This window comes from Lactuca saligna, chromosome 5, assembly GCF_052625555.1.
Source record: "Lactuca saligna cultivar CGN05327 chromosome 5, ASM5262555v1, whole genome shotgun sequence".
Classification (NCBI taxonomy): Eukaryota; Viridiplantae; Streptophyta; class Magnoliopsida; order Asterales; family Asteraceae; genus Lactuca; species Lactuca saligna.
In genome coordinates, this window is record NC_136421.1 from 296,105,795 (window position 1) to 296,177,883 (window position 72,089).

The window sequence follows — 72,089 nt, forward strand, 5'->3', positions numbered from 1 at the left end:
ACATACTTGACCTTCTTTTCCTTTTCCTCCATAAAAGAATACTGGAAATCCCAAGCAGCTTCTAGAAACTCAACAAATGCATTCCAAGTATCTGCTTCTACTCTATACAAAATAATTGCTTTTGAGAGTTCATCCTCCTATGCCATGAATAATGATCATGAAATTTAGATTAGGGTTTATAACATGGAATTGTAAAATGTCATGAAATTATCCTAAGTTTTTTAAACCTTAAATTGTATTGGGACCATGTATTGAAATTTGTTTACTATAGTTCCTATTAAATGGAAGTATGTAGGTATTTATTGAATCAACAGTAAGTATAAGACTAGAATAACTTACATCAAACAAAGGGAAGCCCCTGTATTTGTCAAGAAAGGCCTGTCACTTTCTTAGAGAGAATACTGACTCAAACATTTAGAAAACAGATGATGAATTCCAATGTAACTTGCTAGCATCAACCCACTCACCTAAAATAAATAAATAAAATTCTTATATCCATAAACCCATCATTTTACTTTTCATAAATAAATAAATCCCACATTAATTTATACGAATCTTACCCTGTGGGCAGTTTGAACATATTGAGACTTTCTTGAAAGATCAACATGTCCCATAAGGCAAAAAAAATCGATATTAGAATTTAAAAAGAATATTTGGTTGTAAATTGTAATACCTTAGCAGGAAACATCACATACCTGAATGCTAGCAGGAGCCCATTCAATGAAATTAACAAGCTTTCTTTCACGTATTCGCTGCAAACTATCATGAACCTAATAATAAAAGCATCTTACAATATCATCCATGGAAGTTTTCAGATTGCAAAATGTATGTTGACTTGACTGACCTGAGTTGGGTCAACTTCTCCCTGAATGATGTTCAGTATCAAGATATATTTTGCCTGACTGGCTTCTTTTGTCCCAGCATGTGATGAAACCATGATATTCTTTGTCTGCAAAACATAAATTTTTTTGCACCCATGAGTATGAAAATCAAAGCTTCACTAAACATCTTCTAACATTTTCTTGCCTGAAGAAGTCTTCTCATCACATCCAATATGGTGGTTTTTCGAATCATATTAACCTACCAATAACAAGAATTTAAAGTTCACATGGATAATAACAATAATAATAGTTATAACAAATATTTGAAAATCTTATTCTTAAAGTTCCAATTGCAAGGATGATTCCAAATTATGAAAATATTGACTTTGAATCATGATTGTACAAATTTTCCATGAACATACATCATAATTGTAAGTTGTAAACGTGGAGATTAACCTTGATCAACAAGGTTTAGGCTCTGTGACAAAAACAAAAGAACTAGGCAGTAAACAGAAGAGAGTAAAAAAGTTAGGAATGAATTTAATTTGCATAGATATTACCATTTAAAAGTACTTGATTAACAATCTGATAAGGCAATGAGAAAAATTCTGAAAAGCTGAATCATGAATGAATTAAAATGTAAAAAACAACTAAGGTCAATTAAGATGGTATGCATTACCTTCATCAACCACAGGTTTCGTATTTATTTTTATGAGAGAGAATGAGCAATCAAGTAATGTTGAGTGTTCATAAATTCACAAGATCCATCCAAAAAACCGATAGAACAAGTTAATGCAGACATAAATGTATCGATAACTCTGTCACGTGCTATAGTCAGGGGCGGTTGCACGTGGGGGTAACTAGAGCAACCGTCTCTAGAATTAGGGGTATTTTAGTAATTTTTCCCTTAAAAAATTTTTGAAAATAAAATTTTGAGGCACAATGGTTCAGCAAGATCAAAATCTGAGAAAGTATTGGTGAAAATTCAAAAAGGATTTATGAAGTTAACTGATAGGCAACAATTTGTTATACTTAAATTATGTGTTGAACTTTGCCTGGAGGAAAACACCATAAAACCATTGTCTAATGGAAAAAAAACAGACATATCTTTAAGCATACATATGGTATATAGTATATAATGCATTAATGCTTCCAATTCAAGTTAATCTCGATTAGTAGACACACAAATAAATACATACAAACATACAACAAATGTTTTATATCATAAAATTTAACTTGAAGGTTTCTGCCTACTGTTCATCTAGTGAACCAGCCTTCAATTTATACATGATTATCTGTAAATTTAAGGGAAATGGGTAATTTGCGAATATTTACCATCTTGTATGAGAAAGAAAGCGACAATCAACGATTAAGTAGGCGCTGCATACCAACTGATTCAATTGAAAGCCCCTGAAATAATAAAATGCAAGTCAAAGAAGACACAATTACAAAAATACCCCAAACAAAGAAACTAAAATCGTCTCAATCATTAAAAAGAGGGAGAATGGGATGAAATAGAAAAAACGAAGGAAAGCAAAAACCCTAATATCAGGGTGATAAAATATGAAGTATTTAGACACATCCAAATATATGTTGTTATATCAAAGGTTGAAAAAAGATAAAATCATACCATCTGCATTCAGTGGATTCAATAGAATCCACAAGTATAGCTGATATACGTCTCCATTTATGACAAGCATCACAACACACCCACGCACTCAACTTCAGTTTCTTTTCTTTCTGAACGGTGCCCTTTTGTGGTAATCCTATCAATGAACTCAACTTCAGCACAAAGTTCCATCACCAAATGATCTACAACAAAATCTTCATAACCTCCTTGAATTGAAACCACCAGTATGAGCGTTATATTGATTGGAAGAATATTCATAATCCTACTACACATATATAAATACTCAATAATATGAGCTACTAGATGTCTGTGTTATCCACTTCCTTTTTCACTAAAGTGGTGTGTAGGCATTTAAACAAACAGTTGGTATGCAACTGCAAATCTACCAAATTAGAGAAAAAACTTACACTAATCAAACCATACGATGTTGATAGAAAAGTTAAAGCAAGATACAAATTAGGGCTCACGTTATCAATAATAAAAAAGAAGTCACCTTTAAAGGAACGTTGGTGGCATACAATGTTGACAGAAAAGATGAATGAAGGGGTATATTTGGGAAGAACTATAAGATCTCTTATGGTAGGGAGGCGATGAACAGAGGAAACGAGCCCTAAAAAATCTAGAGCACCATGTGGTAATAATGGAGCACAGTAGCCGACAACACTTATATGTTTCTCTGTGTGTCAAATCAATGTAGGGTTTGGGGTTTGAGAGTGAAAAACCAGTCAATCGCTTGAAGATTGAAGAGTGAAGTCGAATTGAGGAGAAGTTGTACCAGGTTTTAGGGGAATATTCGAACCAATTGGTCTTCTTCACAACCATTACAGGTTGCATTTTTCCGATGAAGTTGTTTTTGAAGATGAACGTGAGATGATGGAGCGTTAATAGAGAGAAATGTTAGGGTTTCGGGAGAAAACAAACTCATCTATAGAGGAGAGAGATGAGAGAAAACTTGGTAGAGGGAGCGAGATGAGAAGGTGGATGCATCAACTAGGGAGAAAACAAACTCAGAGAGTGAAGAGTAAACTTGGATTTAGGAGAAGCATCATTTTTAGGGAGAAATCGAACGAGTTGGTCTTCATTGTTGATCTTCTTTGCAGCCATTAATGGCTCCTGAATATAGAGAAAGGGTAGGGCTTAAGGTGATTTGAAGAGTTGTAGTCGCATGTGTGTAGAGGTGAGCCTCAGCTCGCTGACGAGGTGAGGTGAGACCGAGTTGCCGATGAGGCTAATCAGGTCGTTGACTGGAAAGCACCGTGAGGAATGGAAAATCGTTTTGAATTTTAGGGTTTGTAAATGTGGGGAGTCGTTGTAGATGGAGTAGGGTAGAGGTGAAGAGGAGTGAGCGGGGTACTTCAAAATTTTGGGGGATTTTCCCCCTTTAGCTATTAATGAAGGATCAGACTCTCGTTCTTACAACACAGAACGAAGCCAACATAAAACCATGTTTCTGGTGGTGACGGCTGCTAGGTTTTACAGAGAGAAGGAGGGGAGAAAATGAAGGTCATCGGTAAGTGGAGAGGAATGAATGAGCGGGTCCTCCAAAATTTTGGGGATTTTTGTCGATCGATCATTTCCCGCCTAAAAGGCGTGTTTCATTAAAAATTTATAAAGAGACATACTTACATGACGAACATTTTATAAAAGGCGCCCTCCGCATTTCCTTTTTTTCTTTTCTAACACTAATTTTAGGGCACGCACAAATGCGTGTCTTCTATCCTTCAAATTTTGAAAAACTAACACTATTTTTTAGGGCACCCACAAATGCGCGCCCTCTATCGGCGGGTGTCATTGTTTGCGCGTCATTAAAGGCCAGTTTTCTAATAGTGCGAGGACAACCCAAACCTCCAACACCACTGAGAAACCTTCATCATCACCTGCCATCTTCCTTGCCCCATTCTCTATGAGTTCACGCCGATAAAACACAATGGAGAGGCAGCGGAGCTGCCATAAAACGCCACCCATCACCGCCACTCGCTGCTCCGCCATCCGTTGACATCATATTTGTTGCAGGTGTGAGTTTTCCGACCACCACCTTATACCCCTTCCTCTCGTTTCTTCTTACAACCTCGTGTCTATTTTCCTATCCAGGTTTCGTACATTTTTTAGGTTTGAAAAGGATTGTTCATAATAGGGGCAAATCAAAGATGGGGATGGGGATTACCGAAGTAGAGAGGGGAGTAAGGGTGGAGAGGGCTATTTACCTTGTCTTGGACCTGCAAGACGAGAAAGATACGAGAGGAACACAGAGAAAATGGATTCAATCGACCCAGCACACGCTTTTGAAGCCACGACATCTGCATTTTATGTATTTGGTTTGGCCGGTAACGTCAGAATGGAATTGGCAAAAGGTTCGACATCACTGAGAGTGCATCTCCATAGCCTCGATCAAGACACTGTTCTTGAATAATTGTGATGTGTGGGTTTTTTTATACAGCAGAGAGCAAGGGTAGGACCCTTTTAAATTTCATTTTTTTTTCTTTTTTTCAAAAAAAAAAATAGAAAACCTCATAAATGGTCTCTGGGTATTGAAATGATGAAAATGTCTCTCACTTAACGGTAGAAAACTGACGGTGTTAAACCAATGACTAAACATTAAAAGTTTTGAAACCACAGGGACCATCTGTGAGGTTTTTTGAACATAGGAACTAAACTTGATATTTTCGAAAACCACATGGACCATTTTTGAAGTTTTGTCTAAAAAAATTAGTTTATATAATTTAATTTTTTAAAATGTTACACGTTAAAGCCTAAAGGCATTTTTTCTCCATTTGGTCGTGGCATTTGATTCCTCAAAACATAAATCCATTACGCTACTGCATTCCTAGATCTTTTGACTCAAAAGGGACCTAAAATCATTAACGTTTGGTTGAGGGACACCTAGACACCTAATCGTTAACTCCTCATACTTATAGGCTTAAGGGCTAAGGCCCTTTGGTATAACAACTTTTAATGGTGTAGAATGAATGTTGTATGCATTAGTCGGTTTAAAGTATTAAGTACCATTGTAAAAAAATAAAAAATAAAAACAATGTAAGAGAAAACCTATCAGACTCCCAATTCTCAAATAACACACTTTACCCCTCAAGAGTCTAGATTAACAAGTTTCAAACTGATCAAACAGGAACATTGACACGTCAAACTTATCAAATAACATCAACCTTGACAAACAGTACTATATATAACAAGGTCGAATAACCAGAATCTGAACAGTAAAACTCAACCCGAACAACCTAAACCGGGAAACGCGAATGATTGTTGGAGTAACCCGATTAATGAACAACTATATATTTATTGCATACCCTAGTTGGAATTCCTACCTAATTAATCCATGTCTTTTTTGCACTTAACGAAGAAGGAAGAACCATTGCAATGGTTGCCATGATCACTAGAACTAGCTAGGCATGGTAATGACTTCCTTCAAGCGGTTGACATAGATCAGACACCAATTGGGGTTTCAAGTATATCATCTTCGGGGAAGTTGTTCAAGTACATAATCGAGTTCTCGTCATGAAGAGTTGAAGAAGACGAACAAAACCCACTTCTCATATTGCCAGCAAACCCTAAACGATCATTTGTAGTCACAGATTTAGACTCATTAGATGTGTTGGTGGTGGTGGTATGGAAGAAGGTTTGCATAAAACTCAACTCATCATCGTACGAGTTAGTGATCTCTAGAGATGGATCAGAGTCGTTGCAGTTTGGATGTGTTAACTCAGGGAGGATAATGATGGAACTTTCAGGGGTTGCACCGGAGGTTGTGGCGGTGGTAGTGGTAGAAGAAGAGGAGGAGGAAGAGGCAAGATTGGGATTAGTAGTTTTGCTTCTAATGTATTCTTGTAAAAGAGAAGATTGCGACTTTCTGTTTTTAGCATCATTTTTCTTGCTTTTTCTGCTAGAATTCTGCCTTCTTTTTGTTGCATTCCATTGATTCTTTATAGCATTTTCTGTTCTTCCGGGGATCATTTTAGCAATTTCCGCCCATCTATTACCGACCTTCTGATGAGCATCGATCAACATTCTTTCTTCTTCTTCATTCCACGTGTCTTTCTGAAAGCAAGTGACATATGATTAAAAGTTCTTGAATGGTGACAATTATATCATTTGGTACAAGAATTCAAAGAAATTCCAATATAAACATCTTCAAAATCTATGTTTGCATTTAAAAATTTGTTTATCATCATCCTTTATTTTGATTCCATGTGTCTTTCGATGATAAAGGAGCTAAAATTCACAGAAGGAATATGGAAACATGAAAATTTTGCAAGATAATTAAGATCGAACTCTTGAGTTAATTTATAAAATGAATGATTCAAGCCTATGGAATTGTTTAAGTTAGCAAAAAAAATTGACTGAAGATTTAACCAAGAAAGCAAATCCGGGATGAGAAACGATTTAGTCTAAATAAAATAAACAAAAATAATTGACAAAATCGACTTAAAATCTAAGTTACTACTTACTAGATCTCATGTTTATCTGAAAGTAGGAAATAGGGGATTTTTATATCTTTAATTAGGAAAAATGTAGATTTTTTGTAGTTAGAATTCACGAAATCATAGCAGATTATATAGATGAAATGAAGAACTGAATTAAAAAGATCAACAAGACCTTGATATCGGGTCTCAAATGGTTGCGCCAGCGCTCACGACACTGTTTCCCCGCTCTTCCAGTCATCTTCTCCGCAATCACAGCCCATTTCGTTATTCCATATTGGTTCACCAGCCTGATTAGCTTGCTTAATTTATTCATAAAAAATGGAGAAAATTCATCGTTAGTAATGTGTCTATGCATGGATTAAGTCGAAGAACAACTTGAAATGGAGAACACAAAAGATCAAAAGCGTTGAAATTTAACCTGTCTTCTTCATCTGTCCATTGTCCCTTGATCAAAACTTTGGATGTGTTGCCACCTTTTGATTGCTTTGTAGAATCTCTCGAGATCTTTACAGGTTTGACTACTTCGACTTGGTTAACTCCATGCTTTGTATCATAATTGGGGTAGTTTTTCAGTTCTTCCCAAGTTAGACACTCCCCGATGTCGTTAGTAAACACATCGTTTGTCACCATGGGTAAACATGGTGCGAAACATATTCCACTTTGAGCGTTGACGCCACCACTCAAACAAGATAAGCCAGAAACATTTTCTGCGGTGATCATTGCTTCGCTGATCTGAAGGCTTTTAGTTTGATCGATTTGAGTTGGAGTTTGACCCCATAGGAATCTATCTATGGCTGTCAATGGCGGAGGCGCAGGCTTATACCAAGAAATATTGTTTTGATAATTTGCATAATTAGCAAAGCCACCGCCATAACCACCGTCACCACCACCTTCCATGGCTGAAGAAAGCTTGAATAGATCAATGGGGGTAGTCGTCTGGTGTTTTTATGCCTTCGACATATAGCTACATGTACTTAGCAATGGGTTCGTATCTACATGTCAGGACAGCCGTAAGATTGAAAGGTTGATCCAATGGTTGAAAGTCACCCGTGACTATGACCTTTCGGCTTCCTTTCTTACAGAAAAGTCTAGGTGGCGATATATGATTGGCTCCGTTACATTTAAATATATTTTTATGGTGAGTAAATTGTATTTATTAAGGGGAGAGTATTTGGGACAATGGAGGTCATCAAGCCATGATTTTTATCTCTAAAATCGGAAAAAAGAATAAATTTTTAATTCTAGTTTATTTACACCAGGTAAAGAGTGGTTAATTAGAACTTTGTGTAGGGTATGTTAGCTCTAAAAGGCATATATTTAACAGATTTACATGTATAATTGTATATTAATCGAGTTTTAAAAAATTAGAATGGTTTCATCATGGCTCATTATAGTTCCAAAACTTGTACCTGACATCAGGAATCGCGTAATGAACCACAATAAAAGTTAGTAAATTGAGATCAATGATATGTCATTTCATTAAAAATTTTGAAGGATTTAATTTTTGAAGGATTTAATGTATTATAAAGATTATAATATAAAGTTGTATAGTAAATAAAATAATAATGTGATAATGAATATAATATACCACTGTAAAAATTGTTCAGCTTTAATAAGCTTAGTTGTAGAACTAATAATCATTAAACTTTATAAAACTTTTTCATCTCACAATCCATTGAAATCTTGGAAGATTAATGGATAATCAAATCAACGTACTATTTTTAAAAATTAAATTAGAAATAAGGGTCAACTTTTTCATATAACCATCCAAGCATATATTGATTCTACATTCATTTTATTCATTTCTCTAACTTTTATTTAACAGAAAAACTAGTATAAACAATATTATCCAATAGTTTATCATTTCAAAATTTATTTTTAAGTAAATAATTTAGCTTTATCTATCTCAAATATTATAAGAAGGCTTCTCATATAATGTTTCATCTTTTTTTAAATATAATATTTTTCGAAAATTATATTTAAGGAAATAAATAAAAACATAAAATATTATAAAAATATAATAGTTTTTTTTTTAATCTTTGATTTTTGTGTCATTTTGAAGGTATTAAAAATAATCTTTTTATTTAAAAAATTTCTATAGAACAAATTTATTTTTATTTTTTATATATTAAATATATCAACGAATCACAAAATAATAATATCTTAACCAATGTGTAACTTGACTTGTTATTAAATATAAGAATCAATGGAGACGGTTTGCTGATTTTAATGGCTTTGTGCGAAAATTAAAATGAGTCTCTAAATACAAATTATATATATATATATATATATATATATATATATATATATATATATATATATATATATATATATATATATATATATATAAAAGCAAAGTAAGTTTAATGAATGAATTGCTAGAAAACTAAAAAGTAAACTAAATTCATAAAAGAAGAACAAATGTAAATTTATAAAACTTGAGGGGTTAAAAACATACATGGTAAAACTTAAAAGTGAATTAAATTTTATAGAAAAACAATAAATCCATGTTTATAAATTTTTGAGAGGATAAATATAAAACTTGTGAATACTAATTTGGTTAAAATTTATGGGTAGACTATAAAAAATAAAGCAAACAATCAGGGGTCAAATATATGTAACTTAAAAAATGAAGCAAACAACAACAGGGTCAAATATACATAAAACCATGTGAAATGACACTTTAACATAACAAAGTTTTGGCTTTTTCCCGAATTGGTCATTGAAGTTAATCTTTTGCGTTATTAGTCCTTAATTTACAAATTACTTATCAATCATACCATTTTGATCAATTTGAAATGATTACCTGACACTATGACTATAGTTTGTAGTGTGACGTGAAAGATAAGCTTAAATGACATTCTAGAGATGTAGCTACATCACAACCCGGTGTGATGTGTAAGATAAGCTTAATTGACACTATAGTGATGTAGCCACGTCACAACTCGATGTCCTTTTACCTAATAAATGATACCTTCATAAGGGAAAGTTTGATTACATTGTTACCTACATCCAACCTTTTGAACTAAGCTTATTCAGTTACGATATCTCTTTAAATGATGGCATCCACCTACTCCTCTAGTCGACAAGTGACGATACAAGTTGTGACAGTTAGTGACGACGACAAATTATCCCATTGTGGCTTTGAGAAACCCTTAGTGCAAAATCACTTCGTGGCGCATTGGAAACCCAGTAAAAAGGTTCTTAACTGTCAAAATAACATGGTGAGCTTTCGATCTAGCTATATTTACTTTTATGTTAATAATCTGTAAGTTTTATTTAATAAATTAGGGTTTTAAAATCCCAAACATCTTATAAGAAACGTAGAGGTTCTTGAGAATCTTGGCATTGTTAGCCCTCATTATGTAACAGGACAAATTTTCAAACAAATTTTTTTTTGATGTTTCACAAAAATTTTGTCAAATATCCTAGAATCCACATAAACTCAAATCATCAAGTTGGTGTGTACAATCATATTTTTATGATTGGCTCCGTTACATTTAAATATATTTTTATGGTGAGTAAATTGTATTTATTAAGGGGAGAGTATTTGGGACAATGGAGGTCATCAAGCCATGATTTTTATCTCTAAAATCGGAAAAAGAATAAATATTTAATTCTAGTTATTTACACCAGGTAAAGAGTGGTTAATTAGAACTTTGTGTAGGGTAAATTAGCTCTAAAAGGCATATATTTAACAAATTTTACATGTATAATTGTATATTAATCAAGTTTTAAAAAATTAGAATGGTTTCATCATGACTCATTATAGTTCTAAAACTTGTACTTGACATCACGGAATCACCTAATGAACCACAATGAAAGTTAGTAAATTGAGGTTCAATGATATGTCATTTCATTAAAATTTTTGAAAGGTTTAACATATTATAATGATTAAAATATAAAGTTGTATAATATGATTCAGTGTTAATAAGCTTAGTTATTAGTCTTTATAAAACTTTTTGTTCTCACAATCCATTGAAATCTTGGAAGATGAATGGATAATCAAATCAACGTACTATTTTTAAAAATTAAATTAGAAATAAGGGTCAACTTTTTCGTATAACCATCCAAGCATATATTGATTCTTCATTCATTTTATTCATTTCTCTAACTTTTATTTAACAGAAAAAACTAGTATAAATAATATTATCCAATAGTTTATCATTTCAAAATTTATTTTTAAGTAAATAATTTAGCTTTATCTATCTCAAATATTATAAGAAGGCTTCTAATATAATGTTTCATCTCTGTTTTAAATATAATATTTTTCGAAAATTATATTTAAATAAATAAATAAAAACGTAAAATATTCTAAAAATATAATATTTTTTTTTAATTTTTGATTTTTGTATCATTTTGAAGGTATTAAAAATAATATTTTTAATTACAAAATTTCTATAGAACAAATTTATTTTTAATTTTTATATATTAGATATATTAACTAATCACAAAATAATAATATCTTAATCAATGTGTAACTTGACTTGTTATTGAATATAAGAATCAACGGAGATGGTTCGCTAATTTTAATGGCTTTTGTGCGAAAATTAAAATTAGTCTCTAAATACAAATTATATATATATATATATATATATATATATATATATATATATATATATATATATATATATATATATATATATATAAAAGAAAAGTAAGTTTAATGAATGAATGGTCACGAGGAAAACTAAAAAGTAAAGTAAATTCATAAAAGAAGAACAAATGTAAATTTATAAAACTTGAGGGTTAAAAACATATATGGTAAAACTTAAAGGTGAATTAAATTTTATAGAAAAACAACAAATCCATGTTTATAAATTTTTGAGGGGATAAATATAAAACTTGTGAATACTAATTTTTAAATTTTATGGGTAGATTATAAAAAATGAAGCAAACAACAGGGGTCAAATATGTAACTTAAAAAAAGAATAGAGTAAATTACATGAATGGTCCCTATGGTTTGGGGTAATTTACGCGTTTGGTTCCTAACTAATTTTTTTAACTCGGAAAGTCACTACTGTTTGTTTTTGTTACGCGTTTGGTCCTTACTATTTGTTTTTGTTACTCGCTTGGTCCCTATCTTACCTAAAAAGACTATTATTTAAATAGGGAAAAATAATGAAGTAGGTAAGGTAAAGTGAGAGGAATGGAGTTGGGGGTGTGTTTATTTAAATAAATTAAAAAATCAATGGCAAAATAGTCTTTTTAAGTAAGATAGGGACCAAACGTGTAATAAAAACAAACTGTAGGGACCTTCCGAGTTAAAAAAAATAAGTTAGGGACCAAATGTGCAAATTACCCTAAACCATAGGGACCATTCGTGTAATTTACTCAAAAGAATATGCATAAAAACATGGGAAATGACACTTTAACATAACAAAGTTTTGGTTTTTTCCCGAGTTGGTCACTGAAGTTAATCTTTTGCGTTATTAGTCCTTAATTTACAAATTACCTATCAATCATACCATTTTAATCAATTTGAAATGATTACCTGACACTATAACTATAGTTTGTAGTGTGACGTGAAAGATAAGCTTAAATGACATTCTAGTGATGCAGCTACATCACAACCTGGAGTTCGTATGAACGAGGTACGTGTGGATATAAAAAACGTCAAAAACGGAGCTCATGTGAACGAGTTATAATTTTTAATAGCACATTTACGTATTAAAATAAAGTGTAAATCATATATACGTATACATATATATATACATATGTATATATCATTAGAAATGTATCGACGATGCGGTCGTTGTAAGTACTTTCAACATTAGTTTAGTCCAAATATCATTAAATCTATTTAAAATAGTATTATAAATTGGTGTTTAGTCATTTAAGTAAATATAGAGGGTGGCTTTTGAAAATTCAATTACTATAAATAAGAGCCTCTAGACTCTCATATTTCTTGCATCATTCTCTTGATTCAAGAGTCTTTATCTTTTTATCCCCCGAGCATTTCGGTCCCTCGTGATTCGATTTCTCTTCTTGTAGTTTTTAGTATATAGTAAGGTGAGTACTGAAGCGCTGTAAGAATCTTTCTTAGAAAGATTCAGCGACGAAGTTCTGCCCCTGCACAGTCCGACTCCAAGCTAAGTAAGTTATGTTACCTTACTTTAAATATAGCTTATAATACCGTTATTATGAACCTATACATAAATTTTATCAATGATTCAAAGTCGTTATACTGATTGATCTACTTACGGGGATGATGTCTAGGTTGTGATTTAGTGAGGTGCTTAAAGTGAGACTTTTAAACAGTATACTTCGTATACCAAACGGACCCTACCTCCAACATGATCCTACCTGGTTGTTCCTTACTTGATAGATCATGAAGTTGACTTTGAGTTAATGATGAATCTAGACTAATATTTAGTCGCAATAAAGATTAGAGTAAAACTTAGTGATAATAATATTAGGTTTCGTTGAAGGAAAATAGAAGCGATGCCCGAGTTTGGAATCACCACTTTAACAAGTGAGTGCATAGTTACTTTCATCTTACACATACATATGAAATATTTAATATAAATTACGTGTTATGAGTGCATAGTTACTTTCATCTTACACATAGATATGAATTATTTTATATAAATTACATGTTGTGTGTACATATTATTTGTTTACTTGATATCTCTGCTAGATGTACGATCTTATACTTGTTTTAAATGCTTTAAATAGTATATGTATTTTATATCTACAAAATATGTTGGGTAAAACATTGGTAGATGAATGATAAGGGATGAAAGTTGATATAGAGGAACATTGGCAGTTATGGACATAGTGTCCTATAGTAAACATTGGAAGCAATGGACTTAGTACCCTATAGATGAGCATTGACAGTTGTGCCACAACCTGTAGATGTTTTGATCTACGATGTACTCTAAACACCCTGGCAGCTGCTCCCAAAGAGCAATATCGGTAGTTGCGCCTAATAGAGAACATCACGACTGTAACGCCCGTAGATCCGGGATAGTCAAGTTAGAGACGATAAACGTCGAAAATGACTTTTTGATATAAGATTATTTAGAATGAATAATCTTAACCAAGTTGGTGGTTGTTGAGGCCAACACAAATAATAACCCTAAATATTACACACTAAAATAGTGTATAGTGTTAAAGGGATCGAATCCACGGAGATTGGTTCAATTTGATAACTCTATGAAAAATCTCTTTGTAAAAATACTTGGAATATGACAATAAATTAAAAATGGGGGTTTTGATGTTTTGAAATACTTGAAACAAACTAGAATTAACTATGATTTAAATAGACAATTGCAACAAAAATAAGAATTTGATGTAAAATCAATAAGGGAGAGATGGTTGACTTAAAGTTTCCTCACTTTGACTTTTGATGAACATATCAATAGAATCTAATAGTGCAATACATTGATTTAAATCCTTAATTTGGTTATAGTAATCCAATCGCCTCCCAAGAGTGCCGCCCCGCTAGTTTCCAAGAAAATCTGCAATAATGCTCAAGAAACTAGAAAGTACCCCGAAATGGTCATAAAAATAACAAAAGGGAAAATATGTATGGAAGTTAACTAAAATGCGAATGAAATGTACTAAAATAAACTATAAAAAAGAAGTAAATAAAATGAAGCTATCACAAGTTGTAGTGTTCGTGACAAGGATTCCAGATATATAAAAAACGCCGAAATCCGAGTTATAACGAAGAAGTTATGACATGTCGTAGTTTTGCTACAGAACCGATACGATGAGGTGTAATGCAAATAGTGAATTTACGATAGAACAATTTTTAATCTTAGTAATCTAAACGAGAATCATTGTATTTGTTAAACCGAGAACGTGCATAAAAAGAACGCCCAAAGTTGACTTCATATGAGGAAGTTATGATTTTTCTAAGTTTCAGCTTAGTTGTATGCAGCCCGAAACTTGAATTTTAGATCAACTGATTATTAGCCGAAACAACCTAAACGAGAATCGAAGATCTTGTTGATAGTGGTTTAACGGTAAAAAGACAGACGAAAATGGATGTCGGATGAAGAAGTTATGAATTTTTAACGAACTTTTTATGTCCTGACCTGTTAAAAATATAACATTAGAAATAAAGTCAAAATTAACCAACGGAGTCTAAACAAAAGTTATAGAGCATAGTCTCACCTACGTGTGGCTATAAAAAACGTTAAAAACAGAGCTCTTATGCGAAATTTACAAATTTTTGTAGTTTGAAAATTTGGAGTACGCCCAGCGTACTCGTGTTCACGGCCCGAGATTGGCCACGTAGCCTTACTATTTCGCATGATGGACACGTGTCGTAGCTTTGACGCATCCGGAGTTATCCCTTAGTACACCTAGCCTACTCGATGTACGCCTAGCGTACTGATTGAAGAGGGAGTACACCCAACGTACTCTAAAGTTACGCCCAGCATAACTCGAGTTTTCAGCATCTATAAATAGTAATCGATGCCATCCAATTTTAGGTTGCAATTTTCATTCTCTCTCCCCAATACTTTATTCAATATTCCAAAAATTACCCCTAACCCTATTATATCATCCTAGCATCATAAGTAAAACCCGGAGAGCCCGAAGATCCCGAGAAAAATAGTTTTCGAGCCAAAACTCTGCCCACGTGAATCCCGATTTTTGAGAAAACATCCCGGTTTCATCGAAGAATATTGTTTTAAGAGACGAAGTGATGTCCAATCGTCGTCTTATCAAGTGAGTGTATAGTCACTTTCATCTTAGACATAGATATAAAATATTTTATATAAAATACGTGCTATGTGAATATATATTGTTAGTTTATTTGAGATGGATGTTGAATGAAGGATTTATATAGGTTTTAAATGAATTAAAGTGTATATGTAATTTATATCTACCTATAATTATGATGGGTAAAGACGACTAGATTAAAGATGAGATAAATGATGAGCGATGAAAGATGAGCGATGATATATTAGTTGTAAAATATGGTGAGAAGCGATGTACCAAGCGATGAGCCAAGAGATGTACCAAGCGATGGCTCCATCATTCAGTAGAGTATGGAAGACAACCATGGACTATTCTAGACGGTCTGTGGAACACTAGCATGCTCACAACCTGTAGGTGTTGTGAACTATATGTTCATCAGATGTACTCTAAAAACCCATTGACATGTATTGCAGGTGGACTCCTGCAAATAATTTTGTCGATAAATGGCAGCTATGGACTTAGTGTCCGTTGTATAAACCATGGCGACGATGTGACTTCGTGCTTATTCCTTAGGAGGAATCCTTAGGAATAAGTGAAAGATGATTCTTAATAAATGAGAGTTATGGACTTAGCACATGTTCTATGAACCCTGATAGCTATGGACTTAGTGCATGTTGTAAAAACCCTGGCGACGATGTGACTTCGTGCCTATTCCTTAGGAGGAATCCTAAGGAATAAGTAATAGATGATTCTTAGGGTAAATAATTAAGAAATAAAGAATATAATGTATGAGTAATTGGGTTAACTATTTGATGATACAACATAATAATTTTATTATTGTGGGTTGAAAACCCTATATGCTCACCAGGATCCCAAGTCTGACCCACTCAAGTTATTTTTATCACAGGTGCCGATACAAAGCTACGTTACACTGGGAGATTAAAGGAGATGTAAAATCACTAGTGTAAATGAATATGAGTTCTGTTTATGCTTATGTTTTGTATTGATGATGACATCCCAAAGTTTTAAAATAAATAAATACATTTGCTCGGAAATGATTTGATAATATATTTATCATGTTTTTGGGAACAAATTCCGCTACATCTTTTGGAAGATTACTCTTATTTTTTTAAAGCATAAACTAAATCGGTCTTTTTAGGCCGAGAAATTTGAGGGATGTCACAACAACCCTGGCAGCTACGCTTAAGGGATAATATGGGCAGATGTGCCTCATAGAGAATGTCACAAATCTGGCAGTTGTGCCTAAATGGTAATATTGGCAGTTGTGCTTAATAGATAACATTGATAGCTGTGTCATTGGTAACGATGGACTCCGTGCCTATTCCTTAGGACAATCCTTAGGAATGAATGAATGAATGAAGAATAGTTGATTCTTAGGGTAGATCCTTAAGAGTAAAGAAGATAATGGGGATGGGTAATTGGTTTAACTGTTTGATGTTTAAACATAATAACTACATTATTGTGGGTTGAAAACCCTATGTACTCACCATGTTTCCCAACCTAATCCACTCAGTTTATTTGTATCACATGTGTCGATACGAAGCTAAATTACACCGAGAGACTAAGGAGATGTAGATCACCAGTATAAATGAATGTATGGTCTATTTATGCTTATGTTTCTGTATTGAAAATGACATCCCAATGTTTTAAAAAAGGAATAAAATACATTTCTTTGGAAATTCTTTGATAATATATTTATTATGTTTTTCTGGGAACAAATTCCGCAACATAATTCTTTAAAAGATACTCTCCTTTTCAAAATAAAGCATAAACAAATTGGTCTTTTCTGGCCGTGAAAATAGAGATGTCACAGTCTAGACTCTGCCTAATATATGACACATATATTTCTAATAAATATAACATTAACAACCCCCCCCCTCCCAAAAAAAAGTTAAACCAAGTATCCTTAGTAAATCTCAAGAGGGTAAAAATATCATTATGCCCCTCCATGGTCAAAAGTCCTTAACTTGACCAAAACCCTAAAATTCAAAGAAAGTCAACACCCAGGGCGTACATTGGGCGTACATATAAACATGCATGCATCAGGGACTCAAGGCGCTACGTTGCACGTAGCTAGGAGTACGCACGGCATACTCCCCATACTTCCTCTTTTTGATCCATTTGATCTTAACTCGTTAAGAGAATTATTACAATTCCATATCCGGGCTAACTAGAGCCTAATAGTTCACAAAGTTGATAACTTTAAGACTTAGCATGGCTGGACAAGTCTCAAGCTCACAAACTCTAACCTTATAAACATAAAGGTCCACATATCTCAAGCATGGAGAGGTTTTGACAACCAATATCTAATTTTTATGAATCTAAACATCCAAATACACATAAAACGATAGGATATATGCTCTGGAGTTCATCAAACTCACAAAGCTTCAAACGTGGGACATAAAACCCTAGAAATGGACCCAAAACATGAACTAATCAAAACAATGAACAAGATTCGAGCTTGATACCTCTAGATGATGCACTAACAATAGAAAAACTTAGATCCAAGAGGTTGAACCCCATATATCCTTCCTTCAAGGCTCCTTCTTAACAAAAGAACTCCATAAGAACACTCAATAAGCCATAAGCACTCACACAAGCTATGAAAACGAGATTTAGGGTTTGAAGAGAGTTGGAGGCTGAAAATGGTGGTTGGAAGTGAGGCCATCATGTTACTAATAGGGGCACACAAGGCAGTAGGGTTTTCACTCTGATCCTAGTATGCCCAGTGTACCCTCTGGTACGCCCATCGTAATAGGTGGCCTCCACAACAATGCAAACACATGAGTACGTTGAGAATACACATGCGTACACCCCGCATACTCGACTGCCACCATTTCTCATATAAGGACTAGTCTTGACAAATGAAATAAAATTTAGGGTCATCGATGCATACCTTATTTAGGGATGTTACAATTCTCCCCTACTAGGATCAGACTTTACCTTGGAAGTCATCCTCTAGGAACAGCTCTGGGTACTGCTCGCGCATCTCGGACTCCGACTCCCAAGTCCACTCCGAACCTCTACGATGCTTCCACTGAACTTTAACTAAGTGCACCTATTTGTTCCTCAAGATCATTACTTTCGTATCCAATATCGCTACCGACATCTTAATATAGTTCAGGTGATCATCAACCTGAATGTCCTCTAAAGGAACCAATTTTGTCTCGTCGTCTATACACTTCCTCAACTGGATACATTGAAGGTATCATGAATCTGGCTCAACTCCTCAGGCAACTCTAACCGATAAGCTACATTGCCCACTAGAGCAATCACTATGAAAGGACCAATGAATCTAGGGCCTAGCTTGCCCCGCTTCCAGAATCATATCACCCCTTTCCATGGGGATACCTTCAGGAGAACAAAGTCACTGACCTGGAACTCTAACTCGGAACGCCTACGATATGTGTAACTCTTCTGGTGACTTTGGGTTGTCATCAACCTCTATCTGACCAGTTGGATATACTCTGTCGTCTTGAGCACTATCTCGGTGCTCCCCATAACTCTCTGTCCGGCCTCCTTAACAGATGGGAGTCCGACATCTCCTCCCATATAGAAACTCAAAGGGAGGCATCTCAATGCTGGAATGATGGTTATTGTTGTATGAAAACTCATCCAGTGGAAGATAGGAATCCTAACTCCCACCAAAGTCCATGACACAAGCGCGTAACATATCCTCGAGCGCCTTAATCATCCGATCACTCTGCCTGTCTGTCTGCGGATGGTATGCGGTGCTAAAATGCAACTGGGTACTCAACTCTTCATGAATTTTCTTCCAGAATCTGGAAGTAAAACACACATCACAGTCAGACATTATCGATGTCGGTACTCTGTGCCGAGCCACCACCTCTCGAACATAGACCTCACCAATTTCTCTGTAGAAGTGTTCTTACTTATAGCCAAGAAGTGAGCATTCTTTGTCAACTGGTCCACTATCACCCAGATCATGTCCACACCCCTCACAGTCCTCGGTAATTTGGTAATAAAATCCATAAAAAATTGTTCCCACTTCCAAAGAGGAAGATCCATAGGCTGCAACTTGCCATGAGGGCACTGGTGCTCTGCCTTGACCTTGCAACAGGTCAAACATCTCTCAACAATCCATGTCACGTCCCTCTTTATACAGGGCCACCAATAATTGCGTTTCAAATCCAGATATATCTTTGTGGCCCCATGATAGATGGAAGACCTCGACTTATGGGCCTCCAAGATCAAAATCTGTCGGGCCCCACCCGCATATGACTCCCAAATCCACCCATGGAAGGTTATACGTGTGACATTCTCATTTTTACAGCCAGAAAAGACCGATTTGTTTATGCTTTATTTTTAAAATCAAAGTACTTCTTTTAATAAAAAAAGTTGTGGAATTTGTTCCAAGTAAAGCATGATAAATACGTTATCAAAGCATTTCCAAAGAAATGTATTTTTATTCATTTTAAAACATTTGGGATGTCATTTTCAATACAAAAACATAAGCATAAACATAACTTACATTCATTATCACTAGTGATTTACATCTCATCAATCTCTTGCTGTAATGTAACTTCATATCGACACCTGTGATACAAATAAGTTGGAGTGGGTCAAGTTGGGAAACCTGGTGAGTACATAGGGTTTTCAACCCACAATAATATAATTATTATGTTTAAACATCAAACAATCAACCCAATTACCCATCCCCATTATTTTCTTTACTCTTAAGGATCTACCCTAAGAATTAGCTATTCCTCGTTCATTTATTCCTAAGGATCATCCTAAGGAATCGGCACAAAATCCATCATTGCCATGGTTTACTCAACAGGCACTAAGTTGTATAGTCGCCAGGGTTTAGGCACTAAGTCTCATAGTCGCCAGGGTTTGTACAACAGGCACTAAGTCGCATAGTCACTAGATTTTATCTCGTTTATTAACAATATCGTTTTCAAGAGTCCACTCGTAATTAATATGTGTCAATGGGTTTTTAGAGTACACCAGGTGAACATCTCGTTCAAAACACCTACAGGTTGCGATCCTATTAGCATTTCCACTTGACTGTTAAGAATAGTCTATGGTTTTCATCCATACTCTGCTAGATGACGGGGCCATCACTTGGTTCATTGCTTGGCTCATCGCTTCTCACCATATTTTACCACTCATATATCATCGCTCATCATTCATCTCATTTTTCATCACTTATCATTAATCTCATCACAAATCTACCCATGTTTTACCCAACACGTTTTGTAGATATAAAATACATATGCAGTTTAAATCATTTAAAACATGTATAAAAATCGTTCATCCAATATAGATAGCAACTATACAGATAATATGCACACATAGCATGTACTTTACATAAAATACTTCATATTTATGTGTAAGGTGAAAGTAACCATGCACTCACTTGATAAGGTGGCGATAACGAACTCAGACAGCGCTTTGCTTCTATTAATTTCTTTTCTTTCGACAAAACCTAGTATCATTACCACTAGATTTTAGTCTAATATTCATTGCGACTAATTATTAGTCTAGATTCATCATTAACTCAAAGTCTACTTCATGATCTATCAAGTAAGCAACAACCAGGTAGGGTCATATCGGAGGTAAGGTCCGTTTGGTATACGATGTATACTGTTTGGAAATCCCACTTTAAACACCTCACTAAATCACAACCCAGACATCATTTTATAAGTAGATCAATCAATATAACGACTTTGAATCACTGATAAATCTCATTTATAACGATATCATATTTATATATAAGCTATATTTAAAGTATGGTAGGCGTATCTCACTTACAGCGGGTTTTTATTAAAAATCGGGCTTTGCTAAAGCAGTTTTTACGAACTGAAAAGCTCTTTTCTCAGAGCCTTCGGGAGCCTTAGGGTTTCCTTCGTGTGCTAGGGGAGTTTACTTAGGCTTTAGGGGGGGGGGGGGTTAGAGGCTAGATAGAGGTTCTAGAGAGAGGGAGAGAAGTGATGGGAGGTGTGAGGAACTTGGTAGCCTTCTTTCATTTATTTATAGGCTAAATTAGGGTCACTCACGTCATGAGTCCTTAGTGCTCACATCGTGAGCCAGCTGGAGACACCAAGGTTGAGCCTGGTGCTGACACATGGCATCGCATACAGGGTGTAAATTAGCCGATTATCAAAAATTCATAACTTTCGCATACAAGTTCCATTTTCAAAGTTATTTATCTCCACACGTAGGTAAAAATAAAATCCACAACTTTCATTTTGACTCCGTTGGCTAATTCTCGACCAATATTAAATTTAACAATAGGAGGAGATTATATTGTTAAATGACAGCGTAAAATTCGTAATTTCTTCATACGAACTCTGTTTTCTTCTGTATTTTTGTCGTTGAGATCCTAGTAATGAGATCTTCAACTCTCATTTAGGTCGCATTGGCCAAAAACCACTCGATCTAAAATTCGAGTTTCGGGTTGTGCACTGCTAAGCCAAATCTTAGAAAAATCATAACTTCCTCATATGAGATTTGGGCGTTCTTTTTATGCACGCTCTCGATTTAACATATACTACAAATTTTGTTTAAATTTCTAAGGCTAAAAAGTCCTCTATCGTAAATTCACTATTTAAGTTTCCCGTTATCGTGTCGGTTTTGCTGGTTTTTATGCACGCTCACTTTACCTGATGCCTGAAGCCTTATGATAGTTGATCTTCGGGTCATTGCCTTGAATTATGAAGCGATTTGAAACATCATGTTACAACTCTCCCCCACTTAAGTTAGATTTCGTCCTCAAAATCACTCCTTACCATCTTCCTGGCAACTAGACGATTTGACTATTTCCTCTTTGACCCCGGTTTGACGAAAATATTTATGCGTGCATGTGATGAACTTCCAATGCTACCATAGAGACCCAGTCATATCAGGACCCATACAACCTGATAGGGATCGAATTATCGATCTGCAAACATTTATAATATGGAAAACCAGCACTTCACTGCTTTAAGCCTGAAACCCCAAAACTTTACCTGACCCCACACCTGTAGGACAACTCCGAACTCAACCAGTAGGATCCCTCACTATAATATGCACTGAAAGACATCATTTCGATCCTGAATTATCAAACTGATACCCTAAGCGGGCAACATCCTTGACCATACCTTGCCGATGAAAAGACCTTTCATATAAACAAAGACGGCTCCCAACGCAAGTCTCATCCATCTGCCAACCCGGAACATAACTCACATCCCGAAATCTAGAGATTTACACTTGCATTTTATTCGAAGTCTTCTGATTCCACGAAGACCTTCCACTAAACTAAGATATAAAATCCCCAATCCACCGCGGAGACTGACAACCTCACACCTGGTCCCACTACCAGGCTCCTACTAAGAGTCTAACTGGTAAGGGCTACCCTAGCCTTACCAATCACTGACCACAGAGTCATCCCAGTCTAAACATGATTCGATACCTAGCTTTAAAAAATTTCCACCGGGTCTCATCCACTCTTATCATAACCATACGGGCCTCGCCCACGGATCTCACATAGTCTACACAATCAAACGAGCCTCACCCATGGGTCTCACCCGATCGAGTGCCTTGAATCCAATGATCCTCATCCCAAACAAAGAGTAATACTCCGACAATATTGTCCGCCTCGACTCAGGCATGTACTGATCCTCTTTCAGCCTAATAATCGATCCTATAATGTCCTACCTCATTATGGTGAATGTTACGACTACATCGCATACTTACAGCACTTTTTGACAGTCTATCCTCCTTGTGAATGCTACGGCTACCCCGTAGTCTTACAACACTCCCATAATACCATGGACCCACCCCATGGTCTTATTGCCTAACTATCATGCCAACCATAATCATCATGAATCAAACCACATTGAATGCATCCCAATCAGGTGTTCAGGTCATGCTTCGAACCCCAAAGTGTTCATCAAATAAGAACATGAAGAGAGGCTCTAATGCAACCCTCAACCTGGACCCAACCACATATATATTGTGCATCACTATGAATACGCCACCGTATCATTGAAATTTTCTGAACCCCCAACCTTGTGCAACCTCTATCCAAATTTCCACTTAAACTGGCTTCATTCTCGACTATGATATGGAACTCCTCCTAGTTTCGCACCTTATTCTATCCCCGGAACCCAAACTGTTCTCCCCACTTGGATTTAACTACACTTTGGCATCCTAACTAAAGGCAATGAATAATGAACCCATTTACCGAAACTGACGGATCATCAACCCAACAAACGCCAAAATCGAAAACTTTTAACTTCACAATAATAATAATAATAATAATAATAATAATAATAATAATAATAATAATAACGTGTACCTGATCTGAATGTTACAGTCGCGCCCGACTAGGACTAAACAGATGTTTTCAATTAGAAGTTCTATGTCATTACAAATCAGAAATCAGGAAACAAAGTATTTGACATTGAGATTAATTCTATTCCATGTCTCATATCCAAATGATATCTTGAAAAATAGAGGATTATATGATCACTTATCTTAGGACACATAACTGACTAGGTCAGAGTTCGACAACGGCTTTTGGAAGCTACAATATTCTAATCGATTCGAAAGTTATACTGGAAATTATAGTTATAGATTTATCCATGTGGGAGACTATTGGATTAGATGTTTAAGCCCATAACTATAGATGGTATAAACTTGAATTGATGGTATCACAATCCTTTTAGGTTTCCCTCAAACCTAGCAATTGGACATAATGATTTTTGGAGAGAGATGTTGATTTATTATTCGATTAATAAATTGAAATAAACAATTTATTAATATATTATGATAATAATATATTAATTATAAATAGTAATATTTATTTAATAATTAATCATAAATTAATTGGAATTAATTTTGGGATGAAAGGAATTAACTTAAAGTGCATGGTCTAAAGTGTAATTGTTCAATAGTTGAACAAAAGGCTCTGGAACCTTCCACACATGAGGTGGACGGTTTTAGAAAGGGGGGGGGGGTATTCTAGGGTTTCTAGAATATCCCATGTGCACAAATATGGAGTTGGATAATTATTAATTTGAAATATTATTATTATATTCAGATTATGGTTATCCAAGGCTTCATTGTACCACAATATAAAGGACCCTATCCCTTCATATTTTGGCGACTCATACTCTTAGAGAGATAGCATAAATTTTTGTCCTCTCCTCTCTTCTCTCCATAATCTTCTTCTTGCTAGCTTGGGTGTGATTCCACTAGAGGCATGACATTTGTGGTGCTTGCTTCCAAAGGTTCTACAAGTTAAGGATAATTGTTATTTACTACATTAACAATAAGGTATGTAATCCTAAACCCTTTTTGTGTTTTTCAAAAATTACCTAGGGTTTCTAGGGTTCTTATTTTGATGTTCTTAGTTATAGATTCAATATATAAAACATAGATCTTGTTTTATCTTGCATGCACACTTAAGAGTTTTAAGTTTGTTTTATTATGCCTAAAACTCATCAGAGGGATGTCGCACCTAAGCACTAAAATAAGAAGAAAATCGATAAGGGAGAAGGAACGCAGTGTGCCTAAGATGCTTAGAGAGTAGAAATGGGGTTCGAGGAAGGAGAGGAAATCACAATTGAAACATGTATGGTTTTTTCGGTTAGGGTTTTACAAAGGAGAAGAGGAGAAGATTCAAAATCGAAATAAGAGGTGTGAATAGAGGAGAAATAAGAACTTGGATCTTGTCTTTAACATTATCGATGGTGTCGTTGCTCTTCACCTAGAGAGGGGAGGTTTTTTCGATTAGGGTTTTATCACAGGATGTGAAGCATAAGCACCTGTGTGACGTGACTGATTAGAGCTCGATCGACATTTTGTAGTGAAATCGAAGATTGGAGAGCCGAAGAAGAGAGAATAACAGAAGCATGAAGCCTGGATTGAGATGTTAGGGTTCAATGGTGGTGGCGATGGCTTAGAGTTTGCAGAGAGAAGAGAGGAACGAAATGCGGGTCGTGGGTGGGTGGAGATCTAGAGGAGAAAATGCAATGGTAGAGGAAGGCAGGGTACTTCAAATTTTGAGGGATTTGGTTTTCCCCCTTAGCTATATCAAAGAGGGGGATGCGCATATTAAAATTTTATTAAACGATATCTCTACACGACACCCGTTTAATTTAGGTAACCTCCGTGTTTGTATTTTTTTGTTGGACACTTAATTTTAGGGCACGCACAAATACGGGTCCTCTATCCTTCAAATTTTGGAAAGTTGACATTATTTTTATGACACACAAAAAATGCGTATTGTTATTCAGTGTGTGACCTTGTTCGCATGTCATTAAAGGCATGTTTTCTAGTAGTGAAATGAAGAATATGATGATTATGTGGTATAATCTAGTTAAGATAAGTGTGTATGAGCTTGAATAGCATGGTCTGACAAACATTTGAGCAAAGAATGGTCAAGTTAGGGTTTTGTCCAAAATATAAGTTTTTAACAAAATAAAAACCACAAGTGATGTCTTAATGGATTAAGACATGTGTGAAAGGCATAACATTACCATGCATGACTCGTTGGATGACAAAACTAATTCTTTTAAAAACAACATCCATAGATCTTAGGGTCGTAACACAACTATGCATGACTCGTTGGACTCTATTGGGGAGCTCCAGAGCATCTGGCGTAAGGAAACCAAAAATATCAAATGAAAAAGGTGTAAACGTGTTGAATTTTCATGCATATTTTCTCATGTTTTGCCACTTTACATGAGATAGATTTTCAAACAGTTTGTCCCACAGTAAAACGTCACTCTCCAAACTCACAAGAAGAGAAACCCCTAAAATATTTACATGTTTATTGAATATATATATATATATATATATATATATATATATATATATATATATATATATATTAGTTGGATTGCGTTACACCATCTTCATATTTGAATAGATTGAACATTTTTTTTTTCAGGGTTAATATCATAAAAGCCCTAAATTTTTAACGCGTAATTGGAAAAAGCCCTGATATTTTTTTTATTATTGATGTGGCCACAATTTTCTCGCAGAATTATCACTCTAGACTACTTAACGAGTTTCATGGTTAAGTTGGTTAACTTTTTTGCAAAATTAGTCCTAAAAATTTCAAATTTAGTCCCTGAGGTTTGAAAAAAATTACACCACATGGTTTTTTAACTTTATTTTTTATTTTTTTGTATACTTTATTTATTTTCGGTTTTTTATAAATATATGTACATTTTTTATTTTCTTTTTATATATATATATATTTTACTTATTTTCATTTTTTAACTTTATTTTTCAACAATTTTTCTAAACCTTTTTACCTTTTGTTTTCTATTTTTTAGTGTATATATAGAGTATATTAGAGTTTTTTTTTAGGTTTTTTCATATTTCTTTTCATATTATATTTTATTTTTTTCATCTATTTATTTTTTTATTTTTTTCTTATTTGTTTTCCAAATATTTGTTTTTTTTTTGTTTTGTATTTTTATCTTTTTTTTTTTTTACATTTTTCAAAAAATATAAAATGTATTAATATATTAGAGTATATTACAATTTTGATAATTTATAGTTTTTGTAATTGTTTTTTTATTTTTATTCAAGTAAATAAAGTAGTTATCTTTATATTTGTAATTTCAGTCCAACTTGTTTTTTTTTTTTCTTCAGTACTATTATATTGATGTTACGAAAAAATGAAAATTAAAAAAATATATATTTTGTTTACTAAGAATTAGTGTTTCAATGTGTTATATAACTTGCAAATTAAATCATATATTCTATATGTGATATCAATAGATTAAATTCAAGATAATATTTTTCAATTTGATAATAGACTAAAAAAACAAAAATAAAATAAAATAATAGTCGATCTTTATAAAAAAATTGTTATAGTAATTTATATTGAATTCAAGTTCGTTTACTTGAATCAAAGTAAATAAAAACATTGGAAAAACCATAAATAACTAAAATAGGAAAAAAAACAAAAAACAAAAAACAAAAAACAAAAAAAACAAAAAAAACAAAAAAAACAAAATTTGTAATATGAAAAAACCTTAGAAAAAATATTAGAAAAACCATAAATAACAAAAAAATAGAAAAAAAAATAAAAAGGTGAAAAAAATTAAATATAATACGAAAAGAAATATGAAAAAACCTAAAAAAAACTCTAATATACTCTATATATACACTAAAAAATAGAAAACAAAAGGTAAAAAGTTTTTTTAAAAATTGTTGAAAAATAAAATTAAAAAATGAAAATAAATAAAGTATATATATAAAAAGAAAATAAAAAATGTACATATATTTATAAAAAAAAAAAACGAAAATAAATAAAGTATATAAAAAACGAAAAATAAAATTAAAAAACCATGTAGTGTAATTTTTTTCAAACCTCAGAGACTAAATTTGAACTTTTTAGAATTAATTTTGCAAAAAAGTTATCCAACTTAACCATGAAACTTGTTAAGTGGGCTAGAGTGATAATTTTGCGAGAAAGTTGTGGTCACGTCAATAATAAAAAATTTGTTCGTTTAAAGAGACATGAATGATCCGCTCATATCACTCACGTTGTAATATTTTGTTGTTTCATCATTTCAGGCTTTCAGCTACCAAAAGCCAAAAACCACTTGAAATTGACTTCGTTTAAATATCAACAAATTACTCGTTGATTACCATTATCATGATAATATTGACGTTTTTCTTGCTAGGTTTGGTAATCTTCACATTGTGGATGATGCGAGAAATTAGTCATGGAGGTAGTCATGTCATGTGGCTTTGTGAATTTCGCTATCCCAAAACAAGTCATGTTATTAGATAACCATAATAGAGAACTTGTCAATAAAACTGTAGAATTTGAAATAGATGTAACTGTGACCTTTGGAAGACATATATAATAGAGGACAATCAATGCTACTACAAAATCAAAATAGACACATTTGTAATGTAAGCAATGTCAACTTTAGGTTCGATGATGTAGACGTTACATGTGAAAAAAGTTTTCATTAAAATTTAAATAGAGAAGGTGTTATTTGTTATGTACAAGTAGAGTACATATCAATGATATGATGCAATATCAACAACATTTACACTATAACTATTTGAGATTAACCGTAATTAATATGATGTACAAAGTTATAAATACGTTATTATTTTTAATATAATTTGTGTTTGTATGCATCGATGAAGTCTTCCACTCTTGTAAGAGTAACTAGCTCAGTTTCGGAACCAGACCATAATAAAAAAAACAGAAAATTGAATTTATAAATATAGAGGAACCGAGGTTCCTTATCGGATTAGAAATCAGTAAATCACTAAATCCTGCGTAAAAAGATACAACTCCCACTATAAAGTATACAAGTTATCACAAAACTCTGAAAGAAAATCTGAAAATCAAGAAGGAAACTTATTTTCTTTTCTTTTCTTTTCATGTGTATATCAATTTTAGGACCGACGGTGGTTAAAACTCATCGGAGCTGACATTATCCGGCGAGTCAAGAGGGAAGCAAGTGTCATCTGCGCCGTTGGTCCATAAAAAATGTGCATAAGTAGCAGTATACACAGAGTTATCAGGATCTACAGAAATGGATTCCAAAAAGGTCTCTTCAGCAGCCCATAAGTCCTTTTTTACATGCCATAAAAAGCTTGCGTATTTACGGAGTGATTCAGCGTCTTTTGGCTCAATCTCTGAAGCCCTTTTGAAATAACCTTCTGCTCTGTTTTTTCCCAAAAAAAAAATATCAAATTTATGTTTTAAATTGATGTGATGTTACGATTTTTACCTTTTGTGATCATGAGTGAAGAGGTAGAGGAATTGAGCGTAATTTGTCAGAAGAAGAGGGTTATCGGGATCTTTCGATAAACCGATTTGGTAAAAAAGCTCTGTTTTCAAGTAATCTTCTGTATCTACTTCTCCCTCGATTTTCACAGTCACCGGCGACACGAATCTTTGCATGGTTTGATGGTCAAGACCTCCATCTCCGATCATTTCCTGCATCTTATCAGCTTCAGCCACCATCGACTTCCATATCTGCCATTCCTCCATCTCCATCTTCTGACCGGAAACCGACTCCTCGCCGGTCCTGGTTGGGTTTACAGTTGATGATGAAGCTCCGTTTGTAATGATGGGTTGATGTTCAATAGACTCATTGAACTTCCCGTCGCCATCTGTGCCGCTAGTGACTGGCCGGGATTTACCGCCGCCTCCGTTGATTCCGCCGATTGAGGTGGTTTTCCCACCTTGATTAACGGAAAATGTGTTGACGGTTGGAGAATCGAAGTTTGTATCGGTCCGATCTTCTATTGTGGAAACAGATTCTATGGTGGCTGGAGACGGCGGCGATGCTATGGCGACGTTATTTGACATGGAATAAACACTGTAGTTTGCCAAGAGGATCATCACGTACACCATTAGAGTGGGTGTTTGTGAGAAAACTTGTTGGAACAACCAAACGAAAGATGCATTCATTTCTTTCTGAACTCTGACCAAAATGCCCTGTAAATCTTCGAAGAACAAAAACTCTCTCATTTGCAGAGTGTAGCTTTGAAGCTCTCGAATTATGAACACCATTGAAGAGAAAGCTTTCTTCATAGAACAATACGCAGATTCTCCTGTTTCCTTAAAACCTTCTTCCCATTGCTTCTTCTTCTGTATAATTCGCAACGAAAAAGGCAACTCCACGCTGTTCGCCTTTCGTTCTATACTCGCCGGAAGCATATCACCCAGCCAAGCCACCGGCAAACTAGCAAAGTGGTTTTGATTATGCGGTTCTGATTCCGATACAGAACTATTTTCCGACGAATCAGTCTCGTCGTCATCAGATAACTGGAATCTAAGAGCTAATTCTTGAATCTCCCTCGAGAATTCTTCGTCGGAAAACTCTGAATCTAAGTTCGCACTTACGATTCGTCTGATAGGCTGTTGTCGTGTGGATAATTTTAGGATTTCACACGATTGGGATCTGTTGAGCTTCTTCCCAAACACCGACGACCGGCAAACCAATGTGGAGTCTGTTAAACTACGTCGCTTTGATGAAGGTGAAGAAATTGCGGAGGCTAGGGTTTGTGGTGAAGAAGAGGAAGACGACGAAGAGTGTGAAATTGAAGGCTGTGACCAATTAAAACAACCAGTCGCCACTTTTACTCCCATTTTCTAGAGAGAGAAACAACACTATATTCAAATTATGAAGGCTTCCCGACACAAACCTGCAAAAGCAATCGAAGCAAAATCCCATCAAAAAGAGTAAAATACTTGTTCATAAATGTAAATAGTCTACAATCATAATGCAAATCAACATGAAGAAATGATTACCCACAAAGAAACGCACAATTTTAGCCATTAAAACCGGATCACAAAACAAAAACCAAGGAAAATGGAATTGATTAATGGAAAGACAATAAGAAAACAACGGGTCATGAAGTTTACTAACCTCCACTAACTGTTTTGTGTAGTACCGGAAGTTATGGCGTTTTTCCGGCAACGGGAACCGGAGCTCAACTCAACAAAATAAACAGAGATGTGAGGATACATCCACGAGGAAAGCTCTTCGCATTGAAATGATAATCTTTGCAAACGAAAATCAAAAAACAAATCAGACAGCGTTGATTTGAAGTATTTATACATGAACAGTATGTACGTGGAGCATGAGGATTGTACACAGGAAAAGTAACTAACACGTGTCTTGTTGTGTTGGGAATCGGACCTGATTTTTACCCTTTAGTGCCTTTGGTTTTTGTTATTTTCATTTTAGTACACAAGTTTATATATATACCAAACACACACTAGATATCAACTTGTTATCTTCGTTGTTTTGGTGTTTGTGTTTATTTTGATTGAATGATTGATACTCTTTTAGATCACCAATCTTTCTAGCAATAACAAATAGGTTGGTTCATTTTTTTTATGTTATCTAATATCAACGCAATTCTCATGTATCCTTCTTCGTTTCGACTCGGCACATGTTGTATCCACACTAGCCTTTATCATGATATAAGTTAGGTAATACATTCTAATTTAATTTTATAAATCTAACTCACTAAAAAGTTGTTTACATTGCAAACCTTGCAAAGTTTCACGTTATAAATGATGAGAATTGTGAATTATTTTCCTTAGTGACCATAAGTATCCTATGTTGGTAGTTTAGGGACGTAATAAGCAGTCATATGAAATTTAGAGGGGCGTTAGGTGTTAATAGTGTTTTGCAGGCTCACTCTTATTGCGCCACGTCTCACGACCGACCCATCACATGTTCTTTTCCTCCAATGAACCGTGAAATTTCACCAAACTATCTCCCATTCAAAGAGTTGTTGTTTGCAATAAATATATACTTCAATATGTCAAATTCGGATTCTAAGTTCTATCTACCTCATGACCCCTCTTTTGCTATTGAAACTAGTCCCTTCTTGTATAAAACCTAGAAAAATACCATGCATAATGCTTTCGCTAGATCTTAATTAGTTTGAAATCACGAGATATAATGAATACATGCCACATTAAAAAATGTCATGCACAAAGCTATGAAGCATTAGTTATATTTTAAATGATAGATGTAAAAAGTCATATAAAACAATATATTTCAATCTCAACTTATATTAAGAAGGGAAATATTCGGAAAAGTCCCAATGTTTTACCCTAATTTATAAAAAAGTTCCAAACTAAAAATCGTTTATAAAAAAGTCCTAATTACCTGTAAAAATGACGATTTAACCCTATTTTTCCGATTTACCGGTTTCATTACTTAACTGATTTTAATAAAGTCTCATTATTTTACCATAATTTACGAATAAATCCCAAATTATGGCAAAATAACAGGACTTTAATGAAATTATGGAAATAATGGGACTTTAATGTTTCCGGGTAAGTAACGTAACGGGGAAAATATGGTCAAATCGTCATTTTTACCGGTTTTTTAGACATTTTCATAAACCAATTTTACTTTGGGATTTTTTTTGTAAATTAGGGTAAAATATTAGGATTTTTCCGGAGATTTCATATTAAGAAATATAAATTCTCTTAAGCCAAATTTTTAAAACTCAAATTATAAATTATTATACATATTAAATCGGGTATCGGATTATGAACAATATCCACTATTGAGTTGTTGGTATAGGCGGTTTAGTTGCAGCTTTAATACCAGACGGTTTGAAGTCAGCGTCCATTTGGAGTCACCATCACTATTCTTCTATCCATGTCCTACACCTGTTGTGCCTCCCACCGTTTTTTTTTTTTTTTTTTTTTTTTTTTTTGTGATTTTAGTGTTATCAACATATTTTAGTCTAACTTTTATTAATATTGAGATAGACTGGGTTCTATTTACTCGTCAAAACTAGAGGTGTGAGGTGCACACTAAAAGTAATAAAACTCGTAAATACGAAAGGTTTGGAAGAATTGATTTAATCAATTGTTGATATATATCCAAATAATTTGAGCTCCATTTTTCATCTTTTCCAAAACACCGTATTACCCTTCAAAACTTTATCTTCAAATTTTTTTTATTTACTTTTAAATTCATTCATTCAAATATCTGCTTATTTGTGCATTGATTTTTTATGCAATTTTAGGCTTAATGTATATCGTTGGATTTTCTTAATAAATTTACGAGCAATAACTAATGTGTCGTTTATTTAATTTTGTACGTTATATTTTTCGACAAGATACATAATTATGAAATAAATAATAATTTCTGAAAACCAAGTACAATTATTGACACTCCAAATTCCCTTATATATTCCAACATCCAAACTCTATTATAATGTGGAATTTATGAGTAAATTTGAAACTCCTGCTACAATTCAATAGGTTTTTAATGTAGTTATGATTTCAAATTAAAAGTAACTAATTAGTGATTACAACTCTTTGAGTTTTTTTAGGGTTTGGTTATTAATTGGTATTGTAATGCAAATTTTTCTTGGGATAGTTATTTTTCTATATATCAAATGTACGTTGATTTTTATCTTTTTTTGTATGATTTATAGGTCTTTAATAAGTTTTTTATACAAATTTTATAATAGATAATGTAGTGTTTTTATGTTATTAGAAGTTATAGGATATTTTTATCATGCTATATATTATTCTTTATATATAGAAATCAACATATGTTTGATATAAAATTTACACACTTAAAACGGTATACAAAATCATCAAAAATTGTATTATTTTTTTCATACCATTTGCTATTCTTTATATAAAAAAAATTACATACTTTTAATATGCAATTTATACAACTTAAAAATGTGTATAAAATCATAAATTAATGGAATACATAACCAATTATTTAAAACTATGACGTATAATAAATCTAATTAGTTAATTATATATTTATTTTACTACGAACATCAGATTTTCATGGGTAAATATTGAATTACAATTTGTTAAAGATTATTATTTTAATTATATAATTATATTCTTGTGCAATGTTCCAAAAAGTAAAATATTTCTCATCAATGTCAACTTAATAGCATCCTCAAATAAAATTAAAGCTTTTTTATTTTGAAAAAAGTAATGAAAAACTTTAAAGTCTCCCTACGGGGGGGAATTTGTAATCAAAGCTTATTCAAACAAAGTTGTAATTACAAACTTTTGTTATAAGCGTTTTCAATATTATGGCCAGTTTCATATATTTTCAACAAATTATTAAATAATCGAACTCATATAAAACAATAGAATAATATGAATATAAATTAGTTGATGCATAAATATGTGATGAAAAGACTATCATCTTATGAATCGACATAAAAAATTTAACTCTAGCAAGTCTTGTATTACACTCGAAATAAACGTACCAAAATAAAAAACCGAGGTCGTCGCCGGAGTGACTTAAAACAAGAATCGGGCTGATTTTTACAAGCGGCCTCCATGGCAGCTCCTACTCTTCCGATAACCTCCCTGCCACGGCACCACCACGCCTCTCTCCCCCCTGCAACTGCTTCCATAACGGTCAATAACGACCGATACTTTTCGAACCACCCAACAATTGCACTGGTCAATCGATGTTCGAATTCGAAACAACTCAAACAGATTCACGCCCAAATGCTTCGCAACGGTCTTTTCTCCGACCCCTTTTCAGCCAGTATCCTCGTCTCCGCCTTTGCCCTTCCTCCTTTGCAAGACGTTGATTATGCACACAAACTGTTCGACCAAATTCCCAAACCAAATATCTACACTTGGAACGCGCTAATTCGCGCTTACTCTTCCAGTCAAGTACCCATACAAAGCCTCTCGATTTTTACCCGGATGCTCTACCAGTGTGATGAAGTATTACCTAACAAGTTCACTTACCCTTTTCTGATCAAAGCAGCATCCGAGCTTTTGAATATGAGAGTAGGAGAAGTTCTTCATGGGATGGCTATCAAGACGTCCCTTGGTTCGGATGTTTTTATACTTAATTCTCTTATACATTTTTATTCTTCCTGTAAATGTCTGGATTCAGCGTATAGAGTTTTCCAGAATATTCCTGTGAGAGATGTTGTTTCTTGGAACTCCATGATTACGGGTTTTGCACAGGGTGATCGTCCTGATGAAGCTTTGAAGCTGTTTCACGAAATGCAAGGTGAGAATTTGAAACCCGATAAAGTAACAATGATGAGCGTCTTGACTGCTTCAACAAAGAAGTTAGATTTGAACACCGGCAGATGGGTTCATTCTAATATCCAAAGGTACGGAATCAAAGAAAGCTTGAATCTAAACAACGCATTGCTTGATATGTACACAAAATGCGGAAGCCTAGAAGACGCCCAGAAACTGTTCGATAAAATGTCTGAAAAAGATATCGTCTCATGGACAACCATGCTAGTTGGGTATGCAAAATCAGGCGATTACATTACAGCCAGAAAGCATTTTGACACCATGCCTAGTCAAGATATTGCTGCATGGAACGCCTTAATCTCATCTTATGAACAAAGTGGCAACCCAAAAGAAGCTTTGGCTATATTCAATGAACTACAATTGAGTAACAAAGCCAAACCTGATAGTGTCACCATGGTTAGCACTCTTTCTGCTTGTGCTCAAGTGGGAGCCATGGACATGGGTGGATGGATTCATGTTTACATCAAGAAACATGGATTCAACCTCACTACTCATCTCATAACCTCATTAATCGACATGTATGCTAAATGTGGGGATCTGAATAAAGCCCTTGAGGTTTTCAATTCAGTCGATAGTAAAGACGTTTTTGTCTGGAGTGCCATGGTTGCAGGTTTTGCAATGCATGGACGTGGAAGAGATGCGATAGAATTATTCAAGAAAATGGAAGAAAACAATGTGAACCCTAATTCTGTTACTTTCACTAATCTACTATGTGGTTGTAGCCACACGGGATTAGTTACAGAAGGGCGTGATTTCTTCAAGAAAATGGAAGATGTTTATGGGGTTGTTCCCGGGGTGAAACACTATGCTTGCATGGTGGATATGCTTGGGCGTGCGGGTTTTTTAGATGAAGCTATGGAGTTGATAAAGTCAATGCCAATGCCTCCTTTGGCTTCTGTTTATGGAGCTTTGTTAGGTGCATGTAAACTCCATGGAAATGTGGAAATTGCTGAAGAAGCTAGTAGTCGTTTGATAGAACTTGAGCCATGGAATCATGGTGCGTATGTTCTTTTGTCTAATATCTATGCCAAATTTGGAAAATGGGACAAGGTTGCTATGTTAAGAAAGAGAATGAAAGATGTTGGATTAAAGAAAGAACGCGGGTGTAGCTCGATTGAGGTGGATAATTGCGTTCATGAGTTTGTTGCAGGAGATAACACGCATCCGCAAGGTGTGATGATATATGAAAAGCTTAATGAGATTTTTGAGAAGTTGAAGTTGATTGGGTATGAGGCGAATCGATCTCAAGTTCTTCAATGTGTTGAAGAAGAAGATATGCAAGAACACGCGTTACATCTTCATAGTGAGAAGTTAGCGATTGCTTTTGGGTTGATTAGTTTGAAAAAAAGTCAACCGATTCGTGTGATGAAGAATCTTCGTGTTTGTGGAGATTGTCATAATGTTGCGAAGATGATTTCAAAGGTTTATGATAGAGAGATTTTGTTGCGAGATCGGTATAGGTTCCATCATTTTAAAGAAGGCAACTGCTCATGTAAAGACTACTGGTAATTCGGTAATTCTTTGGGGTTTAGGGTTTGTTTCGAATATAATGTCAACATAACAATGTACTTTTTTATATTTGTTTAGTAGGCAAGTACATCATCACTATTAAGCTCACTAACTTCCACCACTAGTCATTGTACTTTCAAAAAAATGTCCACAAAATATAATTTTATAGTTCTAAAACGAAAAATGTAAAATTATGTACGTCTAAAACACTAACTTTCTAAACTTATCTAAAGATTAGAACATGCATTAGGAACAAGAGGCAATTTCTCTAAATACATGAACAACCTCTTCGAGTTCTCTTTTAATATTATAGCTAGATCGGCTGCATCACTTGCTTCAACACATATCCATAGATCGGCTACCTTCAATCCTTTTAGGGTTTCCCTACAAAAGGGACATGATCGCGATCGCCCATGCCTAGAAAACAAAAAGAAAAGTCAAACTATTAGCTTTATCTCTGTATTTAGGGTTTTCTTCAAGATACTAACAGACAAATTTGTAAAAAGTTAGGACTTAACAGGAAAAACCTAATTTCTTTAACTTTCTTGGTTAAAACGGATTAAGTAAAAAAGAAACAATATTGTTAGCACATAGTGGGGCCCACAAAAGAGATGAAGGTTACCAATCCCGATAGCATTTGAAGCATAGTGAATGGGTGCAATTAGGCAACACAACTTTGGTCTTTGTTTCCATGCAAATCCCGCATTCGGATTCTCTTTCGATATCATCTTCTGAGAGTTTTCCCTTTTCTAAACCACCTTTTCGAGAGTACTTCTTCAAGCATATCTCCTTGTTTTTCCTGTCTTCCAAATCCATAATCCCACTTTGTAGTTGCATTATTGATGGAAATATAACACCTGTTTACATAAACTCATAGGATTTATAAGATCAAATCAATTTTGAATCCCACCATTTTTCAGAAATCTCACCATAAAATTGTCTAATGCTTGCTTTTCTTTCATGAACATCCATGGAAGTTTTTCCATCAGCATATAACTGTTTCATTAAGCAAATAATGAACCTAATCTTCTTATCTAATAATATCTACCATATAGAAACACGATAATTTCTTGAAGAAAGTTATATCACTTACCTGATAGACAAAAACACGAAGCAAACCAAGGGCTCCTGCGATTTTACAATCTGCCCATGGGAAAAGATAGGAGAACAAGTCTACAGCTGGACTGAAATAGATTCTCATTTGTAGGCATGCTCCATTATCATCCTTGGGGGAATTTAATGCTCTGGATAACAATGGTAGAATTCATTCAGTAAATCAATCTTTCTCCTAAAAATAATACTTAACTGATCTTGGATGAAGCCTAACATCACAAAATCATCGTCGTTCCTCGTGTAATTCAATGATATCGCAAACAACTAAACATCAAAACGACATTTACCAAATTAATGTGTTCACAAACTTTGATCGATTCCACAAATTACCGATGAACTGTTAATAGATAGCTTCAAATCATGTTTGCGAATGTGAAACAGGCGAAGATGATTAGAGATACTTACAGAGTATTGGCATGCTGGATATCAGCTTCGAGAGCTTTAAGAGAATCCTTATAATTCTTCCCCATTACGATAGCTTAACAGTCGAAATTGAGAAAAGCAAGGAGATCGTTTAACAGTACTCAAAAGCAGTTTTCTATGAATATCGAAAAGGATCCCAAATCGCTGATTTTCGGTGAATCGACTTTTTCCTCGAAAAAAGATATTGGTATTGCGCCTACTCTTTGCCACTCCGAGTAACGATTACACGAAGAACTGTACACTTCCTTCAATTTTGGTTTTTTTTGTTTTAAATTTTAATGTAAAAAATTGTTTATTACTATAATCCATAACTTTGACATCGAGAAAAACTAGAGATATTCACCGCGTAACCAAATCTATTAAATATATATATTACATGTTAATAAAAGGTTCAACGTAAAAACAGATATGATATACTTTATGGTCAAAATATTTAATTGTTACATTGATTGAGATATCTTTTATAATTAATAAAAATTTGTTTGCTTATTAATTAGGGGGAAAGAGTAAAAATGAAAAAAGATAATTATGAAAAATCGTTGTATCCGGAGATAACAATTAATCAATTGATTATTTCGTTGGTTTTTAGAGATAATTATTTAAGGAAATAGATTTATTAAGGAAATTAACTTTTTAGTTTATTTACATCTAAATAACTATTTTTTTTATATACATTTAGGTAATAAACTTTTTAGAAGTGTTCACATATGATCATTATGATCGGCTTTAGCAGGTTACATCCGATCATATGTGAACACTTTTAAAAAATTTGTTACCTATATATGTAAATAAAAAAAAAAATTACTCATATGTTAACAAAAGATAAGAGTAAATTGCACGAATGGTCGTTGTGGTTTAGGTAATTTGTGCGTCTGGTTGCTAACTTATTATTATTTTTTTTTTTAACTTGGATGATCCCTACCATTTATTTTTGTTGTGCGTTTAGTCCTTATCTTACTTCAAAAAACTATTGTGCCATTATTTATTTATTTTTTAATTAATTTTCTTATTTATATCTTAAAAAAAAAAATAGACCCCAAATATATGTATCTCCTCACCCACAACTTATCGTCTCTTCATTGAATTTTCCACCACCACAACCAAATAAAAGGGTTGTGGTGTTGGTTCGCCGGAGTTGAAGGACCGAAAAAAGAAAGGACGGTGAAGACATCGATGTCACTACACATGGAAAGGAAATAAAAGTTGAGGATGATGAGAGATGGGATGCCGACTGGTGGGATCCAGTTTAAAATTTTCAAATGTAGTTTCAGGTTTAGGGTGAAGAGATACAAATATGTGGGGTTTATTAATTTTTTTAAATATATAAAAAATAAATACATAAATAAATTAATTAATTAAAAATGGCACAATAGTCTTTTGAGGTAAGACGGGGACCAAACGCACAACAAAAATAAACAGTATGGATCATCCGAGTTAAAAAAATAAATTAAACGCACAAATTACCCAACCCACAGGGACTATTCGTGTAATTCACTCTTACTTTTTTGGTTTGTTCACATCTGGATAACTATCTTTTTTTGTACACATCTCGGTAACAAACTTTTTGGAAGTGTTCATAAATATCCATTATGACTGTATGTAATCTGCTACAGCCGGTCATAATGGTCTTATTTGTACGCTTCCAAAAGTTCGTTACCTAGATGTGTACAAAAAAAAAGATAGTTACCCATATGTGAACAAACCGAAAAGTTAATTACCTTAATAAGTCTATTTCCCAATTATTTATTGGGAAATTAAGCAATATAACCTATTTAAATGAGTTTTTCAAAGAAACTATGGAAATTAAGTAATTTAATCACTTTTTAATGTGTATTTGAAGAAAAGCAATAAAAAAATAGCAAAAATAATCATTTTGTTCGGAATGGCCATTTTAGACCAAGAAAAAACACTATTTTTGATTGATTCTAGAAAGAAATTCCGAAATCCGGACCAACATTCCCACGCAAATGAATAGGAACCAAATCAATCAGATACTGCTCGTTAAACATCTCGAGAACACAACCCCGATGAACCCTTGATACTAGGAAATATCGATCATCCATAATCTCGACCTCTAATGGAAAATCCACCTGCCTCGGAGCACCAACAAACTTCTTGTTGAGCGCAAGAGAAACAAAAGATCGGGTAGCCCCTGAATCAAAAAAATATCAATGTAGGGATACCGTTCACGAGAAACAAAAAGATCGACTTGCCACACTGTGGTGCTCTTCTTCCACTAGCAACCTACTTTGGCCACCACGTCATGTTGTCCATACACCGTGCCATGGGGTAAAGTACATTGCCCTTATATATTACAAAGAAGACTATGTCTGAACCCTTTCGTTACTCGTCGCGCCGTGGTTCCGGCTTGACAGCAATCCCTTGGGTTGATTCCATTCCAGCTTTGAGACAACTTTGTCCCAACTTCTAACCTTCATATCTTTTTCATTTCTTACCCATTTTCGATGTTCTTTATATCTACACGAAGGTGGGAACATTCTATACAAATCTATTAAGTCATATCTGAATGAATTAATATTGGTATTAATCTATTAAGCCATAAACTTGACCAAAAAAAACATAAAAATACCAATTTTACTATTTTGGCCAAAATACATCTTATAATGCATTCTTCTCTTAAACTTACTCATCTGATATATTCTAAGTGACTTAAACTCTTATTAGTCATTTTCATGAAGTCACAACTTCATATACTTATCTCCAAATTCCAGGTTCTTACACTCACCTTACTCCGGTAAAAGTCTCCCCAAAACACCACCTATATAATATAAAGTGAATTACTAGAAATGAGCAAAATACCTTTGGAGTCATAGAATTCCCAAACTCTCAAAATATTTCTTATTAACCTAATTAGGAATTATGGAATTAAAATTAGGTCAAACGAATAAGCCAGACCCTTGGAAATGCGAAATATTGCATCATCACAATAGGTATTACACGTAGGGTGACATAGCATGTTTTCTCTACACGTCGTCTTTTACTAAGGGATGCACATATTCTTAGACGACTTCCTTTTTTGGTATCATACTTTCGTTACGTGTCATGTTCTCTTATGAACGCACCACATTTATATAATAGTTTACATTGTCCAATTTTTACTCCTTTTTTGACCATTCACTTATGCATCAATACTTAGGGTTCTTAATGGAATTCCTTTGTACAACCACTATAGGTTTCCAAACATCACTATAAAGTATTTATACATTCATAAGCTTTTGAATTAATCCATTAAGTTCATCACAATGATTTTGTGCTTTCATTGATCATTAAACCTTTCTAATGGTAATAATTGCTCTAAATGTTCAAATTACATACTAATGAACCATGTAGCCTCTTTAATCATTACAAGTTACAATTTGACCACAATTCATGCATAAAACTATATTATATATCTAATCAGTTCTTGTAGCTCAATCAAATCATGGAAATCATTATTTCACTTTCTAAATTCTCATTTTGTCCTTATGGTTAAACAATCCCTAAAACCACTTATGGATCAAGCGATCCTTCATGTGTTTGCATCTAATTCACTTGTAATATATCAATTCATAAGTTAGACCATCATTTACATATTTATATGCTTGAAATCAATTAAGGTCTATCATTGTAACATTGAATCCTTAATCAAACACATTCAAAACTTGATTATCTCATTTCCTCCGGTTTATGCATCCTTACAACATTTTATGCAACAAAACTACAACAATGGTCATAGAATCCATTAGGAGATAGCTTAAAAAAATTCATGATCATAAGTTGAGATTCTAAGTTTTTTGACTAAATTCTTACCCAAACACCAAATCCATCAAAGTAACGATAGGATTGGGTTTAGAACCATATCACCCCCCCCCCCCCTAAAAAAAAAAAAAAAAAAAAAAAAACCCAAATGATGGTTAAAGGAATTAGTAACATGCTGCTTGATATGTCACGCCGTCACGGGCAAAAAGAGTGTGCAATCATGGTAGGGTAGAACAAGAGAGAATCGAAGGAACAAATACAATGTTAAGTTGTCAATAGACCTGCCAAAAATTAACACAACTAACTAACCCTTTTGACATGAAATAAACAAGGTTTTGTAAGTAATTTCAATCCATTTATGTACACATGTTATCATAACAAGATGCAAAAACTAAATGGGTAACAATGTAAGGTTATGGTCAAGTTATTTCAATTTTTTTTGGTGTTTCAACTTGACACAACACGAAACATTTATAATATCTATATCTAACTTGCTACCGGTAAAATTATACGAATAATACTAAAAACCAAATAATTCAACTCGTTTAATGTTTCATCCTCCAAACCAGATACAAGTACAACTAGGGATGCCCAAAAAAACCGCTTCACAAACCGAACCGGTTAGTGAACCGGAAACCGGTTTTCCTCCGAACCGGTTCATGCATGAACCGAACCCCCGAAGAACCGAACCTACGGACCGAACCAATTCGCCCTTTTTAATGTGTGATCCGGTTTCGAACCAGTTTGTTAAGAACCGGTTTTTTGAACCGGTTTGAACCGGTTTTTTGAACCGGTTTGAACCGGTTTTTTGAACCTATTTGTAAACCGATTTTGAACCGGTTTGAACCGGTTTTTTACACTTACTAGCTCAAAAGAGCTTTATACTCTAAACAAATAAAAAACTCATTCCTATTTTACACTTACTAGCTCAAAAAAAAATAAATAAATAAATAAAATAACCGGTTTTCGTTGAACCGGTTTTGAACAAACCGAACCGGTTTAAATATGTTCGAATAATTTTTGGAGTGAACCGGATTGGAACCGAACCGGTTTTGGTGTGAACCGGTTTTGACTTGTTGGACTTGAACCGAACCGGTTTTCTGAACCGGTCCGGTTCATAAAAAAAACCTGTTTTTGCACGCCTAAGTACAACACCATATCTCCTCCGGATCTAATTATTAATGACTTGGAGATCGGGTCCAACGTGTTCATGGGCCGTTCCCTCGTTGGCCTTTTCATAAACCCACGATCATTTAGAAAACAGCGCCGGAAACTCACGCTGGAAAAGTTGCCCCAATACCGGCCGATAACATGCCACGTAGTCTCCCGCCAGTTATCCAACAAATGTCTAAATTACCCCTACCTTGACACCCAACCATCTCGCCACACAGGGATATATTTGTAATATCATTGTTCATCAGCTGCCCCCTTCAATTGTCGGCTCGCATACCCTCCGTCCTCCTTATGTTTTCCCTGCTTCAGTTCCATTTGCACACACAAACACATACGCACGAACTGGGTATCCATCTACGTGATCTTTGAGAATGTCGGCTCGAGCAAGACGAACGTCGTTCCCGGAGGTGGTTATTGAGAGGGACTCCGACACCGAGAAAAGTTCAGACGACGAAGAAGAGGTAGAAGACGACGTCGTTGAGTCAGATGATCAAGAAGAAGAAGAAGAAGACGAGGAGCAAAAAGGTAAAGAGGCTGAAGTTTCGTCTGCAGCCAATAAGAAGGGGAAGGCGCCTATTACTATCAGTCTTAAGAAAGTCTGCAAGGTAACAAGTAACAACCCTCGACATTTGATACTCTTCTTCAACATTATATCTCTTCATGTGTTAGGGTTTTTTGTTCTGTAGTATTGTGAGTGTATTTATTTATTTATATGCTCTGTGTTTTTTCTAGGTATGTAAAAGAGCGGGTCATCAAGCAGGGTTTCAAGGACCTACTTACATCGATTGCCCGATGAAACCATGTTTCCTCTGCAAATTGCCTGGTATTTTTCTAATTCAACTTGAATCACGCGTCAGTCAATTGTAATAAGTAAGATATATCTCTAAATTGGGCAAAATCAGTTGATGATTTTGGTTTCCTTGCATTCTGAAGGTCACACAACGGTTAATTGTCCTCACCGAGTAGCTATGGAGTTTGGGGTTATTCCAGCTTCTCGCAAACGCACAAACAACTCTTTGGATTATGTATTTGAACGCCAAGTTCGCCATAGAGTTCCTTCTGTAAGCTTGTTGGCTATATCTCGTCTTATAATCATTCCATTTAATCAAAAACAATAACTGTTTTTCACCTCTCTCATCTGTGTTCATCTTTGCTAAATTGTTATAGATAAAACCAGAATTTGTGATCCCAGATGAAGTGAATTGTGCAGTAATCAGATACCATAGCAGACGAGTTACATGCTTGGAGTTCCATCCAACCAATAACAACATTCTCTTATCAGGTGACAAGGTTAGTGATAAGATCTTGTATAGCTTTTAAATGGATTTAATCGTATTGTTCTTATTCTCATCCCCATAACCTTTTTCTCATAAAGAAAGGACAACTAGGAGTTTGGGATTTTGGTAAGGTGCATGAGAAGACTGTATATGGAAACATACATAGCTGCCTACTCAACAATATGAAGTAAGTTACTTTATACTTCATACCTGTTTTCTTTTGTCCCCATATTTCATTATTTGATTCTCTCTCTTAATAGTTAATTCATTCTTTCTGCATTAAACATGGTATAATTAATGTGCAGGTTTAGTCCAGCAAATGATGGAACAGTTTATGCAGCATCTTCAGATGGAACCATGAGTTGCACTGACTTGGAGACTGGTTTATCTACACCATTAATGGACCTCAACCCTAATGGATGGCAGGTATTTCTTTAATTTTTTTCTAATCATTTTGGTATCATGAATGTTTGAAAGTATAATCTGTTGTCTTGACTCTTGAATCTTGATTAATATTTGATGATCTACATAGGGACCCAACAGTTGGACAATGCTGTATGGAATGGACTTGAATGCAGAAAAAGGTCTCGTGCTAGTTGCAGATAATTTCGGATTCTTACACTTGTATGTTCATAGTGTTCATACTTTAACCCAATCTTTCTTCTTGAATCTTGATGATTGTACTAAATTTAGCTTACATTGATGCAATATATATATTTTTTAAATATAGGGTGGACACTCGATCAAATTCTCAAAAAGGAAATTCGATTCTGATCCATAAGAAAGGAACCAAAGTTGTGGGGCTTCACTGCAACCCTTTTCAGCCTGATCTTCTATTGAGTTGTGGAAATGATCACTTTGTAAACTTTCTTACCTTTTACCATTTTCTTATTATTATTATTATTATTTAATATATAAAAGTTTGTGTGTATTAGGCTCGTATATGGGATATTCGGCGTTTGGAAGGTGAATCTTGTCTTCAAAGTCTTCCACACAAACGTGTGGTCAACTCTGCTTATTTTTCTCCTATAAGTGGAAGCAAAATAGTGACAACATCAATAGATAATAGAATTCGTGTGTGGGATTCTATTTTTGGAAACATGGAAACACCAAGTCGTGAAATTGTACACAGTCATGATTTTAATCGACACTTGACTCCATTTCGAGCTGAGTGGGACCCAAAGGTGATATCAGATTATTTATTCATAGAAATAAGCAGAGTAATTTAAATTTTGGTTTTTTCTTTTTTTATGTAGGATCCATCAGAGTCACTTGTGGTTGTTGGGCGTTACATTAGTGAGAATTATAATGGATTGGCATTGCATCCTATTGATTTTATAGATATTAGCACTGGTCAACTAGTTGCTGAGGTCATGGACCCTAACATAACTACAATTACTCCAGTCAACAAATTGCATCCACGTGATGATGTGTTGGCATCTGGTAGTTCAAGGTCTGTTCTTTGGAATTTCTTCTTCATCTCTTTTTTGCTTTTTCAATGGTAAACAAATAAATGAAAAAGTGTTGCTGTTTCATGGTGTTTTAGGTCATTATTTATTTGGAGGCCTAAGGAGAAGTCAGAAATGGTGCAAGAGAAGGATGAGAGGAAAATTGTTGTTTGTGATAGAAAAAATAGCAAGTTTGGAGATGATGATGATGATGATTCAGGTGATGATTTCTCAAGTAAAAAAGGAAAGAATGGAAAGTCGAAATCTAAAAAACCCATTTTGGTAACAACTCCATGTAGCAGCAGCAAGAAGAAGAAGAAGAAAAAATCTTGAAAGATGTGGTTGTGTATGTGTAAATTTGATGGCTGATACTAGTGTTAACTAAAATAGTCTCCTTTTGGGTTTTGGCCTATGTTTTGAGCAAAAAAAAACTTTTGTCCTTTTAGGTTCTCATTGCATGCTAGCTAGCTTTGTGTTCTTGATTACTAATATACAAGAATACAGAATTTTGGTTATTATACAGAATAGGTGTAAGATAGTCTTCATTTGATACAAAGGTTTACATCTTTTGGACTTGATTTTGAAAAATACTTGTATTTTATTGATAAGTTGTTTTTAGTGTGTTAAACAGATTTTGTTTATATATGTAAATTGACTAAAAATGACATGTGTAAAAGAGTGAATTGGTACCTGTGTTGTTAGTCACGTAAAAAGAAAAACAAATCTACAAAACATGGTTTTTCTAGAGATATCCAAGTGATAAATGTTAAATTGGTTTCTACGCATACTAGAATATTTTCAATAAGTTATAAAACTTTCAAATAAGCTAGAAGGAAGCAACTTTCAGCTTAAAAAAACTGTTTATTATAAGTCGATAATCATTTTTATTATATTTTATTTCATCTAAACACTTTAAAATGTTTATTATATTAGAAAACAGATTCTATTACTATCCTACAACTAAAATTCTGAAAATGGAAAACTATTTTGTCACTAATTTCAAATACAAAAACTAGATCTGACGTGAGAGTGAGATAAACACAAAAATCCTATAATGGGCTTAAAATCTAAAATATCATGTTTCCAAAGCCTCATTTTTCAGCATAAATACTTTTCCCCTTTCAGCCCACCGATGACGTCACCAACTCACTCCAAAAATTAACTTGATGAACTCTCAAGTTTTGCGGATGACAGAAGAATCCCCAAATCATTAGCATTCGATTGGTCTGTGAACACATTAATTTGAAATAATATTAATATTAATTAGAAGCAAATAATTGAATAGAAGAGATGTTATAATGTTATATATATATAAAGCACCTACCATAGGGAACTTTTTGAACAAAAAAGCATGCTCCAATTACTACATACGCAAGCCCAAGCATCAGTCCTTTCAAGTAGTGCGAACTTCCATCCTGTATATACAAACACATTTTATGTATTCAACTAAAATTTTCTTTTATTTGTAAATACTACAAAACACGAAGGGGGTAAAATGTAAAACCTGCAAAGTTAAGACTGTAAGGACAATTGAGAAGGCAAGACAACCGGTTTCAACAACTCCAAAATCAAGACTCAATGGGATTCCAATTATCCAAGCAGCAATCACACACAAAGGAAGCTGCAAGGGTTACCACAATATGTAACATGAGATCTTCATCCATATGTGCATTCACGAGTTGTACTCTATGCTTAGGTTGTGTTACACTTATATCTTACCAAGAAGGTTGATATTTGAGATGCGGACCCCACAGCGACACCCAAAGATATGTCCTGTAGCATTCACAACATAGCATTTAAACTGCATGACAAAACATGTTGTACTGTATATATATTTTAACTGTATATATAACATTTAAACCACATGACAAAACATGTTGTACTGTATATATATTTTAACTGTAATTGAATACCAATTTGTTTTTGAGAGCAAATATAATTGAACCAGCATGTTCTGCTGCATTTCCCACAATTGGCAACAAGATTATGCTAATAAAGCTCATAGAAATTCCCCAAGTATCTGATGCAACCTAATCCACAAGGATTAATTAGATGTAGAGATAATGCATTACTCACTTGTACTGTACAAGATAACAATGCATACCTCAATGGTGTCCACAACATACTCAGACAGAATAGCTATGATCACTGTCATTGTGATTAACCACAAAAATGCGCTATAAAATCCTATCACTGCTCCTTCTTCTTCTCTCACCTCCTCATCACTACCTTCCTCCTACATAATTTCATTTGATTTTGGATGTCAAAATGTCAATATAACAATCAAATGATATGATGAAGATGAACCTGTTGTTGTTCAAAGAATTGGGTATGAGTTTTCAACTGAAAGAAGAGGCATGCAGCATATGCAAGAAGCAACACAATACTGCTTGCTCTAGACAACTCAAGAGCTGAAGCAGTAGCCAATTCAGCAGGCTCATTGCCAACATATCTAAACAGCAATGGTAGAATCTGGCAGATCAAACCCAACAATAACAATGAAGAATTTGGGTCCACTTGCTTCTGTTTGTTTATCATGAAAAGGTGAAATAAGTTCATGTTGTTGGTTATCAGTTTGAAGAATGAATGATGTTCTTACTCTGTTAAATCTTTGTTCTTTATTGAGATTGGCTATGCCTCCACAAAAGAGAGATGAGCCAAGAACAAGAAGGAGGTTTGAGATAATGGAACCCAAAAGAGAGTATTTAAGCACATGAATCTTCCGTTGATGAAGAGCAAACAATGCGATTATCAACTCTGTTGCATTACCACATGTTGCATTAAGGAGCCCTCCCACTGCAATTATAAGACAAAATTTCAATTTTCAATTAGAGATATGAGATATGAGAATGCCCTAATTCTTTGATTATTTGTTAATGAAATTCATCTTTCCTGCCATTAATTTGTTAATAACTGGTTATGATTGTACGATTCATCAAAATCCCTCTTTGGCTAGAAATAAATTGTAGAAACGGAAAACGATATGAAACCACAAATAGACAAAAGGTTGTAGGAAAATGGAGTAAATGACTGGAACTGATTGAGAAATATACCTGTAGGACCAGTGAAGTATGCAATTTGTCTTTCGAGTTTGTAGTGATTTGAAAAATAAGAACAGGTGTTAAAGCGTTTATACACCGGGTAATAATTTATTTGTTAATTTTATGGAGACTTACTCGGTGAGGAAGCTAACTCGTTCTGCAAGTGGAGTGAGTCCGATCAAACTCAGAGCAAAAACCCATGGCTACAGAAAACGTAAACCTATCAGTATCAGATTCGGATGAAGAAGATATCATACACTAAACATAAACAACTTACGCCGCCGACATCATAAAATTCCGCTACAAAAGCAAACGGAATCGCCGGAAGAAGCACAGAGAGCTTTGTTCCGAACATTACTTCCTGAACATTTGCTATCAACATTCTCAAAATCTGAAAACGAACATGAACATCCAGCGAAACATCGGAGGACGACGTCGACGTCGACGTCGTTGATTTCTCCGGTTTCACAACCTGAATAGTTCTCAGAATGTCTCCATTCTCCATATCATATGTCGCCAAAGAACCCATTAGAAGCAGTTTGTTAACAATCAGCTCCGCCTTCAAATGGTGGTGCTGCCGGCCGCGGCGATAACGAGAGGCTCACGGAAGTTTGGTAAGGAGGGCGAGACGTTATAGGCGCCGGATGCCACGTGCCACAATAAAAACTTTCCAAAAATTGATTGGAGTCAACCGAGGATATTCCATATTTCCATGCCTGCTTTGATACGAAAAATAATGATTAACTTTACGTATTGAATTAAGTTCGAACTTTGAAGTTCTAATATGATTTTTTTTTTTGTTCGAAATTGGCCAGAAATCAAGATCAAATTATATGAATTGAAACACAATTAATCCAACAAACTTTTTAGAAAATAACTAAAAACCAATTATATATATATATAATTTTCATTTTCAACTACAATATATATAGCCTAATATGTGTTCGACAAAAAGATATGATATAAAAGAAAGATAATAATGAATTTCAAAAATCTTGACAGTAAATCAATTTAGAGGTTCATGTTTAAGAAAACTATTATGAATATATCAAACAAAACGATGTATTATGGTGTGTGGATACCTAAGGTTATATACCCTTAAGGTATATTCACTTTTCCCATATATATATATATATATATATATATATATATATATATATATATATATATATATATATATATATATATATATATATATATTGGGAAAAGTGAATATACCCTTAAGGGTATATAAGCTTAGGTACCCAAATTCACCATACTACGTCGTTTTGTATTATATATATATACGTTGTAATTGTCTAATTTTCTTATAATTCAACTTCTAACTTGATTTTATTCAAAGATTTTTATAAATTTCACATTTATTTTCTTTTTACATAATTTTCATTTTCAACTATAATATATATATATATATATATATATATATATATATATATATATATATATATATATATATATATATATATATAACCTAATTGATGTTCGTCAAAAATATGTGATGTAAGAGGAAGATAATAATGAAAATTTGAAAATATTGAAAGTAAATCAAGTTAACGATTGAAGTTGAAGAGCATTATAATAAATATATCAAACAAAATGACGTATTATGGTGAGTTTGGGTACCTAAGCTTATATACCCTTAAGGGTATATTCACTTTTCCCTATATATATATATATATATATATATATATATATATATATATATATATATATATAGAAAGTGAGAGAGAGAGAGAGTCAAGATCAAATAAGAAGGAAATTTTTGATAGAAAGCTAAAAAGTTTTTTTTCAACATATTTTTTTCGCGAACAAATAAAATGAATCATTAGATGATTCATTTGAAAGATGATTCACAAGAAAAAATTATTAAAAAAACATCTCGATGATTCATTTACATAATGATTTTGTTGTTATTCACTAAAATTGTCATAAAAGTTGATTTTTTTTAAATTTATTTAAAAATGAATCATATAGATGTTTTTTTGAGAATTTTTTCTTGTGAATCATCTTACAAATGAATCATTTAGTGATTTATTTTTTTTGTTCGTCAAAAAAATATGTAGAAAAAAAACATCTTACCTTCCTACCAAAAAAATTTTCTTACCGGATCTATATATATATATATATATATATATATATATATATATATATATATATATATATATATATATATATATATATATATATATATATATATATACACTAGTAGCATACCCGCGCAATGCGGCGGCGGCAATTTGTTTCATTCCGGCGATTAGTTTCCGAATGAAAGTTGGTGTCATTTCGGCAGTCGTCAAATCGTTTCATTTCAGTTTGTTTCATTCTGGCGATTTGTTCCTTTCGGCGATCAACTGTCTGTAGACGTGCATCAAATAGTAATTTCCGTCTATTACTCTTTATCTGACAGCGAACAGTGATTAGTTTCATTTAACGAATAATGTTTTCTTTTGATATGTTGTTAAAACTTTGTAGTTTAGCCTAAAAACGGAAAAAAAAATGTATTTTTTAGTTTAAATATATTACAATTTTAATTTGGTTACAAATAATAATATGTTGCTATTATAGGTTAACTATGAAAGTATATTGTTATTATAAATATGAAAGTATGTTGTTATAGGTTAAATATGAAAGTATGTTGTTGTAGGTTAAATGGATTGTAAAAATAATTAATTTGCTAAACCAAATCTAGTGAAAGTTTATACACCTCGCTTGGCTTCGATATTTAACACGGGATACATATATGATTCATTTCCCTTGCAGTGATTATGCGAGTCTAAATAGGGGTGTTCGTTTGGATGGATTGGTTTGATCCGATCCAATCAAATGAATCCAAACTGATTTCGGTTTTTAAAAGATGGATTTGAATAGTCAAACTAAATTCAAATCTAATCTGATCCAATTCAATTACAATTCAGTTGGATCGGTTTTTATAATTCGGTTTTCAAAACTGAAACATTTTAAAACGATATATAATTATAATATTATCTAACTTTACACAAGAAGCGAAAACAAATTATTTAGTTGTGATTTGAAATTTATAAACAATTACTAAGAAGATATATTATAGTTAAATATTTTATAGATAGAAAACTTTTGAGAGAAAATTCATATTAATATTTTTTTAACGGGTGAAACGTTTTGAACCTATTTGAAAAAATAAATTACAAAATTAATAAATAACTATAAACATATATATTATAAATAAATAAATAATAAACGTTTATTCGGTTTTTTTGGACTATTCGGTTCTTATTTTAGGTTTTTTTTGGACTATTCAGTTTTTTTGGACTATTCGGTTCTTATTTTAGGTTTTGTTGAAAACCAATCCAAAAACAATCCGAAATCCAAAATAATAATTCGGTTTTGTTGAAAACCAATCCAAAAATTCAAATATCCGAACCAAACAGTCCAATCCAAATTGTCCAATTGGACAATTCGGTTTTATCCAGATAGTGAACAACCCTAAATCTAAAAAGTAAGGCTTTAGGACCATCATTAAAAATGAGGTGAATTACGTATCCACTATAATAATTTAAAATATTAATTTTAATAGTAATAGTAATTAGTATTTTAATAATAATAACGATAATAATATTATAAAATCTTACGATTTATCTTGAAGAAGTAAATCACACGTAGAGTCGTGGCCTAAAAATCGGTCATCAATAACTTTACGGACAACATCTAAATTAACATTTTAGTAAAACAAATATAAGTTATTTAACAAAAAAAAGTTAAATATTGTTGTAATAACTATTCAAAATTTACCGATCATATTTCGTTGATATGGATTTCTCACAAGAAATTTGATAGACTCTACCAGTGAATAAGTCGGAAATTGATTTCTAATGACAAGTTGAAGTAGAGTAAATGTGTAGCTTGTTTGACAACTATGAAATTTTGATGATCAACAAAGTTGTATCCTTCATAATCCAGGAAGTCGTCAAGAGTACAAATAAGTTTAAAATGATTTACGGAATATAAACGGTCTTCCATACCTCTTTCTAAATATCTTCTTATTAAAGCTACGCACAACCGCCACCATTTTTTTCTCTCTAATTAATATAAATTTTGCTAAAAAATATTTTAAAAAAAAATTAGTGATCAAATTAGGCATATTATATATATATATATATATATATATATATATATATATATATATATATATATATATATATATATATATATATATATATATATATATATATATATATATATGGAATGTGGACAACTAATAGCATAATTAGTCTCTTTTCCCTCTATCCATCCAAACACATGGAAAAAATATATTCTTATTTTGAAATTTAGGAATAAGTTTACTTGAGTATCTAAGATTTTGACAATTATTTAAAGCTAAGAATGAAAAATGATTAAAGAGTTAAACTTTAAAATTTTGTAAACATGAAAAATCTATTTTTTTCTGTCAAATATCCTTTTTAAAAAAAGTTTTATCATTTTCAAGACATAGCCTGGTATTGCTGCACATACTCAAGATTCTACCGATAGCTATCATCATTTGTATTCTCTTTTGCTGGATAGTGATTATCGATAACTTTCCTTACACTTAACATCATCTTCATTTCTTGAATACAAATATTAACTCATAAATTATAGTTTAGATTGTGTTATTATAAAGTATAAACAATGTAAGAATTAAAAATGGTCAATTTTGTATAAAACGAATTTCTAACGTATGAACTTATATATATATATATATATATATATATATATATATATATATAACCAAGAAGAAAATTATGAACACAAAACAGATTAATTTTGCTTTAACATGTATTAAATTTTAACCAAGACGACATTAAGAACACACAACTATGTGGAGAATCTATTTTCCAAAATAACAAAAACATAAAATCTCTAAACAACTATAAGATCTAGTCAACTACTTTGAGATAGATATATAAAATCACAATGTCAGATTCGAATACAAACATACAAATCTGGTAAGAAACTCTAAAAACACTCAGATCTAAATAAAAAAAATCACTAATAGATGAGTGAACCATATGCTTCTCATCTGACAAACACATAAAAAACAGTAATACTAAAATTAAATATTGCTAAAAGTTTATGAATTATATATCAACTACAAAACATTAAATATCACTCTAGCATCATGGTTAAGGCTCTCGTTTGAAGAATTGGAGAGCAAACTCTGCATTTCCAAAAAACTACAAAATATGAAGGAATATCAAAAAACAAACTTCTCATATTTGATACACCCGATTCATATAAAAATCATGTTATACAGATCAGATATAAATTAGGAATATTTGTAGCTCACCTCCAATGCTCCTACATGACAAAAATTCGAAAACAACTCAAAAAAGTCATATGAAAGCATATCACAAATAGAGTTTATATCAGAAGTCAAAAAAGAACTCACAAAGGATAGATGCATCATTTTTCCTCTGAAATCATATTTTTCATCCAGGTTGCAAAACCACATACAGATCCAAAAAGTCTTTATGATACCATAATTGAAGCTACACAAATGAACAAACATACATAACTCAAAATATATACATAAGAAATAACAATGAAGAGAAAGAGACGTTGGAAAAACAAATATTGTTGATATATGATGTGTTTAGCTTGTTTTTTTTTTAACTTATATCTATATATTATAGCAATGTGTATGGAGTTGATATCTTTATCAGCATGGTATAACATGTTTTACCATCTCCCCAACAGAAAACGTGCATTCTTCAAGCGTCATGTTGTACCCACTTCAAACTTCTCTTTTAAAGATGGCCATAAACATATGTTTTCTACTTCGTGAGTGGTTTACCTGGGAGGGAGAGAGATATCTATTTGTCAACATGTGCATCGATCTGTATATTTAAAGGGACAAATAATGAAGCAACATACAATAACTTTTGAGTGAGAGCTGGAGGAACCTGTACAGGAGACAAAAGTTGAAGCATCAAAATGATTTCAACAAAATGGTACCTTGATAAAAAAATTGTGCGTCTTCCTCCCGTTTAAAGGCTTCCCTCATTTAAGAAAAAAAAACCTTGTTAAGAGAAAAGGAAACGACAGATGGTGGTGAATTACGTTACCTCCAAGCTAAATCGACAAAAAAAAAAATGAAACAAAAAGACGAAGAAAGGTTATCCAAAAATATACCTTTTGATTGGATCCGACTTTCCTCTCAAGCTTCTTAACAACTCCATGTTTTTGCGTATTTCGAACCCGTCTCTGAAAATATGAATGTGTTCGCCTCCTGTTTCTGCAAAAGATAGAGAGAGATAGATTGACAGAGATCTGTTACCACCAAAATAGTTAGGTAATCAAATACGTGTTAAGAGTTTGAAGAACACTAACCGTGAAAAGGGTCGTTCTGAGTAATTCCATTTGTAAATGATATAGTCTGGTCTCAAACCACTGGAGTAACAACGACAATAGGTCGAGATACCGACAACAACAAAAGGGGAAACACCGGTGGTGGGGTGAAACAACATCCATAACTGTGTTTGAAGAAAAATGGTGATGTCATCGTGTTGGGTTTTTCAGAGAGAAGCATGTTGAATTCAAATTTTGAATCCAGATTTGGGGAAGCTGTGTTGAAGATAAGAGCGGTGCTTTTAGGTTTGAGAAAGATAGAAAGAGGGAGGCGTGTAAACAAAATTTAGGTCAATGGCGTTATTCTATCCGTGTGAATTGTTTGAGAGAAGAACCTCAGCTTAAGAGGTTGTATATCGTGTCTTAATACTTGTACATAATAAATAAAGGATTTTGATTGGTTGTAAACTTTTCACAAGGATCACTAATAACATGATCTACACCGTCCAAAGAATATCCAAAGGTTCGTATTCCATTTCCTTGAGTTTAAGACAATTATCTTAATTTTTAGGGGTCCCACATTTATATACCCTTTATAATATGGTATATATATATATATATATATATATATATATATATATATATATATATATATATATATATATATAGGAATAAGTTCTATGGAAAACAAATAACTAGGGCAACATCTACTGGAACCAATAATCAAATGACACGTGTCCATTTCTTTCTTCACAAGTAATGTATTGTGGAAGTTATTGTGGAAGTGATGTGTTGTCATGTTTTCATTGGTTCAAATATGTGTTGCCATAATCATTCATTTTCCATATAACTCTCTATTTCCTTAGCCATTGATCTTCATGATTTCTGACGCTCACGATTCGTTCATTGGTTCCTTGTTAATTATGGTTCTTTATTGAACCTCACCATATATATATATATATATATATATATATATATATATATATATATATATATATATATATATATATATATGGTGAGGTTCAATAAAGAACCATAATTAACAAGGAACCAATGAACGAATCGTGAGTGTCAGAAATCATAAAGATCAACGGCTAAGGAAATAGATATACACTTTTACATTTGATGCACACATACTAGATTATACCAGATTATATATCAAAAAATTTATCTTCTTACCAAAAAAACTCACATCCTTTTTTCGTTTAAAATTTTTTTATGCATACTGTGAATTTGAGAAGATTCACAAAAAAAAAACCTTGATCAGTGTAGATTTACACTGTGAATCTAAACTATAAATATTTCAATTTTTAATATTCACAATGTGAAAAAGCTCCAATCAGTTCATATTCACACTGTAAATCTGAGAAGGTTCACAATGTAAATCTGAACAGGTTCACAATATGAATCTGAACAGGTTCACAGTGTGAATCTGAACTGAAATATCGTTTTTTACATGAATATGAATCTATGATTGAAAAGTACAAAAAAAACATGAATTTTCTATAAAAAAAAATAGACCTTAACTTTTCAAAAAAGAAAATGAAGTGAATTTTTTTTCGAAAAAAAAAAGTTCGTTTTTTATATATCATCATGGATCTCTTTGGAAAGAGGACGAAAAATATGAACAACAGTATACTCGTTTTTTTTTCGATAAAAAACATGGCCTAAAAAAAGATTTAAACGAAAAAAAAAGAAGTGGGTTTTGTTATAATCAGGTGCATGTGGGTTAATTGTAAAAGTCTACAACCCTTCCTTTTGCCATTGACCGCTTTAAATTTTGACGCTTTGGATTGGTTCATTGATTAATAATGGTTCTCTATTAAACATTTCCATTTCTCTCTCTCTCTCTCTCTCTCTCTCTCTCTATATATATATATATATATATATATATATATATATATATATATATATATATATATATAATTACGGACGTGTATTAGACTACAATTAGAAAACTATAAACCGACTTGTCTTTGTTTCCATAATGTTGATTGCTTGGACCCCAAGAGTTAGGATTCCAATAATCACCATCGAATCTCTAAGTCTTCTAGAGACGTCTTCAATCCCGATCAAACTCCACATTTCCTTGAACTTTATTCGAGCTAGTGGTTTTGTGAGAATGTCCGCCTTTTGTTTCTCAGTTAGAATGTACTCCACCTCTACTTGTTCGTTTTCAAAATTAGTTACAAAAAAAGTGAAACCTTGTGTGGATGTGTTTACTCCTTCCGTGAAAAACATGATTTTTCGTTAGCTCGATAGCCGACTTGTTATCAACTCTAATAATCACCTTCTCTTATGCTTTGTTCATGATTTCTCCTAGCAAATCTTGAATCCATATTGCTTGACATGCGGTCGTCGTGGACGCCATGAACTCCGCCTCGCAAGATGATAAAGCAATGGTATATTGCTTTTGCGAACACCATGTTATCGGAGATGACCCATAGTAGAAAATGTGACCGGTTGTGTTTTTTCTATCATCTGGGTCAACATTGTGACTACTATCACTATAACCAATGAGTCGATTTTATCCCATCCTCTCGTACTTGATTTTGTATCCCGTTGTTCCTCAGAAGTACCTTAGAATGTGTTTGATTGCAACACCATGCGATTCTCTTGGACTTTGTATGTATCGGCTAATAATTCCAAACGCATATGCCATATCGAGTCTTGTTTGAAAGAGATATCTAAGGCATCCCACCACCTTTCGATATTATGTCGGGTCGATTTCGGGTTCATCTTCGGCCTTCGACAATTTATTTCTATAACAACGTAAATTTTAAACCAAATTTTTTCAATTTAAAAACGTTTTTGTCTCAATAATAGAATCACAAAATGTCAAATCATCAAATCTCATATCCAAAAACTATATATATATATATATATATATATATATATATATATATATATATATATATATGTATGCATATATATATATATGTATATATATATATATATATGTATGTATATATATATGTATGTATATATATATATATATATATATATCAAATCCAGGATCCTCTAAAAACAAATCTCCAATGCAAGTGTGTGTACAATCAAGTCGGTGCCTTCCCGCGATCCTGAGAAGTACCTGAAACACATAACACATAACACGGTAAGCACAATACTTAGTGAGTTCCCCAAAATACCACACACATCACATTAGCCACTTGAGGCTAACTCAATACGACCCTCTGGTCAGTGTGTTCCAGTAGAGACCATCCAGTCCCACAACTTGGGTGGACCTTTCGGCCCTAACTCAATAAGTTTGTAACAATAAGCATAAACCACAAAGACAAAATACAGAGTACCACAATATACAAATAAGAACATAAGGCATCTCAGTCACGCAAGGATACCACTCATGGTAAGTATAGTGGGAAGACTCACCTCGTAAGTTAGCAAGTAAAAGTATCGTACTCGGGAATCTCGAACCAGCCTCCGCCTAACACATAGGATAATTATCTCTAATTAATACTCTACTAATACTCAATACACCAAAGGTTGTTCTCTTTCTCTCTAACTCTTGGAATGGGTAAAAGACCATTTCACCCCTCCATGGTCTCCATTACTCATGTTGACCAAACCCTAAAGTTAACAGAAGTCAAAGTCGAGTCAACAGTCCAGGTTTGACCTGACTTGCTGAGTGCACTCACGTGACTCATCGAATCCAATCGTTCCTCAGAAGTCTCGTGAAGGTCCAGCTCGTCGAGTTAACCCCTAACTCGCCGAGCTATAGCATGGTCATCTCATCAGGACAAACCCTGATTGACTCGTCGAGTCCATTCAGACCCATGTTAAAAAACATACGATTTTAAGGTAGAAAATCCTCTCACACTCAAGATCTAAGATCTCAAGGCTCACTTATCACGTAAAGCCACGAGCTTTACATTCATGCATGACACTTAGGGCTTAAAATGCCAAGAACATGCTCTATTAAGGGTTTTTCATGCAAGGCTCTATTATGGCTGAATAAAGCAAGGACCTTTGGACTCTAGGGACCTCACAAGGTCCAGATATGATGTCCAAATCTCTATATGTGCTTAATACACTCAAAGTCCCAAAATAAGATAGAAAAGAAGCCCTAAACTCCAATAATATGAGATCTACGCAAACCGATGAGAAAGGTACAAACTTTATACCTTTTACTGAAGGTTTTGGATGAATAGCAACAGATCTAATAGCATCCTCTCGTTCCTTGCTTGAAATCCTTCTTTTCTCTTCCAAAAATGCACCAAGATACTCAATATATGCTTACACACTCTCTATTAGATCAAAGGGAAATTAGGGTTTCTCTTAGTGAAGGCAAGCAGCTGATGAGTTGCAAATGAGGCTATAAGTGCCCTTAAATAGGCCCTAAACCCGGAGATTTAGGGTTTCTCTTTACAACGTCTACTCGGCGAGTCGACTCTCGAACTCGTCGAGTAGATCATTAATTCACGTGGCACATCACGACCTTACTCGACGAGTTGTAGCACCAACTCGTCGAGTCGCTCAATAGTCCTCCAAAAACATAAATAAACAATATACTTGGAAGTACACGTGTTACAGTTTCCCGGTTCCATTGGAATGTGGGTCGGGTTGCAATCATGTAAACCGACTTCTTTTAAAATGAGTTGAGTATACACTTATTGGTTTATAGTAATCCCCAATTCTTCTTGTTTAACTTTGATGCCAAGGTAGTAAGTTAATCTTCCAAGATCTGACATCTCAAAGTTCTTGGACATCTATAATTTGAACCTTTTGATCATATTCAAGTTTGTACCTGTGGCAAACAAATCATCAACATAAATTGCCAAAATCAACAAGTTAGATCCTTCATTTTTCCAGTACACCGATGGTTCTTTCATGCACTTTTAAAATTTCATACTCTTCAAAATCCCATCAAGATTTCATGTTCCATGCTCGAGGTGTTTGTCTTAGACTATATAGTGCTTTTGTAAGGCAATACACTTTATGCTCGTTGCCTTTCTTTATATAGTCTTCCGGTTGCAATACATAAACAGTTTCTTTCAATTCTTTATGTAAAAATGTTGTTTTAATATCTAAATGGTGAAGCTCCCACCCATTAGTAGCGGCTAAGGCTATAAGAAACCAGATGGTTTTGATTCGAGCTACTAGAGCAAATACTTCTTGAAAATCGATATCGGGTTGTTGTACGTAACCTTTGACAACCAACCTTGCCTTGTATTTATTAATAGTGTCATCTGCATCTTTCTTCAATTTGAACACTCACTTGAGTCCATTTGGCTTTACCCGCAAAGGCTTGTTCACAAGAGTCCAAGTATTATTCTTGTTTATCGAATTGTGTAACAACCGAAAAATCCAACCAATTTAAATTTTTAAAAAACAACTCGATTTCATTAAATTATTACAAAAAGGTTTCCAATACAAATCATTTAGAGTATTCCCAGAATCTCATTGCTACAAAATCATGAGGAGCGGTACGATCACGCCTTCGCCTTGCCACAGTCTCCTGAAGAACCTGAAAAACATTAAACCACAACTGTAAGCCCGAATGCTTAGTGAGATACCCCCAAAATACCAACCACATATACCATACACATATCATATCACTCTATCTCATAACGAATCACAGAACATCCATGCATATCGGGTCTACTGTGGGACTGGTCCGCCTTGTAGGGCCTTCAGTCCACCTGGTCCACCCTCCATGTCCAATCATGTCCCTCGAGTCTGCAGTGTGGTTGGTCCGCCCGCACTGGGCCTTTAACTCACCTGGTCCACTCTCTGAGTCTACAGTACGACTGGTCCGCCTGCATCGGGCCTTCAGTCGGCCTAGTCCACTCTCCGAGCCTCGGCACGTCTGGTCTGCCCTCGTGGGGCCTACAGCCTATTCGGACCGCTCGCTGGGCCTTCGGAATAACCGGTCCACCCTGGGTATCTTAGCCTACAGCACAAAGCAGGACCCGCCTCAACGCAACTCCAGTCCAAACAACCATGTCCACATAAACATACAATCACATAACAATTCATATTCAGGCAAACCGATCTAGCAGATCATATAACACAACATACTCTAACAGGATACCGACCTAACCGGTCACTAGCATAACATCATCCTATCTACCAGGATACCGACCTTAACCAGGTCTCTAACGAATACCATCCTAACTACCAGGATGCAAACATATCAAAACAATAACATAACAACAGATACCTGGATCTCAATCCGATAAAAGGGACGGCCTTGGTGCCTTAGACCCTGTTGATATAGTGAGGATAACTCACCTAGAAACTACCGGCTGAAAGGATAAGATCCCGCTGCTCCGAACTCCGACACGAACTCCTCCACTCAACACCAAAACACTCAACTCAATATATACCCTTATTTACCAAAATACCCCTGTAAGACAACTGGTCAACCCTTGGACAAGGTCAAAGTCAACACCTGACTGACTCTACTCGCCGAGTCAACCCGATGACTCGCCGAGTCCCCAAGCTCAGAACTTCCCTCAATCCGCGACCTGACTCGCCGAGTCACCCCGAGTCCAACAACTCTGAGTCCACTCGCACCCAACTCACCGAGTCATCCCTTGACTCACCGATTCTCGACTCAACCAGAAAATATTGGGACTCTTCGACAAGACTCGCCGAGTCTAAGGCTATCTTCAACCTACTCACCGAGTTGTTCATCCAAATCGTCGAGTTCTAGCTCATCTTCAAGCAACTCGTCGAGTCCACCCTTGTGACTCGCCGAGTACCACCGGTCTGAATCCATACAGAAGCATTCCAGGCCATGCAATTGATCCAAAACATAGATCTATCCTCCTACAACCCATCCATCATGTAAAGTGGCAAACTTTACGTGAATCCAAAGAGATCTAGGCCTTTTTACTCTAGGGTTTGGGGTTTGGGACAAGATAGCTCGATCGACAACACAAGAACAGGGACTTTAATGCTCTTAAGACCTTCTCCACCTCAGATCTGAGGTAGCAACCTCAGATATATCCTTCAAACTCAAGATGCCACAAATCTAGGTTTCCCACACAACCTAAAAATGAAGAATCTAGAAGAACACAGCCCAAGAACGAGATATTACCTCAAAAGAATGCCCCAACTTCAATAAAACTCGAATCCAAGCAAAACCCTTTGATCCAAGCCTCTTCTCCTTCAAGATTTCTTCAACAAACACCTCTCCAAGCTCCAAATGCACTCTAATCTTCCATAATCACGCTTTCTAGGGTTTCTGGACTTCAAGGGGGATCAAAGAGGCTGGGGAGAGGATATAATGTTCTCTATATAGGGCTCAACCCCGAGAATTAGGGTTTTCTCCACTCAGCACCTACTCGCCGAGTCCATCTTTGGACTCGCCGAGTAGGCCACTTGACACGCGACCAAAGTCGCAACCCTACTCGTCGAGTCCATCCATGGACTCGCCGAGTTGCCCTCCAAAACTTACACTTTTAGTCCTTCAACCCTACTCTTGCTATTCCAGGATATTACAATTCTCCCCCACTTAAATTAGGCTTCGTCCTCGAAGCCTACGGCCACTCATCTCCAATATACTCCCATAACACGCCACCTGACCTTAACCGAACCAGGTCCCTCAAGGCATACCCATCGAAACTCGAACTCACTTTCTCTTTCCTTGCAGTGTCCTAACCACCGTCTCAAACCGGGCACCGACTTTACTCTCTGATAACCACACACAACAACTGAGTACCACTCATGATGCAACACTGCTCCAAATCACAACCATTACTCGACTCATATGAGCTATAAATAACTATGCACCACCCGATTCCCGATCTGAATCCAACTCTATCCATACTATGCTGACAGAAAGACACACTCTTCAGTGCAACTCCCATGAGTTCTCTTCTTGCAATCGCATGCACATGCTGAACTAGCTCTAGCACCCTTAGGTTAGGAAACCCATCACTCTAACGACCCTCAAAACATCTCTCAGGATGAACCACTGATACACAAATCCTTTACCAAAATCAAGCTGGGAATCCAAAACCCCATATTTGCATCCCTTACGAGCCTCTTGACTTTACAGCCTCGGAAATCCCTTCTGCGACCCCAGCAGACATCCCCTCATGATGTCATCCCAAACCGTCGGCGCACATGCTGCTCAATGACCACCGTCGGACCACTCTGATCATAACTCTACACTGCTGCTTTCACTTCCGCGAATTTGCATTCCCCTTCGGAATTACATTCCTCCCTTTTTCCTTACCAAGGAAAACCACTCGACTGCCTTGTGACCACGACAAGTACTATGGTGCTCACCCAACGCTACACCACCTCTTTATAGCGTAACCGCTATCCCATGCATAATACATACTCTGAATCCACCCGAGAAGTGTCTCAAGTCCATGCACTACCTCCACTGATTGCGATCAATATCCGGGGCCAGACCTTGCAACGCCAACATATCGCGACATACTCAATCCATTACCTCGCACCGATCTAACGACACATGTAGAGTCTTCAGTATGACCGGACCGCCTTACTAGGCCTTCAGTCAAACTGGACCACTCTCATAACCTTCAGCAGACCTGGACCACCCTCCAGGGCCTTCAGTCTAGCTGGACCGTTCACCGAGCCTTCGGCCTGACTGGTACGCCCATTGGCCTTCAGTCTATCCGGATCGCTCAACTAGCAATCAACATTCCGAGTTACCTCTCCGGGAAAACCTCCCATGCAAACTGCTCTACCCCCCCAGGGGTTCCGAACTCTCTCTCCATCATACATACTCGATCCCGACCTGATCCCAGGCCCTGCACACTCAAGCTCTTGGTCTGTATCCCGCCCCGCACGCCTGTTATTTACTCATACCAACCAATGCCCTTGGCTGGCCGAGACATTACTGAATCCCATGCAGGTATACAACCTTTCATACTCGTCGATCCTCCGGAGAATTCTCCAATTCTCCCCCACTTAAGGCACTGACTATCAGCCACCGGTCGCCATCACCGACCTCCCAAAATAACCTTGCACAAAACCCAACACTTACATGCAGCCTGATTCCCACTAGCACTAGCAACCTCCGCAAAAACACATTTCCACTCCGATCATCTCGCTCGAAAGGAACCCAATCTTCAATTATCCACTCCTCGGACTGCAGATGCTACCCGATATTCAAACCAACGCCGCATCCATCAATAATCCTCACAAAAGATAACCAGCGAAAACCCGAAATACTAACCCATAACCATGTCAAACCCTCAAGGAACAATGGATACCAAAACGAAAACCACCCAACGAGACTAGCAGATAAATGATACTCCACAATAATCGTAAATAATCAAGACAACAGGAAAGAAACATACCCGCAGCAGCAAGCTCAAAAGCACGACCCTAAGCCCTTGGGGGCTCCGCTCCAACCTGACCTCCACCTGTGATCCTCAACGTGGCCGGTGCTGGAGCCTGCAACGGTCCTACAGCAAGCTGTGGACAGTTGACCCTCAAGTGTCCAACCTGATGACAATGATAACATATCCTCAAATCTCGAACCGGCACTAACTGCCGACAATCCCTCGCATAGTGTCCCTCCTTTCCGCACTCGCGGCATGTACCACCAGACCGACAAACTCCGGCGTGACCCCTCCCACATTTTCCACAAACGTGGATGCCCTGATCTCCTATACTAGAATCAACGGTCTTAGACCGTTTCGTCGCCGGCTGCGACTGAACCGGAGCTTGCCTCAGCTCACGCAACTGCAACTCAATCTCTAACTCACGCCGCCTAGCGGCCTCCTGCAACTCCAACAAGGTCTCGCACCTCTGCGATGACACAAACTGTCTGATGTATCTCTTTAGCATACTTAGATATCGGGACATCTGAGCCTGCTCCGAAGCGAACTCAGGGCAAAACATCGCCCTCTCAGTAAACATCCTGGTGATTTTCGTCACCGACTCCGAATCCTGCTTCAGCTCAAGGAACTCCTGAGCCAACCTCTCCCTCTCGACCTGCGGAACATAACGAGTGCTGAACATCTCTCTGAACTGATCCCAAGAAACCGCAACCCTCTGTGCATCCGAATATGACCCCGTGGTCAACCTCCACCAATCCTTTTCCCCGAGCCTTAACAGGTTCAGAGCGCACCTCACCCTCTGATCAGCAGGGCATGAACACGTGAAGAAACATCCCTCCACGTCTGATAACCATCTCATAGCAACGATCGGATCCTGAACTCCATCAAAGGTGGGAGGCTTCGTATTATCGAAGTCCCGATACTGAAAACCTCTACTAGCTCCTCCCCCTGCCGCTGTAGCCGCCGCGGCAGCCGTCTCCGTGAGAGCCGCATAGCGCTCATCAAAATACTCCACCATGGCGGTCTTGATCGACCCAAACAGCTCCGGCAGCTCAGCCCGAAACAATGCAACAACTTCATCATGCAGGATCTCACGAATCCTCGCATCCAACTCGCGCGTACTCATCTGACCGACAACCTCGGGCGGTACGGGCCCACCCGAAACTCCCTCTCCTGCTCCTGATCCTGATCCGGATCCACTCCCAGCGTGCCCTGAAATCTCCATACTGAAAATAAACCACCAAAAATCTCAGACACTTCCCACTATCCCGGAAACCAACTCTCAACCCAACCCTAGAGGTCATGGTTTCCCTGATACGCGTATGGGTCCTGTGCTTTCAGTAGTACGGGCCCATACTACCTTCCATACCTACCCATATTTGTATGAAGTACTTCCACAACACCTTAGCAAAAACATACATAACAACGCTCTATCCTCACAACTAGAGGAACACTAGAAATCTCTCACAAGAAAACCCTAGGCTAGCAGGCATCATAAATCAGGCAACACATCCAGAAATCCAGAAGATCCCTAGCCTAACTCTAGCATGATGTTCTATCAAAGCTCAATAAAACAAATATCATGTATGGTATTTTGGGGTTACTTACTGGCTCCGGCTGATCATACCTCCGCGTCCTCCTTTACTTATTTTGAAAACCATTTTAAATTCTCTTTTGAAAACCCTCCTCGATTTGAGACTGGAGTCACACAAGTGTTCCTCCAATTCACTCAAACCAAGGCTCTGATACCAACTTGTAACAACCGAAAAATCCAACCAATTTAAATTTTAAAAAAACAACCCGATTTCATTAAATTATTACAAAAAGGTTTCCAATACAAATCATTTAGAGTATTCCCAGAATCTCATTGCTACAAAATCATAAGGAGCGGTACAATCACGCCTTCGCCTTGCCACAGTCTCCTGAAGAACCTGAAAAACATTACACAACTGTAAGCCTGAAAGCTTAGTGAGATACCCCCAAAATACCAACCACATATACCATACACATATCACTCTATCTCATAACGAATCACAGAACAGCCATGCATATCGGGTCTACTGTGGGACTGGTCCGCCTTGCATGGCCTTCAGTCCACCTGATCCACCCTCCATGTCCAATCATGTCCCTCGAGTCTGCAGTGTGGTTGGTCCGCCCGCACTGGGCCTTCAACTCACCTGGTCCACTCTCTAAGTCTACAGTACGACTGGTCCGCCCGCATCGGGCCTTCAGTCGGCCTGGTCCACTCTCCGAGCCTCGGCACGTCTGGTCCACCCTCGTTGGGCCTACAGCCTATCCGGACTGTTCGCTGGGCCTTCGGAATAACCGGTCCGCCCTGGGTATCTTGGCCTACAGCACAAAGCAGGACCCGCCTCAACCCAACTCCAGTCCAAACAACCATGTCCACATAAACATACAATCACATAACAATTCATATTCAGGCAAATCGATCTAGCAGATCATATAACACAACATACTCTAACAGGATACCGACCTAACCGGTCACTAGCATAGCATCATCCTATCTACCAGGATACCGACCTTAACCAGGTCTCTAACGAATACCATCCTAACTACCAGGATGCAAACATATCAAAACAATAACATAACAACAGATACCCGAATCTCAATCCGATAAAAGGGCCGGCCTTGGTGCCTTAGACCCTGTTGATATAGTGAGGATAACTCACCTCGAAACTGCTGGCTGAAAGGATAAGATCCCGCTGCTCCGAACTCTAACACGAACTCCTCCACTGAACACCAAAACACTCAACTCAATATATACACTTATTTACCGAAATACCCCTGGAAGACAACTGGTCAACCCTTGAACAAGGTCAAAGTCAACACCTGACTGACTCTACTCGCTGAGTCAACCCGATGACTCGCTGAGTCCCCAAGCTCAGAACTTCCCTCAATCCGTGACCTGACTCGCCGAGTCACCCCGAGACTCGCCAAGTCCAACAACTCTGAGTCCACTTGCACCCAACTCACTGACTCATCCCTTGACTCACCGATTCTCGACTCAACCAGAAAATATTGTGACTCTTCGACAAGACACGCCGAGTCCAAGAACAGACTCGCCGAGTCTAAGGCTATCTTCAACCTACTCGCCGAGTTGTTCATCCAACTCGTCGAGTTCCAGCTCATCTTCAAGCAACTCGTCGAGTCCACCCTTGTGACTCGCCGAGTACCACCGGTCTGAATCCATACAGAAGCATTCCAGGCCATGCAATTGATCCAAAACATAGATCTAGCCTCCTACAACCCATCCATCACGTAAAGTGGCAAACTTTACGTGAATCCAAAGAGATCTAGGCCTTTTTACTCTAGGGTTTGGGGTTTGGGACAAGATAGCTCCATCAACAACACAAGAACAGGGACTTTAATGCTCTTAAGACCTTCTCCACCTCAGATCTGTGGTAGCAACCTCAGATCTATCCTTCAAACTCAAGATGCCACAAATCTAGGTTTCCCACACAACCCAAAAATGAAGAATCTAGAAGAACACAGCCCAAGAATGAGATATTACCTCAAAAGAATGCCCCAACTGCAATAAAACTTGAATCCAAGCAAAGCCCTTTGATCCAAGCCTCTTCTCCTTCAAGATTTCTTCAACAAACACCTCTCCAAGCTCCAAATGCACTCCAATATTCCACAATCACGCTTTCTAGGGTTTCTGGACTTCAAGGGGGATCAAAGAGGCTGGGGAGAGGATATAATGTTCTTTATATAGGGCTCAACCCCGAGAATTAGGGTTTTCTCCATTCAGCACCTACTCGCCGAGTCCATTTTTGGATTCGCCGAGTAGGCCACTTGACACGCGACCAAAGTCGCGACCCTACTCGCCAAGTCCATCCATGGACTCGCCGAGTTGCCCTCCAAAACTTACACTTTTAGTCCTTCAACTCTACTCTTGCTATTCCGGGATGTTACAAATTGATTTCTGTATTCATGGCTTTAAACCACTCCAGTTCTTTCTCTGTCTCTTCAACCGATATTGGCTCCTCATTGGTTGTTAGGAGAAGGTCTTCGAGATTATCAAGATCAAGCTCCTAGTCTTGAAGTTTTGGACGTACCCTTGCTCTCGTGGGCCTTTGGTTTTGAACATTGTTCACGTTATCGTTGACCAGATTTGGTTGTTCATTATCTTGTACTTCTGCTCTATCTTGAAACTTATGATTCGATTCAATCGGTTCAATTGGATCATTGTTTACATCGTTTCCTTGATTGTTTCTCACCTCGTCTTCTGGGTAGTCCCATGGTATTATGAATGAGTCTGGTTCTTCATTGTTGGTTGTTGATTCTTTAATCCAATCCCACCCTTTGGTTTCATCAAAAATAACATCTCGACTCACGATTATTTTTTGTGTCACCGTGTTAAATAACTGATAAGCTTTCGTACCCGGTTTGGAACCAACATGCACTAATGATCTATATCTTGCATCCAACTTCTTTAGATTCACCTATTCAACTTTTGCATGTGCTAGACACCCAAATATACAAACACTTCCTAAATTCAGTTTTCTTTTATACAACTTTTTGTATGGAGTTGTATCACCAAGCACTCTTGTGTAAACACGATTGATTAGATTTGTAGAGTGATTTACCTCTTCTCCCCATAAGTAATTTGGAACATGCATTGCTTTCATTATACTTCATGTCATGTCCATTAGTGTTCAGTTGCTTCGTCCCATAATTCCGTTTTGTTGTGGAGAGTATGGATCGGTAAGGTGGTGTTTGATTCCGTTTTGATCACAAAATGTATCAAACTCGAGAGAAGTAAACTCACATCCTCGATCACTTCTAAACACTCTCAAATACTTTCTGATCTCATTCTCCACTAAAGGCTTGAACTTTTTGAAGTGTGTGAATGCCTCACTCTTCTCTTTCATGAGATAAATCCGCATTAAACGTGAAAAATCATCAGTTAGTATGAAGACATATCGATTTTGACCTTTTGTTGCCGGCGTGTTCGGACCGTATAAATCTCCATGAACTACTTCTAATGGTGTTTTTTCTTTTTATGTCGTCATATTCAGGAATGACTTTCTTGTTCGCTTGCCTACCAAGCAAGACTCACACAAATTGATTCTCATGATCAAATTAGAGTATCCCTTTGACTAGACCCTTCTTGGACATCTTTTACATTGACTCGAAATTGATGTGCCCAAGTCTTGCATGCCATCGTTCTTGGATTAGGTGTCCAAGCTCATAACTATAACTGGTATTTACTTGAATTGATAGTAGCATAGTCCTTTTGGGTTGCCCTTAAAACTAACAACCAACCATGATAACTCTTGTAGAGAGAGAGAGAGAGGTTGAATTTATTATTTGATTAATAAATTGAAATAAATAATTTGTTAATATATTATGAGAATAATATATTAATTAGAAATAGTAATGTTTAACTAATATTTAATCATAAATTAATAGGAATTAATTTTGAGATTAAAAGAATTAAATTAAAAGTGCAAGGGCCATAGGCGGATCCACATTGGAGCCTGGGGTATCCCAGGATACCCCTAAAAAAATTCAGTAGTAGATTTGGTTTATGTTGAGGTTGAAGTGTCTTCTTCCCCGCTAAAACCCTAGCCGACCTCACTCATTTTTCAGTTTTTTTCTCTCAGGTTTGGTAGCTAAGAGTGAGGGAGAAGCGATTCAAATGGTCCAAGGGAAGGTTACTAAGGGTAAGTGTTAAAAGGCTTTCAAAAATTCAAGCACTTCTATGTTTAAATCGAGCAAAAAAGCCATGGATATGCAACTGCGTTGGCTGTTATCAAACAGATGAAGATATTACATTTTTGACACAATTGACCACTCGGGTTTAAGCATATAAACAGAATCTTCCCTTAAGCCAATATATCTAATTAAAACAATTTCTGGAAATTGCTATTTACCCCCTTGATATATATATATATATATATATATATATATATATATATATATATATATATATATATATATATATATATAATGTTTATTCAAAAAATAATGATTTAATTCTATTAATACTATGAGTATTACTTTTATTATTATTATTATTATCTTTTATAACAATTAAACGATTTAATTACCGGAATCGAAACAGATGTTACAAATATCGATTATCACTCTTTGCAATTAACCGCCTTCGTAAAATGAAAGATTGAAGATTTGAACTTTAAAACGTAACTTTATTATGGAAGTTGAGCTATTTGTCTAATGGAATTCCGATTTTTATTGTTTTCTTATTGTATATTACATGACCTTTTTTTTTGCGGGGATACCCCTTTACTTTGAACCTAGCTCCGCCACTGGCAAGGGCTAAAATGAAATTGTTCAATAGTTGAGCAATAGGTTCCAAAACCTTCCTAGGGAAGGAGGTGGACGGTTTTCGATGGATAATCTAGGGGTTTTAGATTATCCCATATAAATAATTAAGGATGTGAATAATTACCAAATTTAAATTAATAATTTAATTTTTAAATTAGGGTTATTCAGGGCATCCGATATACACTATAAACATACCTCTTAAGCTTATGAATTACGGTTAAACGAAACCCTAGAAGGATAGCCGGAATTCTCAAGCTTCTTCCCTTCTCTCGTCTTTCATCCTCTTGCTTGTTTTGGGTGTGAACCACTAGAGGTGTGATACTTGTGACACTTGCGCTCAAGGTTTCAAGAAGATTAGGATTTCATTGTTATTTCTATATAACAATCGATGTATGTTTTCTTAAATCTATTTTAGTGATTCGAAAATATACTAGTAGCCTTTGGGTTTTCCATTTGATGTTCAAAAGTTGCATGTTTGATTAGAGAAAACATAGATCAAGAATTAGGGTTGCATGCATACATAGGTTTTTGTTTGTTATGCTCAAAACCCAACAGTGGTATCAGAGCCTTCGCTTGTTTTCTATTAAATTGATTACAATTGTTTGAATTTGATCCATTAGGGTTTATGGAAATTAAACCCTTTTGGACTTAGGGTTTTTCGATTCTAGGGTTTTTTGAACCCTAGGTTTCGAAATTTGGAAAGGGTTTTCACCCTTTCCCTTGCCCTACAAATTTCGAAATTAGGGTTTCCTTAACCCTCAAGAATTTCAAAAATGGCAAGGATTGAAATACTTGTCTTCCTCCCCAACATAAGAAATTTTCGAAAATTAGGGTTTCTGGTAGGGTTATCTTATTTTTGATAATTATCTTCTTATTTGATTAATTGGATAATTATAAAAAAATGATTTATCCATTCTATGATTTTTTAAATTTAGGGGAAGAGAATTAGGTTAAATTATCTTGATTACTTTAATTGGATAATCCTCAAATTGATTTAATAAAATGGTAGTTGAATGGGTATCCACTCTCACCAACCGCTTCCTTGATTGGTGGAGTGTCTTTAGCCAAACGGGTTTGATAGGAAAAATAATTCTCATTAATAAGTATAATGAGTTATAAAGTAACTAAATTCTTTTATTAAATTCCCAATCTTAGTTACTTTAGGAAAAATATGAATTTGATGCTAATCCATGAAATTGCACATTGCAGTTTATAAGTCGTTAGTGAAGCGTTTGTGGTTAACCGACACACTGATAGGGACTTATAAAGAATGGTAACGGGTGTCTCATAAATTATCATTGTTTAATGGAGCACGTGTGGCTAATCAGCACATTAAAATGAGATGCTAAA

The 72,089-nt window shown here is 35.2% G+C and overlaps 5 protein-coding genes across 5 annotated transcripts; 2 read left to right on the forward strand and 3 right to left on the reverse strand.

Annotated features, from left to right (window-relative positions):
• Positions 1-28,744: 28,744 nt before the first annotated feature.
• LOC145048285 (uncharacterized) lies at positions 28,745-31,089 on the reverse strand. The gene is made up of 3 exons (XM_078996743.1): positions 30,938-31,089; positions 29,291-30,713; positions 28,745-29,224 (listed from the first exon to the last, which is right to left on the reverse strand). Exons 2-3 carry the CDS (start codon positions 30,655-30,657, stop codon positions 28,969-28,971), a joined length of 1,623 nt encoding a protein of 540 aa, XP_078852869.1. The 5' UTR covers positions 30,658-30,713; positions 30,938-31,089; the 3' UTR covers positions 28,745-28,968.
• A 3,157-nt stretch (positions 31,090-34,246) lies between these two features.
• OTP81 (Tetratricopeptide repeat (TPR)-like superfamily protein) lies at positions 34,247-36,708 on the forward strand. The gene has a single exon (XM_078996744.1). The coding sequence runs from the start codon at positions 34,363-34,365 to the stop codon at positions 36,598-36,600; it is 2,238 nt and encodes a 745-aa protein (XP_078852870.1). The 5' UTR covers positions 34,247-34,362; the 3' UTR covers positions 36,601-36,708.
• On the reverse strand, positions 36,626-38,376 carry LOC145048288 (E3 ubiquitin-protein ligase AIRP2-like). Its single transcript, XM_078996745.1, has 5 exons — positions 38,119-38,376; positions 37,694-37,844; positions 37,530-37,596; positions 37,223-37,457; positions 36,626-37,017 (listed from the first exon to the last, which is right to left on the reverse strand). The coding sequence occupies exons 1-5, from the start codon at positions 38,181-38,183 to the stop codon at positions 36,828-36,830; spliced, it is 708 nt and encodes a 235-aa protein (XP_078852871.1). The 5' UTR covers positions 38,184-38,376; the 3' UTR covers positions 36,626-36,827.
• A 4,942-nt stretch (positions 38,377-43,318) lies between these two features.
• DDB2 (damaged DNA binding 2) lies at positions 43,319-46,238 on the forward strand. The gene is made up of 11 exons (XM_078996746.1): positions 43,319-43,673; positions 43,801-43,891; positions 44,002-44,129; positions 44,236-44,358; positions 44,444-44,532; positions 44,651-44,771; positions 44,878-44,969; positions 45,076-45,205; positions 45,281-45,529; positions 45,602-45,798; positions 45,892-46,238. Exons 1-11 carry the CDS (start codon positions 43,440-43,442, stop codon positions 46,124-46,126), a joined length of 1,689 nt encoding a protein of 562 aa, XP_078852872.1. The 5' UTR covers positions 43,319-43,439; the 3' UTR covers positions 46,127-46,238.
• Positions 46,239-46,683: 445 nt separating this feature from the next.
• Positions 46,684-49,506, reverse strand: LOC145048290 (vacuolar cation/proton exchanger 3-like). Its single transcript, XM_078996747.1, has 11 exons — positions 49,112-49,506; positions 48,970-49,037; positions 48,847-48,875; positions 48,393-48,589; positions 48,101-48,316; positions 47,898-48,029; positions 47,707-47,823; positions 47,513-47,566; positions 47,298-47,414; positions 47,118-47,208; positions 46,684-47,019 (listed from the first exon to the last, which is right to left on the reverse strand). Exons 1-11 carry the CDS (start codon positions 49,361-49,363, stop codon positions 46,952-46,954), a joined length of 1,341 nt encoding a protein of 446 aa, XP_078852873.1. The 5' UTR covers positions 49,364-49,506; the 3' UTR covers positions 46,684-46,951.
• Between the last annotated feature and the right edge of the window lie 22,583 nt (positions 49,507-72,089).

Coding starts and splice junctions, on each gene's coding strand:
- LOC145048285 (XM_078996743.1), bottom strand. CDS start 30,657: ATGGGAGTAAAAGTGGCGACTGGTTGTTTTAATTGGTCACAGCCTTCA. Junction 29,225..29,290: donor TTCACTCATGATCACAAAAG/GTAAAAATCGTA, acceptor GGGAAAAAACAG/AGCAGAAGGTTATTTCAAAA.
- OTP81 (XM_078996744.1), top strand. CDS start 34,363: ATGGCAGCTCCTACTCTTCCGATAACCTCCCTGCCACGGCACCACCAC.
- LOC145048288 (XM_078996745.1), bottom strand. CDS start 38,183: ATGGGGAAGAATTATAAGGATTCTCTTAAAGCTCTCGAAGCTGATATC. Junction 37,597..37,693: donor TTCGTGTTTTTGTCTATCAG/GTAAGTGATATA, acceptor TTAATGAAACAG/TTATATGCTGATGGAAAAAC. Junction 37,458..37,529: donor AAGCATTAGACAATTTTATG/GTGAGATTTCTG, acceptor TTATGTAAACAG/GTGTTATATTTCCATCAATA.
- DDB2 (XM_078996746.1), top strand. CDS start 43,440: ATGTCGGCTCGAGCAAGACGAACGTCGTTCCCGGAGGTGGTTATTGAG. Junction 44,359..44,443: donor TTCTCTTATCAGGTGACAAG/GTTAGTGATAAG, acceptor TTTCTCATAAAG/AAAGGACAACTAGGAGTTTG. Junction 45,206..45,280: donor GTTGTGGAAATGATCACTTT/GTAAACTTTCTT, acceptor TGTGTGTATTAG/GCTCGTATATGGGATATTCG.
- LOC145048290 (XM_078996747.1), bottom strand. CDS start 49,363: ATGGGTTCTTTGGCGACATATGATATGGAGAATGGAGACATTCTGAGA. Junction 48,030..48,100: donor AATTCTTTGAACAACAACAG/GTTCATCTTCAT, acceptor GAAATTATGTAG/GAGGAAGGTAGTGATGAGGA. Junction 47,824..47,897: donor ATGTTGTGGACACCATTGAG/GTATGCATTGTT, acceptor CTTGTGGATTAG/GTTGCATCAGATACTTGGGG.